Consider the following 72,089-nt stretch of genomic DNA (forward strand, 5'->3'; position numbering starts at 1 on the left):
CACTTAATCCACTTTTCTATCCTTTCCTGTCCAGGACTGCATTTCTCTGAGCTAGTTTGTGAAGATGGGGGATTGGATACGCCCGAGTTTTTGGTAAGATGATAAAATTGTTTACATTGAGTGACTTGAAAATGACCCCTCTGTTGTGCAAAATTGTGGAGTCCGAGGTACTTCCTGTACCCCTGCTTCCTCCTCAGCATTGTCATTCTAACTGTTCTTTATGGGGTATCTACTATGTGTCAAGTACTTTACAGGTGCAATCTCATATAATTCACAGAAGGACTCTTTAAAGTATCTTATTTTACAGGTGCAGCGCGCGCGCGCACACACACACACACACACACATAAAGAGGTGACTTTACCTCTTTCCCAGGGTCACAGAGCTAGTTGGGCTCAGAGTCCTATTTTAATCCTATTCTTGTCTGCCTGATGTGAAAGCCCTTGATTTAATCACCTACCTCCATTATGCTCCAGGCCCACTCCAATGGTAGGCACCAGGACTCTAATGTTTAACTTTGTAGTGTCTATTTTTAAGGCAATTTATTTTCAGTTGAAAGTTTAAATACAAGATTTTATTAAGATTTACTCTCAAAATGTGCAATTAGCAATTAATGATGGAATCTTCACTTTAATTTCTTAAAGATATTATCAATATGTGTTCTTAGCATTGTATATTCTCAGAGTGACAGTGGCATTAAAGAGCATTTAACTGATGCCTGAATTTCCTCTATAGCGTCTTTGCTACCAAGTCTCACCTCTGTGTGAAAAAGTGTTCCCACTCTCTGCCCAGGTATTCCATTCTCTCTTTGGAAGGTTGAGGCTGTGAGATTGAATCTCTGGTTATTGAGCAAAAATGTTAGTATTAGACTGGGAGGCACTGGCCCAGAGAAGCCATAGTAATCACCATCCTGACATGTGATGTACTTTAGTCACTAGGATTGATACTGAGAAATTTCTTTTGTCTTGCCCTCCCTTGTTGAGATTATTACCTACTATAGAATAGGAACGTATTTTCCCAAGGGGGAAAGTCTACCTTGGACTAGTAGCATTCTGAAAGACTCACCTTTATAAGCACAACACATCGGTGAGTCTTTATTGATGATTAGTGATGACTGAGCTCATATTTCTTTACCCATTGTCAGGCTCAGTGTTAAGCATTTAAGGCATTCTTTTATTTAATCCCGTGAAAGGGAAATACCCCCTACGGATATGAGGAGGACTAACTGAGATAAGACAGAAAAAGCACTTAAAACCACGCCTGTCTGGACACCCTGTAAGCCTTGGTGAATGTAGCCATGATTGTGATCAGTTACTTCCTCTTTTAAAGGGGAGCCGGGAGCAGGCTGGTAATGGATAATTGCCCTCAATATTAACTCACATTTTTTTACCTTATACTATTTTCAACCTGCTGTGAAACTCTATCCAGATCCTAAGTTGACCCTGTCTGACTCTCGTGGCAATTTCAGGATGAAGTATTTTACCTTTCACTGCTGATTAAGTCTCTTTGGGGCCAGGGCTGATCTGAGGTCTGAGCCAGTGAAAGAGAATCCACTGCCAATAATAAAGAGTGAGCCTGGCTGGTCATGATCAGAGACGTGACCTTAACGTGTTGACACAACAGCTGGATGAGAATGAGCGAGTTGCAACAGCTCCTGCAAGCTTTGAGGACTAATGTACAGACAATGACGTGCATTTCAGTAATAAGGTCCAGACAATATGTTGTGGGGAAACCTGGGGGCCAGCCCACAACACTTAACATTCTTAACTTGTTTTCCCAGAAACAAGAGGAAGGAGAAATCATGAATAATAAAACACATTTCATTAACAAACTTAATCTTGGGTGCAACTTCCTTCATTGAATCCCAGAATTTCTACCCACCACAGGTTTTAATTTATAATAATGAATCATCCATCAATCTTTTCTCCAGCATGGGAAACTGGAAGAGGCAGGTCTCTGTTTTCTTTTAAAATGGTAAGAAGAAATATCTGGGGGTAATATGTAATCTTTTAAATTAATTAATTGTAGTGAGTAATATCGGGAATGCCATATAAAAAATAAAGAGGCTCATTACTTACTTATTTTCCAATCAATGGTGTATTTGTAAAAATGCTTTGAATTAGCAAAATTTTCAATGGTAAAAGAGATTAAAATTTACCTTACAGAAAACCTTTCATAAAGGTTTAGCAACTCCCAGATTATCTAGGTCAGTCTGCATGGCCTCAGATCGTAGTTAATTAGTGATTTCTTATGCAGAATTTGTCAGAAAACAGGAGAAAATCAGATGCAGAAGTAGAGATTTGTGAAAATTGGGAACGACAGGGAAAGGAAAACTTGATTTTTCACTATGCATATTAAGCATTTAATTTAAAAAATGAACCTTACTTTTTAAAAATCAAAGCAATCCATGTGCAAATTTTTAAAACTCAAATATGATAACAAAACTTAATAACCACTTCTCTTTCCCTCAATCTCAAGGTTATTTCCACTTTCCAAAAAAACCCATGGATGCCCAAGTCCCTTATATAAAATGGTGTAGAACAATACATACAGCATTCGTGGATTCTTAACTGTGGGTCAAAAATACTGTTTTCAATCTGCGGTTGGTTGAATCCACAGCTGTGAAACCAGGGGATATGAAGGCCCGACTCTATATTTATCGGGAAAAAAAATCCACATGTAAGTGGACCCATGCAGTTCAAATTCACGTTGTTCAATTATACTTGTAAGTTTTGAGAACCACAACTTTGATTTCACTACAGCTTTTTAAAAAGCATTTATGGATTAATAGGCACCATAACCAATTCCAAGTATTACATTTCTGCTCTATAGGTATCTTAATTTGGTTTACCAAATTATGACATTATTGCAAAAGCAAAGATTTTTATCTTGAATGTAGAATATTTTAACTATTTTTAAAATGGTATTCTTAATATCTGGCATTTCACTTTTAATAACATTTCAAAAGCTTTATTTTAATTCTATGAATTAAAATTTTAAAACTAAACCATTATTGTAATTAACTTATCTTTTAAAAGATCCAATGTCATTGATATTAAATTGGCATAACTTAACTCTGGGAAGTTCGTATTCTGCTAACAAAGTCAGCACATAACAAGCCATTGCTTCATATTTTTTAAGAAATGTGTACAAATGGACAAAATTAACTTAGGAGAACTCGTTTGAACTAAGTAAAAAGTCATGCATCATGGAATGGTAGTAAATGAATTTTCTTTAGTTGAACATGTTAAATTATCAGCCTCAAGCACAATTTAATTGGTAACTTTTGAAATAGATACTGATGCTTGTTCATCAGATTTGTGTCTTCTGTCATGTGATTAATGATATTAGTATGGCCCTCATGATGAAAAAGGTGAAAGTTTGGATTAGTATTCAGCAAATATTCATTTTCCTTTCTCCCATCCCCCCACTGATGTCAGATTAATACATTCCATGCTTTTCAGACAACGGAATGTTGGCAAACCTGACATGAATCAAATTCTTAGATTTTGTTATGTGGTCTTACTTGTTCTTATTTTCTGGTGATCCTTGAAATGAACATGACCTTGGTATCTGTGGTCCCATCAGCCTTGGCCACAGACAAACACACCTGGAGCACACCTGAATCAAACCTGCAGACTAGCATCAAAGCCAGCCAACCTGCATCTGAAGCAGTCATCCAGCTGAGTCTTGCCTAGATCAGCCAAACCACAATCAGTGCAGACTCTTGAGCATGAATGTAAACACTTGTTGTTGAATCCATTAAGTTTTGGAATGGTTTGTACACATTATGGTGACAATTGCTAATACAGATGGGAAATGTTGACAAACATTGTATGGAAGTTTTACATTCATCCCCACAACTTTTTTGAAAAATGGAAATTGAGTACATCATTTTACCTTAAATATAAGTGTTTACTTATTTTAATTGAATAGGGTTAAAAGAGCTTTGCTACAAAATTTAAAAAGCATTACCAAATAATAAGATAAAACACACTGTAGCAAGGCAACGCTTTATATGATCTTTATATGAGCGCTTTATATGCTCTTTGCATAAGCTCAGCCTCTTTTTCCTGGTCATATTTCGCCTACATTTAACCTGTATTTCCCACATTCCCTGTGCCCTATCAAATGTGAGCCTGATAGCTTCATGCATCTTGCAGAGACATGGCACAATCAGGTGGCACACCAAGTGTGGCAGAGTAATGGTGACAAATACTGCCTCTGACCACAAGAACTTAGTGTCAGAGTGTGTTTTTATTTGTTTTATTAGCAAGAAATGTTGTCCTTTAAAGGGAGAAATTACTTAACACTGCATCAAGAAAGGGTGAGGAACTTCTGGGCGTATAGCTGAAGGAAATGAAATTACTACCTCAAAGAAATATCTGCACCCCAATGTTTTTTGCAGCATTATTCATGATAGTCAACACATGGAAACAATCTACGTGCCAATTGACAGATGAATGGATAAAGAAATGTCACACACACACACACACACACACACACACACAATTATTCATCCATAAAAGAGTAAATCCTGCCATTGTGATAACATGGATATACCTCAAAGGTGTTATGCTGGGTGAAATAAGTTAGAGAAAAGACAAACGCTAGATGATCTTACTTATATGTGGAATCTAAAAAAAGCTGAATTCACAGAAACAGAAAGTAAAGTAGATGGTGTTTGCCAGGGTCTAGGGTAGGGGGGAAATGGAGAGATGTTGGTCAAAGTTTGCAAATTTCTAGTTATAAGATGCATAAGTTCTGGGGAGCTGATATATAGCATGGTGACTACAGTTAACAATACTGTATTATATGCTCAAAAGTTGGTAAACAGTACATCTTAAATGTTCTCACCACACACACAAAAATAGCTATGTAAAGTGATGGATATGTTAACTAACCTTATTGTGGTAATCATTTTGCAATATATACATGTATCAAATCATCACATTTCACACCTTACACTTTCACAGTGTTATATGTCAATTATATCTCAATAAACCTGGAGTTAAAAAAGAAAGAGTGCAGAAGAGAAAGATGGATAATTGCTGATTGTCTTTCAGGTTTAACAATGTGTTCAAGTGAGTATCCTGTTCATTATGCATTGATCTCATACAGTGTAAATGAAACTTTTAGCAGAAGTTGGAAATACAAAGTCGAGACTTATAAAACCATTATGGATTATTTTAATGCCTCAGGAAATACTTTGTTAAGAAATGCCAATTTCAGACAAATGGCAAAGCAAATGGGATGCAGCACAAGTGTAAACTGAGGCTATTCCAAGCAAACTGGATTGTATCCAATTTGCATGTGACCCGTTTTTTTCCTCTGGACACTTTTAGATCTTTGGCTTTGGTGGTCTGGATTGTCGTGATGATATATTTTAGTGTGTGTCATTTTGTTTTGTTTTGTTTTTCTATCTGGAAACTCACGACTTTAATTTTCTTATATTATGTCTTTGATAATTTCCTTCCCTCTGTTCTCTCTTTCTAGAATTCATATTAGTTATGAACCCAGCGACACATTTCTGGATTGATCCTCAGATTTTCTTTTCTTTTATCATCAATTATCTTCATATTTATATATTGTTTATTTACTTTCTGGAAGATTTTTCCAATACTGTCCTCTAAACTTTTAATTGGATGTCTTAGTTCAGTGAGCATATTTTAAATTTCCAATATTCATTTCTGTTCTGCTTGTTTCATTTTAATAAGAATTCTATCTCTCTGAGGATTTTAATTGTAAGTAACATTTTAATTTTTTTCCTACTTTTTGCACTATTTCTATATCCTATGATTTCCTTTTTCTTTGTTTGGTTATTTCCTCTTTTTTTTTTTCCTCTCAAACTTTGGAGGTATTTGTTACCTCTCTGAGTCTGTGAGGCACCATAGAACCAGCTACCTGGATAGACTCTGTGTGTGATAGAGGATTTTAACTTGTTAAGTTTACAGTAGCTGAATCTGTCTTTTCTTTATTTCTTCCTATATTTCTCCTTCTTTCCTTCTTCCTTCTCTCCATTCTTTGTTTCCTTATTTTATTTTTTTATTATACTAATAGTCAAATATATTCTCCCTGTAAGATACAAACAGCTGCCCATACTTCTTTGACCATGCAAATTTGAACCTAAAACTTATACTTCACATCCTATTTAGTTTCCATGAATTGATGAAACTTTAGAAAGTAAGGATTTCATACAGCTTAAAATATAAATCATTTGGCATAGACAGAGAATGAAGTGTTCTGCTTAATAAATACTATGGTTAATAGATAATCAAATATAAATCATACAAGGAGTATCAATTTCCAAATGTTTAGACAAAAATACAACACATTCAACAGTATTTTAGACAGAAAATAATTTAATATTTTCTTGATGATCCAAGAGCTACTTTAAAATCATGGAGGCCCTCTGTATTTTCATACTGGATATTAGTATATTATAGACATGTCAATATGACAGCAATAGTCAATAGTGTATTCTAATAAATTCTAATAAATAATAGTATTTCCCATAGTAAAATTGTTAGAATCTCATGCATTCTGGTGACTTCTATCATCTACATCAGGGTCAGCAAATGTGTTCTATAAAGGGCTAGATAGTAATTAATTTTGGCTTTGTGGGCATAACAGCTTGTTGAAACTATGCAACTCTGCATTTATACTGTAAAGCAGCTGTTGATAATATGTAAACAAATAAGAGTAGCTTGTGTTCCAATAAAACTTTATTTACAAAACAATTGGAAGGCCAGATTTGGCCTGAGGGCTATAGTTTACTGATTCTTGATCTACATGTAGATAGTTTCCATCCAAATTTCTACTGCATTTTTAAACATTTCTCTTTAATTGTAACATTTCTCTTTAATTCTAATTATATTTCTAACACTAGCACCTTAAACCAAAAAGATCTAAAATTAAATTCAGAATGTTTCTCTAAACAAGAGAACTGTACTACCAAATCTGTTTCTCTTATAAGTTCTCCTTCCATTCTGTGTTCTCCAAAATGCATTCCTCTTCCTCACTCTCCAATTTTTCCAATCAATTCTTAGTTCTCTTGTTTCTGCTTTCATGATGTATTTCACATATTTCCTTTTGTTACTACATTTCCTTTGTCACTGTATTTCATTAACCTGTCTGGACTCTCACTCTGATCTTACACGTATATGTGGCATCTCTGCTTCTGAGATGTACCCTTTCTAGTTCTGTGTGTCCACAGCTGCCGGTTTAATCTACCTATAGCACAAGGCTGATCATACCACTTCGTAGCTTAGGAGTCATCATCTGCTCCTTACTGACCCAAAACAATACCAAAAATCAAAAATTTTCATGATTTGGACCCAGGCAATTTTATCAAATATCATTTGTAAAACAAGCTCACTTCACTGCATTATGGTCTCAACTCTGGCTGAAATAGACAACTTGCTTTCTCTTTCATGCAAACCCTGAGCTTTCCATTTTTTCCCATCCTGTACATTTGCTTGTGTTATTTGTTTATTTGTCTAGAACTGCAGTGGCCAATGTGGTAGACATTAGCCATACAGTTACTGAATTCGCCACATTTCAAGTGCCCAATAGCCATATGTGGACAATATCTACCATGCTACCTGGGGGGAGGGCTAGAACATTTTCATTATTACTTAAAGTTCAATAGCACTGGCCTAAAATGCCCCGCTCACATTGCCTTACATTTAATCCTATATGATCTTTATTGCCTACCTCCAATAATACCTCTCCGATTGACCCCCTCCTTTTTGCAATAGCATTTTATTTGTGTTGGTGTTATGGCACCACTTTCCATCTTGGGACAGAGTGACTTAAAAATATGTTATGCTCTAGACTGTTTCTTTCCATTTTTTCATTCTTTTGTTTCCTTCTGAACAACTAATCCAATGCCATGTACATAGTAAATATTCAGAAAGGATTTGTTGACAATCTTATTAAAACATTCTCTAAAGCTTTGTAAATATGGAAATGTCCCATAACAAAGCATGATAACTCTGTTTCATAAAATTACCAGTTAGAATTAGCATAAAATTTGGGACGAAGAAACTGTATTTGTAGAAATTATATCATATTTTAGAAAACCTAATGATAAATCAACATGATTTCCATAAATTGTGATTGATTTTCATCAGCTTGGTGAGGCAACATAATGTAATGAAAAGAAGATGAATGTGAGTACCAGATTGCCCTATATTAGAATCCTGTTTCCATCAATTACTGACTCTGCTTAGCTAAGTTACTTAATTTCTCAGTTCATAGAGAGCTACCTGCATTAGTTAAAACTCTTTGAAAGCAAATGAAATAGAAATCAAACTAGCTTTTTAAGGAAAATATATTAATGGACTCATATAACTGAAAAAAGTCCAGTGTCTCCAACATGACTGGATCTGTGTTCTGAAATAATGCTATAGCTCCATTTTCAGGCAAATTCCTGCTGCATAGTAGTAAGACAGCTGGTAGCAGCTTAAAGGCACACAGCTCTCTACAATTCATAATCCAAGAGGAAGAAAAGCTCTTTCCCTTTAGCTCCAGAAATGTACAAGGGTCTTTCTTTGATTAGGACATCATCGAATCTATTGTGGCTAGGAGATGGAGAGTCAGATAGGCCAAACCTGGGTCAAATGACCACACAATGCCTGTTGCAATGGCTAGAGTCAGGCTCATTTATCCATTTGAATGGTGCAGGATCACTATAGAGTGGAGGCTGGTTCTCCAGAGAAAGGAACACTAGATAAACAAAAACTAGTTATGTCTTCTAATTTAGGGAGGCACATTGCAAAACTCTATGTAATGAGTAAGCACTCTCTGCCTCTTATTCTATGTAAATGGTTCCTGCTGGAGTAGGGCAACATATGGGCCGTTATAGGAAGGTTTGTAGTGATGGTTAAATGGTATAATACAGATAAAATGACCAGCAACTTGTTGATACTCAAAAACATTTTCTTCTCTTTTTATTCTTTTGAACCTTTCTTTTTCCCTGCTTAAACTGAGAGGGGCATATTATCCCCTCAGTTTAAGTAGTGATTCAATAGTGATTAAACTCTGTATTAGACCATTCCATATTTACTAGCACTTGCTCTGAAGTAACAGAGAAGAAATTATGATCTGTTCCAATATTTCTATCTCAAAGAGCATTCTGCAGTCAATGCAGAGGGTCATGATTCTAATAAGATTAAATAATTTACAGATGGTCCTTTATTTTATTATGAGTGTCTCCAGAAATGCCCCATTAACTCAACTCAAAGTTGGTTATAAATATTTTATAATTCAAATGTTATGAATGAACAAACCAAAAACAAACTCATAGATACAGAGAACAAACTGATGGATTCCAGGTGGGAGGAGGGATGGGGAGCTGGCTGAAAAAGGTGAAGGAATTAAGAAGGACAAACTAGTAGTTATAAAATAGTCATGAGATGTAAAATATAGCATAGAGAATATAGTCATTAATATTGTAATTACTATGTATGGTGTCGGTGGGTACTTATGGGAGGATAACTTCATAAGTTATATAAATGTCTAACCACTATGCTGTACATCTGAAACTAACATAATATTGAATGTCAACTATAATTGAAAAATTAAAAAAAAGAATTTTAATGCATTGTAGGTAGAACTCTGGTCTCCATTTACCTTTACTTCAACCAGAGAAGTGTCTGATTTGTCAGTTTAAGATTCAACAGATTAACACTTATCAATTTAATAGTTTAACATTAAAATTGCCCGGTTTTTGCTAATGAAAAAGCTTCCCATTGTAACATAAAGAAGTCACATAAGTCACATAGAGAAATGTTTCTCTCACATAAACAAACCCAGAGGTAGGTAGTTCAGAGGTTGGTGTAGTAGTTCCATGATGCCCAAGTTCCTAATGGCTTTCTGTTCCCACATCTTTAGAGTGTGACCCCCAACTTCATGTTTTCGAGGAGGCGTCCAGAACTCCAGCCATCATGTCCACAATTCAGGCTGGAGGGAAAAGAAAAAAACAAAAAGGTATGTGACAGATGATTTATTCCTTTTTGAAGAGGTTTCTTGGACACCTCATACTCATATTTTATTGTCTTTTGGCTAGATCTGTGTCGTGTAAAAATCTTTAGGTAAAAGGAAAATAGGAAAATTTAGTTTTTATTGTTTTAAGTTGGGAATATTACTACCCCACTTGAAAATTAGGGTTTTGTTTATAAGAAAGAAGGGGAGAGTGGATATTGGGTTGGTAAAGAGCATGCTCTGTCACATACAAATAAACATTATCTCTAAGATTTTGTTTGAATGAAAGGTTTCTACTAGATTTATTGGGGTGATAGACGGGAGGTGTTTAAGGGACAGGGTGAAAAATGTGGAGGGATTAAGAAGTACAAATTGGTAGTCACAAAATAGTAATGGGTATGTAATGTAAAGCATAGGGAATATAGTCAATAATAATGTTAATAGCTGTGTAAAGTGCCAGGTGGGTACTAGGCTAATCAGGGGGATCACTTCTTAAGTTATACAAATGTCTAACCACTATGCTGTACACCTGAAATTAATACAATGTTGTATGTTAGCTATATTTTTTAATAAAAATCTTAAAGTTTCAATCCTTAAAACAAAAATCTGAAAACCATTGATATAATCAGACTCTAAGAAAAGAACAGCCCCTTGTGTTTAATTTAATGGGATGATGCCCAAAGAAAACAGAGTGGTTGTGACATTCACACCTTAGGCTCAAAAGTGTTAAACCCAACTCTATTCATTATACACATTTTGAATATTAAATAATACTAAGGGACACTTTTCACTGCTTCCTTAAGAGGCCTTTGAAAATTGAGTTTGTAGCCTTCTACATGTGTTCCCATTCGGCATTTCCTTCTTATGGTGTCCCTGTACCCATTTGGACCCAGAGGGTGGTTGAATATGTAGCCAAATAGTAAATGGGTGTGTAATTCCCCATCTTGGAACGGCCATTCCAAGCCACTGCCCTCTGGGGACTCCTTGACTGGGTACATGCTCTGTCCTTTCTACAACCATGGCATAGTGTTTATGTCAGCAAGGCAAATGGCTCATGAATGTGGTGGGGAACCAGAGTGAACATTTGGAAAACATCCACATATTTAAATGGACGAAAATGGGTTTTCTGCTCAAGCTGCCAAGCTAGTTTGCCTGTAACATTGGATGTTTAGAAGAGGGGAGGGAGTCATTTTTACAAGTATTTATTCAGATTTAAAAAAACTACATTTTGTTTGGATTTTAGCGGTCTCTCAAGTGAAGGGTTTATTGCATCGTCTCCTTTCTTCACTGCCTGTTTGAAATCTACCTTGTCTTCTAGAGCTAACGTGATTCTCATCTTCAAAGAGTTTAGCAGATTATTGAAGTCTTCAGAAGTCTCTCCTTCTTCTAAATTGTGGCTCCATTCATTGACCACACAGATCATCTATTTGGCATTCATCACACGTTGCTTTGTTGTGTTAGTTATCTTTTTTCTGTTTGTGTCTCCTAATTTGCCTAACTGAATTTAAGGCCTCTAAGGTCTAGGGGACCATATAATTTCTTATCCAATTTGGGACACTTTTGAGAGTGAAAAGAAATGCTTTTAATATGTAATTACATCACGACACCTGGTACAAACCTGAACTGTCAAAGCAAATTATGACGTGTGGCTACTCTATTAAGGTCAAAGGTCATTAATACTGCTTCTCTAGGGGCCTAGTGTAATTCACATGCAAATGAACATTAAACTCTTAAAAGTCAATACCTTAGCAAGGCAGCAAACAATTTCTCCTACAATGGCTGTGAAGCAAATGAAAGATGCGGACAGGTCCCTAGCTGTGGGAGATTTAATAGTTCAATATAGGAAGTAACAACAAAGTGGAAGACTTTAAATACCTTATTTTGCCATGTATAATGTGCAGCCACGTTTTTGGCCCAAACTTTCAGGGGAAAAAAAATCTTTCATTTCAATTATTTAATTCAAATTTTTATTTGTTTACATTTAAGTACTTGTTTTTTTTTGTATTATGAAGGAATTTGAGCATTTATTTCTTAACATGTTATGGTACAAGAAATTTTATGTAACAAATAATTACAAACCACAAGCACACATACAATGTACAAGAAATTTTATGTACTGGTAACAAATTTACGATATTTACACATCATAGAAGGCCAAAAACTCTTCCATGTTGCAAGTTCATCATAAGTTCAACAAAATCGATCATTGTATTCCAAGGTATTATTTTGCATACGGATATCGTTATTGATTTCTAGAGTTACACTTTGAACTCATAAGCATAAATAAAAGAATTAAAAACATGTATATAGATACATGCATAATATATTATGTACATCCTTATTTTTCCCTCACAAATTTGGGCAAAACAAACTTGTGAGCACTATACACAGCAAAATATGTTAATCAGATAAAGAATATTCACAGCAGAAACCAGCCCAGAATTTATATTCTTGCTACCAAAAGCCATGGTACTTTTCAAATAGGCACTTTTCCTATCAGAACAGAAGGGACTAACTACAGAATAAAGAGGGAAAGTATGTTTAGTGGGCATTTTTGTAGACTGTGTTCTTGTTTCAGAAGTATCACACTCCCTAGTCATCACCGACCATTAGGTCTGAGTCAGTCTGCACAGGAGGCACCAGGAACAGGATTAATTAGAAATATAGACCCACAGCCAAGACATCAGGAATTGTCTGCAGTTAGTTTCCAATTGTCCAGTGTGGCTCAGCTGAGAACAAGAACAAAATAGATCTTCCTCAATGGATAATGACACCGGAACCATGGATTCTCTCCACTGGTGTAGATGTTACATCTATCACAACACTTGATAACTCATCATGGCTGTTGAAAACAACATAAAGTGATGTTTTCCTCCTTAATTAACCCCAACTAAAAACATATTTCTAAACTCCCAAAACATTTGCTTCATATCATTTTAAAACAACACTTGGAACATCGTGCTTCATTTTAGATATGTATAGGCATACTTCCCTTATATCCCTCTTTCTGGCCTCCATTAGATTATAACCTCCTGGAGGACAGAGTCGGAGTTTTTCTTGATTTTGTATCTACTCTAACTAGGTTGACCATGTAACCTTTGAGAGTGAAGTGGTCAGTGGCTCTAAGCAGTCAGGATTAGGACAACTGACTTAAATCAAGACTGTTCTTGGCAAAACGGGATGTCTGCTCCCCTTCTCTCTCACTTAAAATCTACACAGTCTCCTGACATTTTAGAGATTATGTAAATATTGGTTGATGTGAATTTAGGTTGCTTTCTACTGAGAGTATTTTGAGTGACCTTAAAGCCCCAGTGTCATTGCTTTGTCTACAACAGCTGGTTGTCCTTAGTGACCTATTGTAAGATAAATTCCAGGTCAAATCCAGAGCTAAACTTCTAGCCTTAACAAAAAAGAAACCCAAGTCTACCAATAAATGCCATACTGTTTCCCCAATTCCTAAAATTCAAATAGTCCTCTATTGATATCTGACACACATGAGGTTCTTTTTAGACAACCCCAGACTTAGAATTCTGACTTATATACATGTAACATTAAGAGGGGGAGGCAGGATGGGCGTGGTAGATGAGGGTAAAGGGGATCAAATATATGGTGATGGAAAGAGAACTGACTCTGGGTGGTGAACACGCAATGTGATATATAAATGATGTATTACAGAATTGTACACCTGAAATCTAGTAACTTTACTAACAATTGTCACCCCAATAAACTTTAATTAAAAAAAAGAAAAGAAACATGTAATAATAATTTTAGAAATAAACTATTCACTGATTTAAAAAAGAGAGAGAGAGAGAGAAAACTAAGCAACATTGGCATTATGGTATCAACAATCAGACTGAAAACATGGTTCAGACAAAGATTTATCCCAGCATATGCTTGATTTTAGAAATGCAATATGGGAAGAGACCAGGATTTGGAGACAGAACAGCTATGCTTAATCCTACCTTTGTTACTTCTCTTCAAATAACATCTCATCTGAAAATCAGGGACAATAACAGTACCTGTATTTGCACAACCTATCGGATAATTAAATGAGATAATGTATGTGGAAGTGTTATAAACTCTGAAACTGTAGGAACACACATTCTCCTTTTCACTGCTTGTCTGAATTAATGCTTTCAGTTCTCTCTCCCTCAAGTAGCCTAAGGCTGGGTCACCAGAACACAAACGTCCAGTTACAAGGTTTAAAAAAAAAAAAAAAAATCAGACAAACAACTGGTTGTTACATGATCCCTGACAACAGTTGGATGGACTTTTTCCCAAAATTAAATGAAGTGTTTTGGCAGCCTGTAAATGTAGCCTAAAGTATAGCAAGAGAATTATTTTTCTTAGGGAGGGCACAATTTTAACAGAAGTTCAACTTACACATTTTCAGATCTATACTTTGAATGTCTCTGTTAAGTGCAAAATGAATATAATTAGTTATGAGATATCTTGCCCTTGGCTATAGTATGTGTTAAGCTGCAGCATAAGATCATTCTCAACCTATTCACACTCTGTGGTATATTTTAGGACTTCCTATGCTGTAGTTTCTTAGAGCAAATACTGTATATAGTTTCAGAACCTAACAGTTGTTCGTTCAGAAGGGTTAGGAGTAGTGCCACACATCTGCGGCCTTCAAACAGTCTAGCCAGACATATAAATTCCTTTATGGACAGGATCTACATCTTTTCATGTAACATGTAAACGAAACCTAGCACAATAAAGTAAATGTGTGTAGAATAAATAACAAAAGAGACAAATCTCTGATGAAATACTCCTTGATGTAGTTCACAGAAAAATGACCTTTTTCAGGCATTTTAGAGCCCCAACCTATCTCAAACTGCCCTCTTCCCCGCATTTATCCTCCAGAAATGATCACTGTGGTATAATTATGATTATGAATGGCTATGGTGCAGTTGTAAATGAACATGCTCTCCTAATTGTGTGATCATTGTCCCAATGTATATGGAGTTCTGAAGGGTCACTAGAGAAAGGCTGAGCATATGGCCCAGAGCCTGTGTCAACAGGGAGCTGTTTCTCAATAATCACGTTATCAAGTACGTTCATACATTGGGAACTCAAAAATGCAGGGCTTCCTCTTATGTGGTTTTCCTGCGTTCCTCTGTAGCCTAGAAGAGCTAACTTGAAAAAAAGTGAGGAGTACAGTACATACAATTTCTTCTGTTTGTGAAGCCTGGCGCAGGAAATGATGCTATGTCTTTTTCCACAATATGGTTAGACTTTCACAGCCCAGAGACGAGATCTATAATGTGATAATTATTTAGAGAAAAGACTAACTCCGTTAGTCTGGGAGGTGCCTGAAGGTAGAGATGGGCTTACCTGTTTTTCATCTAACACTTCTTTACATTCTTTCGAAACACATCTTGGACACGACGAGTGCTCTGTGAATGTTGAACAGTTAACTAGTTTTCAAAAGATTAAGAAAAAAATTACATCTTTTACACTTGCAGCTTCTTAACCAGTAAACTGGTAGTTTAAAAAAAGAGTGTTTCAGTTAATTATACTTCTTTATTGAGTAAAAATCATATGAGAAGTAATGCACCCAGGGAGGGAGTGTAAAAAGTATGAGCAAGGTACAGCTCCCACCACAGCTACATGGCTAACTGGAAACTCAAACAAAGGAACATGTCAGTTGACAACATTTATACAAATATATTGCATTTATCACTGCTGGATATTATACAACCATGTTTTGCCATAATTGTGAAGAACCCATTCAATATTACAGCTCTAAAATTAACCTGTTTGATATTGTATACATGTGACAACAATTGACTTCCAATAATTGACTTCTCATGTTATCCACACCTAAATAGACCCAGAAAAACTATCCAGTTTCAGTTGTTTCCATTCATCAGATTGGTAGGTGACTGAGTTGTTTGTTTTTCAGTTTTATGGTGATGGTTTGTGGATGTAGCCTATAAAAGCCCAACTATATCTTCTCCAATAGTCCAAAATGCTTATATAGATGTGTATACACAAACATGCATGAATATGTTCATATATAATTTGTACGCATACGTGCACACATACATCTGAAATTACACCATTTTGGTTCTCTCATTGTTAAACTGAGCACAGATCTATTGGTGCAGCTTTTCACCCAGACTACAATAGGCAGCTGTCTTTAGAAGAGTGTTACTGAGTCTTTGCCATACAGACAAGAAAAGGAATTATTTGAAAGTGTAATGACCCTGCAAGTGCTCAGATATTCATTGCACATCATGATGATTACATCTGAGAATCTGTCCCTGCTTTATTCTATTTTTTCTTAAGAAACAGTCTTATCTTTAGGAATGCATGAAGCAAAGTGACTAGTTTATAACAGACGGTATTAAAAACTGTTGTGAGTACAATGCCGAAACGCAACTGTAAAATTGATAACTGAGAAAGGGAATCAAACAAGGGCAGAAAAGCATACGATTCGAGAAGAAATTATGCACAGGGAAAACTGGGTATCATTTTGAGAAGGAGAGGAGAGGTGAGTTTAAATGATCAAATACTGAAAAGTAACTGTTTGGTAGAAGCTGTCTAGTAATGTTCAACAGAATGGACTCTGCTTCCAGAACTGAGTTTGAATCCCGAATCTCCCTTACAGGGTGTAAGACTTTGAATTGGAACTTAAACTCTCTAAATCTCTTTCCATCTTCCACTTTGCAAGTAGGGAGAGGTGTACATACTTAGTGAAAATGGGGATTTGTAATATATGCAACATTTACTGAATACTTACTATGTGTCAGGCACTGTAGCAAGCATATTACGTACATTCATTAACGCTCATGTTACTCCAATGAGGCAAGTACTATTATCATTATTCCTGTTTAACATATGAGAAAACAGAGGCTAAACTAGTTTAGGTGTCTTGTCTAAAGGTATAAAGCTGAGATTTGAACCTGGCAGAATGATTCTAAAGCCTGTGGTTTAAGAATTATGCTATAATATTGCCATATAAAGTGCTTATTATAGTTTGGCACAGAGTAAGGCTTCGATATATAATAAAGAATCAACCAAAAGGGACCCATTAAAAATTAACCGAGGAGGAAAACTAAATTACCTGCCGGGAGGAAACTGGCTTGGCCCTTTCTTCCAATAGACCATGTGATACGATGGATGGAGATGTGAGAGATGATACCGAAATGGCTGATGGAGCCCAATGTGGATCAAACGATGAGCTTACTTCCATTCTAAACGATCCTAAGTTGTCTACTACAATCTCAGGCTCAATCAGTTGATGTATCTTGTCCAAAGTATATGCATTCCTACTTTTTTCCATTTCATATGTTTCCTTTTTTTATATGTCCTATTTCAAAGTTAGAGATTCGAACCTAATAAAGTTAGTACAGCTTGGTGTGAACTTTTACCTTCACAGCTGATTCATCGTTGTTCTGATCTGGTCAGCAGACTGGGAATGTGAATATCTAGTTAGACTGACCTTGAATCCAGTACGAAGAGTAGGTTCTGTTAGAGCATCAGACACCCTGAAAATGTCCGAGGGGAGGAAGAAGAGAGGAAGGGTAGACAAGGAAGCTGGATGCTTTGCTCAAACACCATGGCCCCCTCTGCCAAGATGAAAGATGGCTATGGCTTAAGATTTTGCGCTGTCTCTCAGAAATACTCATATGAATCAAAGAATGGACTACGTCTGCCTCCCTGTCATCCTTCTCCCCTTCTCTGCCACGAGCACGGGTGTGCACACTCCATACAATAGCCCTTGTTGACCTCAGGGCTCACAGGAAACCTGTCACCCCCAGTAACTGTCACGTTCTTACGTGCTCAGTCACAGGAGGAATTTCAGTTTCTCGCTTCTCTACCATTGGAGATGAGGTTGAGGTCACGGGTCTGAAAGGATCCTGTCTTGTCTACCAACAAAAGGATCTGTGCAGCTGCTGTGCCCGTGGTAGACAGAAGGCACGCGGCAGCTGAGGCTCTTCAGAAGGCTCTTTCCACCCACTTCCTGTGTTTGTCTTTGATTTCTTGGAGGGCAGATGTCGCTATTCCAGAGTCCCTCCCTGATTCACTGGCGAGGAAAAGAAGTCTAAAGCAACCCTTTCCTTTTCTGAGTTATCTGCTACCACTTCCAGCTCTCCTTCTGTTCAGAGCAGCATGTGGCTGAGTTTTGCTGAGTGCTAAATAATCACTGATCGTAATCATAGACAGCCTCAGCTGAGAGGAATGGTTTAACCTGGACAGCCATGCCCGGGAAGCAAGATGGGTATGTAATAAAATGGAACCCCAAGTGACTTCCCAATAAAGAACAGAAAAAAATATCACCAAGATTCAATTCATCCTCCAAGTTGTCGCCCTCTGTGCACTGACCCCATCTACTGTTCCAGTTTATTCTTCCTTTACTTTTCCCTTGAAACTTTATGCTTTAGCAACAATGCTGATTTGACCTCTAATACATAGAGCTGTTTCATGCTTCCAAGCTTTTGTGGCATATTCCCTCTGCATGGAATGCCTTCTCACTGTGTCTTCCTGGAAATATCTTATTTGACTTTTTAAACCTGGCACAGACTTCCCTTCATCTACCGGCAATGATTTTATTTAATTGGTCTGGGTTGTGGCCTGAACATTGGGAATTTGAAGTGCCATTCAGGTGATGCCAATATGCACCAGAGTTTGAATCACTGCTCTAGGCCAGTGGTTTTCAAACGTGAGCGAGCATCACAATTAGCTGCAGCGTTTGTCAAAGCACCGATCGCAAGGCTTGCCCCCGAAGTTTAGAATTTAGTAGTTCTGGAGTCTGAGAATTTGCATTTCTAATAAGTTCCCAGATAATGCTGATTCTTCTGGTTCTGGGACCATGTTTTGAGAATCGACGCTCTATTCAAACTCTCTAACCTGCACATTGCACTTACATTACATAAATTGCACTTACATTGCCGTTATCACACTGTATTGTTATCAATGTACTTACATGTCTATTTTTGTCATTAGAAAGTAAGGGCAATAGCTTTTTTTTTTTTTTTAATCTCACTGCCTAGCACTGCACCTGGTGTATAGTAGATAATAAATGGCTATTGAGTGAGTAAATATTCAACGTCTAGTATCACAGAGAAAGACAGTCGTGTGCCAGATTTATGTCAATCTCTTTGGCGTATTGGCTCTAACAAGTATCTCATGCATCTGCATTTAAATCCAGAAGGCAGTTTTCTTAGCTTCTATGAATTACATCTTGGATTTTGGTGATAGGATTGGGTTGGCAAAATACCCCTCAATACACTGGGATAAAAAGCCTTATGCAAAAGCAGATTATATTACATTACATCAACAACACCTCTTTTAAAACTGACATTTAATGAGTATCTCTATCAATAAAGGCCTTTTAAGAGCTCTCCATAAAATGTTGCGAAAAATGAGAACATTTAAAATACAAGCAAACAATGGGCACCATTCATACAGCTTCATCACATTATTTCTCTAGTATCATGGATCTCAAACAGGCTCACTCACCCTCCTCCAGTGAAGTTGGCACATGTTAGCCATATTGATTGTCTGATTACAAATATAGACTGTGGCAGTGAGGAACCCATTTGTCCCTGTGGGTTATACGTAGATCTCAGACTTAATACACACTCAACTACAAAGCAATGGAACCAGATAGTAAAATGTTATTTCCAAGGAGATTAGACTCTGATACAGAACAATGATTTCATTGTTTCATATAACCTTATAAAGTAAGTCCAAAGACATGTTTGAAAAAGGGTTTCCTAATCCTTGCTAATGCCTTAAATACGTGCTCTCAGAAAGAATAAATTTGCTCTCTATTTATTGATCTGTAGAACATAAAAAACACTAAGTGTGTTGGCGTAGCCCTTTCTGAACTCAAAACCCAGAGCTGGTGATATAGTGTTTTTTGTTTGTGTGTATGTGTACATCCAAGCGTGTGAGTGTGTGTGTGTGTGTGTGTGTGTGTGTGTGTGTTTCTTGCTTGTCACACATATCAGCTGCCTTCTACCTTGATGATCATCTAATTGTTCTGGAAAGGCAGTGCTGTCATTGGTGGTGTAGGAGGTAATGCCTTTTGACACATGAATAGCCTTCAGGTAACATTTTTCAATGAGTCAGTGAGAGACTCGAGATGAGAAATTTGTCCTTCTGAGTTTCTAGTCAATCTCTATTATTGGAGCTCTGTGTCCCTGGTCACCTCTAATCACTATCTAGGATTCTAAGAATGTCAAAATACCTGTATATGGTTTTTCTGAATTAAGTATATTATCAGTAAATTCTATTTCATTCTGCTAAATTCTACATTAGCAGGGGGCCAATGGATTGAATACAATCAAATCAGAAATAAAAAGGATTCTGTAGGATGTGCCTGCGTTACTTTAAAAAATAAATAAATGAAAATGGACAAATTTCCCTAAAAATGTATGGGCGATGCATTTGAAAGTTCAGAGTGACTATATTTAAGATATAAAAGTCCATGGTGTGAGCAGGCAGGAACAGATTCAGTGGCTGCTTTCTGTTGGTATCTGTTCTATGTCTTTGGTGGGTGGGTGGGTGGGTGGTTGGTTGGTTGGTTGGTAGGTTTTCAAATTGGCATAACTGCCTTCATTTTTCCTGTCTCTGTCTCACCAGTCTTGGATCAGCAGTTTTCTCTTTTTTATTTTATTGCTCAGTAGGATCCTGTTTTATGAATATACCACACTTAGTTTATCCATACTCCTTTGGATGGACATTTGGGTTTTTCCCAACTTTTAGCTGTTATGAGTAAGGTCGCTATCCTTATACAAGACTTTTTGTGGTGCTCTCACTTCACTTAGGCAAATACCCAAGAATAGAAATGCTTGTTAATAATATAGATGTACACTTTATAAGAAACTGACAAATAGTTCTCTAAAGAGTTTGTTTCATTTTATAGCCCCATCAGCAATATATGAGAGTTCCAGTTACTTCATGTCCTTTCCGGAATTTGGTATTGTCAGTCTTCTCTCTCTCTCTCTCTCTTTTTTTTTTTTATTGGAGAGGAGGTACAGGACTTTATTGCGGAACAGTATGTACTTCCAGGACTTTTTTCCAAGTCAAGTTGGAAAAAGTTTGTTGTCCTTTCAATCTTAGTTGTGGAGGGTGCCGTTCAGCTTCAAGTTGTTGTCCTTTCAGTCTTAGTTGTGGAGGGCGCAGCTCAGCTCCAGGTCCAGTTGCCATTGCTAGTTGTAGGGGGCGCAGCCCACCATTCCTGTGGGAGTCAAACCTGCAACATTGTGGTTAAGAGGATGTGTTCCAACCAACTGAGCCATCCGGGAGCTCAGCGACAGCTCAGCTCAAGGTGACGGGTTTAATCTTAGTTGCAGGGGGCGCTGCCCACCATCCCTTGCGGGACTTGAGGAATTGAACTGGCAGCCTTGTGGTTGAGAGCCCACTGGCCCATGTGGGAATCAAACCGGCAGCTTTCAGAATTAGGAACATGGAGCTCTAACCGCCTAAGCCACCGGGCTGGCCCAAGTCTCCTTGACTTTAGACATTTACTGGGAGTGCAATACTATATCATTGTGGATTTAATTTGCATTTTCCTGATGAGTAATGATGTTGATCACCAATACTGGCCTTTCATATAACGTCTGTGAAGTTTCTGTTCAAGGTCATCATTGTTGCCACTTTGACCCCCCACTGATTTAGGTGCTTCCTTAAAATCACTGCTTGTCAAAGCAGATCTGTATTTGCCCTTTGAGTCTGATGTCAGGTTTTCTCCTTAGAGCCACCTCTTCTACCCAGTCTTACCCTCCCTTCCTCACTATCTCCTGTCTCTACCCTGTTTTTTATTTGAAGCTCAACAAATCTTGCCCTGAAAACCGCTGCCCCAGTAATAACCTACTAATATGTACTCTAGTCCCAACACTGGGTGCTAAATGTAGGGAATAATAAAGATAAGAACTGGGGTATGCTTGTATATATTTAACAACCAGCCCTCAGGAAAAAAATTAATTTCTAATGCTTTGAGTTGTTTGCTAGTTTTCTGTCACATAAATACCCACCATGGCCAATCACAGGCCCCCAGTGGCACCTTGTTAAAGGTGGAACTGGAAAGAGATGTGCAGTAGCCACCATTATAAATCCTGTTTCCACCATGACATTGACTCTGATAAGCCCATGTCAGCCTGTTCCAGCACCACAGTCAATCATCTCTAATGACTGACAAATTAGAGAACAGCACAAGATAACATATAGTTAAGTCCTCTTGTGTATTGAAAAACCATACAGTTTAGAAGTGAAGAAAATACTGAAAGCTGAAAGCAGTGGTTCTCATTCTTGACTGCACATTGGAATAAACTGGGGAGGCCTAAACATTGTTTTTTGTTTTGTTGGTTGGTTTGTTTTGTTTTTTTACCTCATCAGCAGATAGGAACTAGATGATTCTAAAACATCGCCAAGCTTAAGAACCACTGGCTAAAAGAAAGATAAAGAAGGTTTTGACAAATTTGGATAATTGGGGCAATGTGAGAAGTTGTTCAAGCAAAAGGAATGGCATAAACAGATGAATGGTGGACTCTTTGGGGAGAGTGGGGAGACTGGCTAATAGTCACAGAAATAAAAGATCTTTCATGAGAACATGGCCGCAGTGTCAAGGATTCTAGGTCTCCAAAGAGAGGGTCTTAGGGTCCCAGTAGAGTTCCCCCATGAGGCACTACCCAATCAGCTGCCTTGAGAGCTGGGGACTTGGAATGCAGGGCCACCCTGCCTCAGACCCTGGCAAACCAGGTAGGAGTTCAGAATCCTGGCCTATCAGATGCAAGCAGATGTATTTTGAAGAAAAGTCAATCAGGTGTGTCTTGGCTTCTATCAGGTCACTGCTCCTCAACCTTTCACATCCATGTGAATCACCAGGAGATCTCAGTACAATTCCGATTCTGATTTAGGGGCCCGAGGACCTGCATTTCTAACTAGCTTCCAGGTATTATTGATGCTGCTGGTCCTTGGACCACACTTTGAGTAGCAAAGCTGGAGTTTACAAGGTGGTATTCATCCTAGAATTGTTGTACAAACAAAACGCCTTGCTGGACTTGACTTGGGTGCCCCCATTGGGCCGGAGATTTAGCCCTGTTTTATGGAAGAGGTCCACCACTTGGTGTGAGCCCGCTCAACCTTAAACACAAGCTCTCTTCTCCTGTTTTATAACTCCAGCTTGTTGATGACCCTGGCTAAATTGTCTTGAGATTGACCTTCTAAATCGATTTCAGCCCTGATAGAAACTCTTACCTGGATAACTAGACTTATGTCCAGAAAACCAATAGTCACCATTTATTGAACTCTCACTTATGTGCCACACATGTTATATAAATCATATCTTATCCTAGATTAACTAAAAATACAGATGATTTATTTCCACTTCTCAGCTAAAGACAGGGAGGCTACATGAGAGAGACAGAGATGGCCAAAACCACAAGTATCAGGGCCAGGATACAATCCAGGTTTGTTCATCTCCCAGACTCCCATTCTTTTCACTCTAGTTCACCTGGTTGCTGCCCACCCAGGCCCAGCTGCTGACCCAGCCCCTAAACCTCAGCCCAAGACTGGATTTCTATTCTAGGGACCTCTAATTTAAAATGTGCACTTCCCAGTCAGAAAGAGCAAATGAGGGTACTGTCAAAGGCACGATGCATTTATTTACTGGGTTGAAATGATTCTGGACAGTCTTTTCCAAACCACCCTCTCAACTGAATTTCATAAATATTTACTGAGCACAAAGCATGGATTAGGCAGTGCCAGATATCTGGTGATAGGAAGAAGAAAAGGATGAGAAGACTAAATACACATACAAGTCCAGTTGTGCAGAATGTACTATAAACATATATACTAGGAGAGTAAGAGTATGAGTCAAATTGGAAAAGGGGTTAATTTTATGAGGAGGGCAGAGGGATGCTGTTCCAGACTTTTGTTGTCTGTGGGGGTAAAACATAAGAAGTTATATAATCTCTGCCTTTTCATCAATACGGAATAATAGCTACTAATTATACCAAATGTATATTGAACATTTACTATGTGCCAGGAACTGTCAATCACTTTGCCTATGTTACCTTTGCCTTATTCCATCCTCACCGTGACACTAGGAGGGAGGTGCTATAATTATCCCCACCTCACAGGTGAGAAATCAGAGAACTGGGGATGTTAAGGTAACTTTCTTAAATCCCACAGCTAGCAATTGGCAGGGCTAGAATTAAAACTCAAGCTTTAGTTTCACAGGGTTTTGCTGCAGACTGAGTGAGGTAACACAGATAAAATGCCCAAAGTGTAGTATGCACTGGCTGTACCAGAGCTCTCCCTATCACTCATAAAACTCACCCAAGATGCTATACCTGTGGTTGTTAAAAGACTAGCTCCATTTTGTAGATGAAAACGCTGAGACTCAGAGAGATATAATAGCTTGCCCAAGAAGATAATTTTCCAGCTCTAAATCCTGTGCTCCATATAGTATTTTTCTATGCAAACTTTGAGTTCGTAGTTCTATTCCTATGCAGGCCAGATACCCAAACGAGGAGAAATATTAAGAGGTCTTTTCTTTGAAATCAGCCTTTAATCTTAACAAAGATTGCCATACTATTTTCAAAGGGAATACCTTCGTGAAATGCTTTTTCTTCAGAAGGCTGTGTTCAAACCTCGTGTTCCTATGAAACAATGGCTTTATGCCTCACTACTGTTGATTTGTGTTTGAGTTCAGACATTCCGTAAGTAGGTGATGCTTTTGAAGTTATTATCAGTCACTGTGTCTTCCATAGCTGGATAAAAGGGCCATATCACAATCATGTGATTTTCTAAAATGCCCCTGTCTTATGTTTATCTGACAGCAGCAGAGCACGGCACACCACATAGGAGGCCAGAACACTTGTGAATTCCTTCACCTGCACTGAAAACAGATGAAGACGTAGTTGAAAAAATCTGGCCCAAGTGTCTAAGAATCATTACTGTCCAAAATCTGCAGTCTCGGGCACCCTGCTTTTTTGTGTAAGATGATGGATGATATTGCTGCCCCAGGGACAGGGTTTTTGTGTATATGTAGATAAGCTTAAAATCCAAGATTTATTGGCATCGTTTTTTTAAGACATCAGCCAACAAAGTCATTCATCTGTCCATCCATCTGTTCCTCCATTTGATCATCTATTAATTTATTTACTCTTCAAATATTTGTTGGCCACCTCTTATGTTTCAGGCATGGTGCTAGATATTGGGGCTGCAGTTAAGAGTTAGACCCTGTTCTCATAGAGGTTATAACAGGAAACATGGGCAAAAACAACATCATTTCACAAATAATTATGAAGAAAAGTGCATCATGGAGACGAATGCTAAGAGTGAGCATATAGAATTTCCTAAGAGGGACAATTTAGCCATGCGGTTGACAGAACGATGGGCTCTGGAATCCAATAAAGAGGCGTGAGTCTTATTCTTCTTGGTTCCAGCCCCGCAACAGAGGGCCAGTGGTTTAATTAGTCTATGCATCAGTCGGTCCAGCTATAACATGGTGTTTTAGCAGTACCTTTCTCCAAGGGTTGTTGTGGGGATTAATGAGATGGCACACACAAAGCATTTAAAACAGCATCTGGAACTAGCAAGTACTCAGTTTGGGTTGCGGGGGCACACTTGGCCAGTGCTGTCTGGGGGTACTGCTCTAAGAAAGGGTAAGCTGACACATGAATAAGAAAGGGTGAAAAGAGGTTACGAGATAGGGCAGGGAAGGAATGGAGGGAGGGGACGGGCAAAGGAAATGCAGTGAAAATGAAGGTTCTGAAACAGAAGGAGCACGAATGGGTGTGGCACTCTTGAAAACAATTTGAAAATCAAGTAAGAAGACCAGTGGTGGCGAAGCATGAAAAGCCAGTTGGGAGTGGTTGAGATGAGGCTGGGGAAGTCAGAGAACCAGATCTTGTAGCTTTGTAGGCTAGTTAGTTAAGGATTTGGGAATCTATCTTAGAGCATCAAGTGATTTGACCCATCATCCCGTTCAACTGGAAATCCCTAAACTGAAACCCAAACATTCCATTTATTATCTTTAGATGAACCTATGTTAATTGAGAAGGAGTCAGCAGGAAAACCAGCAGTAAAATATCTTGGGCTTCTCTGTACCTGACATCTTTTCACACATGTCTCTATCTGTATTTTTAGTCTCTGTCCCTGGACATCATTGTTGTTGTCTTTGAATATCAAACTACCCCCTCTAGAATTGCATTTCATTGTCAAATGATTGCATGCAGATAATTGCATTATGCCTTTTAGGGACACATGCTCAATATTTATAATGTATCGAGTCTTGAAGAAACTAACATTTACTCCTTGTTTAATTTGTTTTCCTTTATCTTTTACTTAGGGCTATAAAATTATTCTTATCTACCTGATTTATCTTATATTTTTCAAGTTTTTTCTTTTTCATTAGCTTTAAAGTTAACGTTTAATAACTCACAAAGACATTACTGTTTTTCAACACTGCTTTTTGTTTGTTTGTTTGTTTGTTTTTTAAAATATCAGAAATAAACTGATAAAATAGACTGATCGCAGATCTTGGAGTCTTTCAGTCCTGGGTTTGAATTCTGGCTCTACTGTGTGACCCTGGCCCATTGTTTAATGTCTCAGACTCAATTTCCCAAATTATAAAAATAATTACAATAATACTTACAATTCAATGTTGTGAGCACTATATGAGATAATGTTTATAAATACATCTAAGCCTAATGACTAAGAAGAAGGAAGGAGAGAGGAAAAAGAAAGGAAAGAAAAAAGGAAGGAAAGGAAAAAAGGAAGGAAGGAAAGAAAGATAGAAGGTAGGAAGGGAGAAGAAAGAAAGAAAGAAAGGAAGGAAGGAAGGAAGGGAGGAAAGGAGGGAAGGATGGAGGGAGGGAGGTAGGGAGGGAGGGAGGAAGGGAGAGAGAGAGAGAGCGAGAGAGAGAGAGAGAGAGAGAGAGACAGAGAGACAGAGAGAGAGACAGAGAGAGAGACAGAGAGAGAGACAGAGAAAGAGAGAAAGAAGAAAAGAAAGGGCCAATAGAGATAAATTATTTACATGGGTAAGAAAAGATGCAGAAGTAATGTTCAGGAATCATTCAGAGGTTTATCATAATGACATCTTCTGAAAATATGGAGAAAGATGTATTTAAAAAATTATTTGGTGTTACAACTTTCTTCAAATGTACTTTGACATGCTTATGGGACAGACACTATCAACCCTTACTTTTATGAAGGGTTGGAAAACTTCAACACTTCTATTAATTGAAGAATATTAACTTTAAAAATTCACCTTTTAGGAGTCACCTAAAATTTTTCTGATGCATTTTTGACACGAGCAGCCAAGTTTTTTCTTTCATTTGTTGTCTTCTAGAAGTAAAATCAGATTGTGATGTGGGGTACTTAGCACATGATGTCAAAGGAAGTGGTTATTCACAGTACTGAGTGAAAGGGGAAAAACAGAACCAGTTTCAATGTCATTCATTATTTCATTCATTCATTCATCTACCCACCGAAGATTTATTGGGCATCAAACTCAGCAACACCAGAAAATTTATTTGAAAAGAGCCACTTTGTTCCTGACCAGAGACTGTAAAGCTGATTAGATGAGAATTTATGTTAGTAGCCCTGGTAATCCAATAAATTATTCTGAAGTGAAGGTTTCAATGCTGTATTTACAGGGAATGGATATTCAAAGGTAATGTGTTGACTAAGGTTGCTCCTTTGAAATGATGGCATTCACTTCTGAGTTTCTGGGATGGCTGTTTAACATTTATGAATAGTATTGGTTGCACTCAAGAAAGTTCATTTAAGATAAATAAAGCCACTGGTTCCTCTGCAGTTATAGATGTAGGAATGCTAAGATAAGGTGTTACTTGACAATAACAATAACAAGAGACAGGCAGGCACTTCCACTGTGCCTCAAGTTGTCATCAGGGTCTCTGACCTGATGGAATTTCAACAGTGGTTCTCTCCCAAGCCAGAGGCAGATGGTCTCAAACTCAGAATGGAGGGGCCTCAGGACCCCCTACCTTTCTTCATTTTGCTTCACTGCTGGGACAACGTGGGGTGAATAAAATCACGGTATTTTATGAGAGGTTCCATAAACCTTCTACATTCCTTTTGATGATCTGGAACAGTGAAGAGTGGATGTGCTTCTCTCTTTGCTTTGTGAATCCCTACTTTACAGAACCCCAAGGGAGCGGGATTTAACAGGGTTTAATAGAGTGAAAAATCTTTCCCGATCTTTCCACTTGGGTGGGACATCAAAATAGCACCTACATCAAGCATTTGGGGATAAAATACAAATAAAGCTCAGTTTCCTCTGTTAAGCAGACTAATGGGGAAAACACACAACACAGTATATAATTAAAAACAATGGACTATTGTGTGTAGGCAGATATAGGAGTAAATACAGGTACCAGGTGATTCAAAGGAAGGAGCCATTGATTACACCTGAGGAAGGAGTAGGGGATCAGAGAAGACTTCAAAGGGAAATGAAATGTATGCTATGGGCTGCCATCAAATAAATGGGCTATATAAAATCTTCAGTTCTATCACTTCAGGTTGGGAGAGAGAGGGAGTTGCAAAGAGAAGTAAGAATGCCCAGTGCATTTTTAGAAATCTTGCCCCAAGTAAAGGTAAATGGCCTTTTATGTGTCTTACAGAGGAAACTGTTCCCACACTGTGCTTATCTCTGAACTCAGTACGCCTCTGGAGACGATCCTAGTTGCAGAGCTGACCATAGCATAAAGAGAACAGGAAGCCAGCCACCTGCTTAGAGAGACCCTCCCTAACACCTTTTAGCCTGGAAGTCAGTGTTTATTGATGCCACTTGCCAATGCTTTAAAAAGATTTTTCCTTTCTCTTCACAAGCCATTACTATTTCCTTTCAGCGCTGCAATAGCTGGGTCATCCCACAATAAACATAATTTGTTTCCCAAAGTCATTGATATTTCCGATAACATTTGACCGAAAGGATGGTGAAGGAACTATAGTTAGAGGAAGAGAATAAGCAGAACCCATGAGCATCGCTGTTCTAATTGAGTAGAATAGAGATGTGGGTGATGAGGCCCTTTCCCAGAGCAAAGCCTATCCGTCAATCACACACAGGAGAATAAGTCCTGCAGCCAGAGTGGAAAGAACAAGACTAAAGTCGTGAACACCATTTTTAGACTCCAAATGGTATTAGCATAAAGGCAAGTGCATTTTATTTTTAAGTTCACTTAGAGGGAATTTAGAAGGCACCATTCAAAACTACATGAGAAGCCAGCAGGATTTAAAAAATGGTCTATAAATTGAAACTTGAAAGAAAGACTGGGGACAAATCTAGATGCCTGAAACCCCTTTCCAAGAATGTCAGGATTTCTACAAGACCCTGAATTAAACCACGGATGCCATTTAAAGTACGGGTGTCTGTAGTCACTTATATTAGTATTCAAAATGTATGACCCTCATCTATTTTTATCTAACCTCACCAGTCTGAAGTATAGGAATATTCGTGCTTCCTATTTTCAAATCTTTACAACGATTGTGTTGTCCATCTCAGGGGTTTTTTTTTAGTGGTCTTGTTGAAAAGAAACGTGTCTGTGCGTGTATGCACACAGAGTGCTAACAAAATGCTAAACCAGAGTGCTAACAAAATGCCCTCTGTAATAACCGAATCAATGTACCGAGACAGAATGTCTTGGTTCTATCATTTGCAGACTATATGCTTCATAGTCTTTCCTTTATTCTTAAGCTTTCGCTTCAAAGTCAGCCAAGGAAATGATGAAGAATTATTTCCTACATCACAAGATAATTTTAAAAATGTCTTTTCTATACACATCCCCATTCCTTATTCACCGTGCAATATTCAATTCTGCCTCTGCTGGACTGGGACATGTTTAGACATTTATTGGAAAGCTGCCTGGAGGGAGAGACATAAAGCAAGACTTTAACCTTGATCCACTAACAGAAAAGTCATTACCAGCTTCACTGAAGGGAAATCTTTGTCTCTGTTTTCCCCCTTTACTCATCCTTGAGATTCTTCTTTTATTTATTTATTCTCTATACTCCTCTGTTCTTTTCCTAATCATCAGTTTGGGAGCCATAGCTTTTATGGGCGGAAAACAATATCAATTCTAAATACGTTTATTGAGCATTTACTCTATGCTAGGCATTGTGCTAACGGCTGCGGATACAGAAATGGACAAGTCCTAATTCTTTCCTCTTTCCTTCCCTACTTCCACCATTTAATCCCTTAGTGAGTCCTGTTCAGTGTAATTCCAAAATATTTCAATTGTATCTGCTTTTCTCCATTGTCTTCTGCTACCATGTAAATATTGGCCAACATCACCTTTTGCCTGAAGCACAGACAGAATTCCATAACTATTTTTGTGTTTTTACTCTTGTCCCCTTGCAACTCGTCTTCCTCACAGAACTCTGAATGATCCTCTTGACATACAAATCATGTTGCACTTGTGCTTAACTTCCTTCAGTGTATTGCTATCAACTTTGGAATAAAATGTCGACATGTGGCCCTTGCAGAATCCTGCTGCATCTGACTCCTGACCCCTCTCCAACTTCACCATGAATATCTTTCCCCCACTCACCTCATTTCTCATCTCATCTCATCTCATCTCATCTCATCTCATCTCATCTCATCTCATCTCATCTCATCTCATCTCATCTCATCACTGCACAGCTCTCCTTTCAGCTGCTATTTCACACCACAGGCAAATCTCTCTAGAACATTCTTCTTCATAGGCCTTATTCACATAGGTCTCCTTCTTATCCTTTGGTCTCAGGCTAAATGTCCCTCTTTAGAGAAGCCTTCTCAGACTGACCATCCGAAGTTGCTTATCCCTTGCTTGTTTGTCTTTGTTCCTCTTCTTTATAACATGAAACCCATTTGGAAAGATTATATTAGTTTGTTTTCTTATTTATTGTTGGTCTTCACTACTAGAATACAGGTTCGACAAGGGCAGGGATTCCTTCTTGCTTATCTCTGTGCTACACCCAGGACTTAGAAGAGTACTTGTTATATAATAGGTGCTCAAAAATGTTTCTTGAAGGAATAAATACAGACATCCTTAGTGCCCTCAAAATCCTGAGCTTCCCTTAGGGCTGAAAGGCTAGAGATAAGCCTAGAAGATTGAAGAGCATGCCATAGGAGAACATGGCTATGCTTTGTTGCTCAAAAAGTTCTTATTAAATGAAGAAAACATTTAATTTTTAATATATTCTATAGAATTTTTAAATGGATATTTAAATATGATATCTTGTTTGGTCTATATAATAATCAAAATGTTTTGTTGTTTTTGGTGTGCTGCATCATATTGTTGAATGATGATTCACCTTAAGGACGATGGCAGAGGCAGGTGCATTTCAATTGCCAGAGAAGTCTCAGGCTGTGGGCCAAACTCTAGCAACACCAGAAGCTTCCAGAACTAAAAATCATAAGTTTCCCAATTGTCTAAATAGTTAGAGACAAAGGTGGGCAGAGAGCTCTAGAGATATGAGACTGAATCCAGACTACAGATATAGAGTGTGTTGTGAGCCAGCCCATATATGGTAAAAAGTGAGGTGGGCTGGTACCATTACAAATATAGTTCAGGCCACATTAAAAAAAAAATCAGAGAAAGAGGAACTTCCTCCAGAAAGGAGGATAGTTTCATAAAAGATGAAAGTGATGAAGTTGCTCGAAGTGAAGTTCTTTCTTCATCATCTGTACATTCTCAGACAATTTTTGCTCAGCTGACCTACTATATGACTTACAAATGTGTTAGAAAGACTTCTCTGCAAACTTGGGAGTAATTTCTTTTTTTTTTTTAATTTATTGGGGTGACATTTGTTAGTAAAATTACATAGATTTCAGGTGTACAATTCTGTATTACATCATCTATAAATCCCATTGTGTGTTCACCACCCAGAGTCAGTTCTCCTTCCATCACCATCTATTTGATCTCCCTTACCCTCATCTTCCACCCCCCACCCCCCTTACCCTCTGGTAGGGAGTAATTTCTTTACGTATAAAACACTGAAGCCCAGAGACTTAAAAAAAAAAAAATGTTCTCAAGGTTCCTAGTAACTGGCAGATCTTGAACTCAAAAACTTCAACATCTCCGCTTTGCCTTTCAATCCGGTGCTATTGTCAAGGCTAAATAGAAAACAGGACTTGAATTTCTTCAGATGCACATATTGATTTTGACAATCCCCTCAAGCACTTGGTTATGTAATATTCACCCAACCTGAGCAGATTAGAAGTGTGTTTAGAGTACCTCAATAGGATATTTTAATTTCTGTAGATGAAAGGTGTTTTCTGAATACATTGTATACTTACTACATTAAGCCATGCAGTGGAATAAAGAAGATATGAATGCACTGGGCTGGAAATGGGAAAAGATTCATTTTAGGCATTTTCCTCATTCTGTTGAAACAGGCTGAAGAGTCTTTTTGGCAAGAGGCTTATGTTTAACCAATGTTACTGAATATAGAATAATCACGGGTGGGGAGTATGTTTTCCTTAATTGAGTATGTTTTCTTGAGATAAATGTAGATCTCACTCTTCTCACTGGTCAAAGCAAAAGTTTGCAAGTTGTCTGAGGTTGTGAAAGTTTAGGAGGCAAGATTCGGTGCCCATACAAAGACAAGATGCACCAAGCCTAAGTCCCTACAAGGAGGTTAAAATAGCACTGATGGTCCGTTCACTAGTGGCATCTTCCCTCGCCTCCTGAACATCTCTTATCACCCTCCATTAGATCAAGTCCAGGGGCATAATCCCCAGGAGGCTACATTCAGTGCTTCTTCTACCACCGGATCCCCTTTGCTACCTGCCTCACCATAGACCTAACCACATGGAGGAGTTTGTGTTTGGGCAATTTGACCAAACGCGAAAGCTGTTTCAAATCCTCTTTTAGGAAGATATAATTGTCTTTACTCTGATGAGATTAGTCCACGAACCAAAAAGGAAGAGGTTGCCCTTTCTCCTTCCCCCCATCGCTACTGATCTATAACAAGACAGTAGAGGGGGCCAGAATGCCCAAGCCGGCAGTAACCCCATATCAGCATCTAACATCTCCATCGCCAGCCCAGCTTCCAGAGATCAAAAGGGCAGAGGGCCTTTGAACATTGAGCTCCAGTTTCTCAGTTTGCAATTGGGCTGTCCTTGGCCATTCATAGACGGTGTATTAGTTTCCTAGGGCCAATATAGCAAATAACAACCAATAGGATGGCTTAAACAACAGAAATGTATTCTCTCACAGTCAGGAGGCAAGAGTCCAAAATCAAGGTGTCTGCAAAGTTGGTTCCTTCTTGGGACCTCAGGAGAAGGACTGTTCATTGCCTCTTCCCTGGCTTCTGATGGTTGCTGGTAATTCGTGGCATTCTTTGGCTTGTGGCACCATAATTCCAATCTCTGCCTCCATTGCCACATGACATTCTCCCTGTGTGTCTTATTATCATGTACTCCTCTCTGTGTGTCCCTCTTTGTCTCTGTGTGTCACTTCTCATGAAGACACCAATGATTGGATTAGGGAGCACTCTAATTCAGTAGAACCTCATTTTAACCAATGACATCTGCAAAGACCCTACTTCCAAATAAGCTTCTGAGTGGACATACATTTGGGGAGGCACTATTCAACCCACTATTTCAATAGTGATAGGAAAAAAAAAGTTGCCTGAATTCACCATTCATTTTGCCCAATCAGCCATTGGATGGCTTAACATAGTAAACGCCTCTCGGGTAATTTCAGGGCTACCAACAAAGTATCTTTCCTCCTATATATATATATCGACCTAAAATTTCTAGCCTCACATTTTATCCTTGGACCAAGCTTCTTTAGATATAAAATTGCTCCCTGACTGGGTTACACATTAAGGTGTCGTTCCTCACACACAAATACACAAACAAAAACTTAGTTTGAATTAGTGTAATTAATTTAACATTTTTCATACGACGTCATGCCGCCATGTGAGGAATCTAACGCAACTGGCTTTCATACGAATGAAGATCTAATTGCTTGTAAGGTTCCAGACTGTTAGTATCCTACTGAAGAACTCAATCATTCAAGTGGCCCAGGGAAAAGAAAAATGCCTAGCTACTCAAAATGTGGCCCATAGACCCACAGCCTCAGAGCCTGCTAGAAATGCAGGATCTCCCAGAGATATGCTCAAGTCTACCGAATCAGGATCTGCATGTTACCTTGATGCCCAGAGACTCTCATGTGCACATTAGAGCTGAGAAATGGTGCTCTAGCAAAGCGCTTATAAAGTTGGACTGAGAACAGGTACGAAGGGATGTTGGGATACGCTTAGAGCCTAGGCTATTGGATATTATCCTAAGACCAGATGAGGTTGCAAAGAGGGAAGAAGGCACCTGGGAAGTCTTGAGATAGAACAGAGAAAGAGAGGGTTAATGGGCAATAATAACTACCCATAATGGGCAGGACACGAGTCTAGGTGCTTTGGCATAGATTGTCTATTTTAATGTTTCCAACAACCCAAGGGTTCTGTCATTATCATGATCACTATTTTATAGATGAGGACACTAAGACAGAGAGGCCTAGAGATTTACTATCTGACTCCAGAACCACCTTAACATCTCTGCTCTCCTGCCTATCAGAGAGCAGGTATAGAAGACCAAATCCATTGGCAAACTGATTAAAACTTGATTCATAGTTAAAATTGTTTTTCAGCCCATCTTATTTTGAAGACATGAATCATTCTAGCATTGACACATTTCCTTTATTTTCATCAAGCCAGTCAGTTGTGCATGGAACTCGCCTCGGGTTCCAGATCCCGGCTGGTACATAGGGATCTCAGAGCTGGAACATCTCCCATAACCTGCTAACACATGCAAAGCAGGAACCAGTTCTAAGCTGGGTGACTTCCTCTCACAGGTCTGCCTCCATGGCACACGCCTGGGGAGAGGTGACTAATGCTGTGTTTTTCCAATTTTGTCCTGTCCTAGATCAATGGAATGATTTATCCTTACTCGGTGAAGCAGTATTTGTGTGTTACATACAAGCAGTAAGATTTTTAGACAGATGTGGAATCCGACTGGCTGATGTGATCCTCAAATGGCCCCAATAATTTACACAATTGTTTTCAATTTGGTAAGATCTAAGTTGCATTTGGGATAAAAACCTTTTTTTTTTTTTTTCCCCAGCTTTTTTTTTTGTGTGTGTGTTTTGGGTGGGAAAAAAAAATCACCATTGATGTTTTTGATTTGTTTACACTTAGCTCCTAAAAATACTGCCCTCAGGATGGCTATTTGTTTGCCATGTCAAGAATATTTTATTTGGTTTTCTTTTAGAAAAAAATCCACATATAGCCAATTTTCAGCTGACTGGAGAGCCCCAAAGATGTTTGTAAATTTCAAAACTGTTTCTCCTAAATACTTTCAAAACATAAGTGGAGCTCTGAAGGGGAGATGGAATGGGGAATCTCATGAGAAGGTACAGAAATCAGAAAAATAAAATGAACTTGAGAAACTCATGATTTCTATGAAAATATTCATACTATCTGGAGATTGACTTTTAGGTTGATATAAATTATGTTTAATTTCAGTAATAGTTTTTACTCCCAGCATATTAAGTATGGATATGCTTACCAACTTACAGACATTAATAATTATGCTTTGATACGATATCTTGTACTTTATTTAATCATGATTTTGGAGCTGAAATAAGCCAGCTATTATGACCTTATTTCACAGGTAGGGTAACTGAGCTCCAGAAAGAATATACGGGTTCCCCTTGATGATACAGCAACTTGTACAGCAAATTATACAGCAATTATACAGAAAATTGTACAGCAAATTCAGAAGTAGAAGCTTCCTCTCATGTCCTTGTTTTTGTCACCCTGGTTGGCTTTAGGTTTTCCTAGAGACTTCATAACTACAGTCAGAGGCTTCCAGTTCTTTTTGCTGTAATCACTTATTACAGAGGAATATTATTGATGTGTTCGTAAGGTGTGGGGCTGAGGGAAGCATCCTGAAGTCCTATGATTCGTTCTCAGACCTTTACTGAGCCTGACATGGGTATTTCCCTTCTCTAGGTTGGCTAGGGCTGTGGTAAAATCCCAGTGGGTCAAACTCTGGTAAAATAGTTTCCCTTGAGGGCAGGACTTGTTAAGGAGAATGGAGAGCTCTGGGAGGACTTCAAAATCCTACTTCCCCATCCCCTCTGCCTTGCAGAAAGCAGGAGAGGATTGCCTCACCTCCATCCTCACAGTGGGAACCTGATATGAGGCTCCAGGAAGAAAAACTCACAAAAGTGTGGGGAGCCCCCTAAGACTGGGCCTCCTAGGAGTTTTCAATTCTCAAACTTGTTCACACAGAATCCCCAGCAATTTGTCAACTACAGTTTAGGTTTTCCCACTCTGGTACCAGTTTCTGCAGAGGCTTCTGTTCTTGGTAAGCTGTAATTCTCTGTAATCATCTGTCTATCTCTTCAGTTTTGGGGACATTGGTTTGCCCTGGGATGTGCATTCTCTGAATGATCCAAGTAAAGTTGTTGGTTTTCATTTTGTTCAGTTTGTTCTTGTTGTGTGGGAATGATGCCTTCCAAGCTCTTTATGTCTGACCAGAAATCAGATGTGCCCTCAATTGTGTATTCCTGTGTCCTCAGCTTCCCCTATACCTGGAATCTTCCCAAGGAGTAGTTGTGGTCCTAATTCTGAGGATCAATAAAATCAGTGGGGATGAAGAGTCTGAATAGAACAAATTGGGTGAACCAAAAGGCAGGGCCCAAGCATTGAAACAGTCTCTTTCTTCTTGAGGTGTTCTGTTTCCAAACTGTCCCACTGAGGGTAGCAAGGCCCTTTCAAACCCCACTGCTTAAAATGGGCAATGCTGACACAGAACATCCTATTATGTGCAGGTCAACTGCTTTTACAAATAGGCCAGTTGTTTAGGGCTGCCTCCTGGGAAGGTAATTGAGTTGTTCCATTTTGTAGATATTTGTGTACAAAATGCATTTGCTCTACATTCTCAAGTGTGACATTCACAGATCAATGAATGCCAGTGAAAAGGAAGAAGACAGTGACGCACAGAAATTACAGAAAGAGGATGTTGGGTTTTAGGCAAAGCAGTAAAAAGGAAGCAACAGTCGAGTCCCTCAGTTCACCAACCGTCAACTGGGTCTGCACAGAAAAAGAAAGAAAAAAGGGAGATAGAAGGGCCGAAAAAAATAATTTTTTATCCTCTTCAGTTTTATTTTGGAATCTAAAAGAATGAAAATGAAAGCAGTGCATCTTTCTCTAAAGCAGTCCTTCTTAAACTTTACTATGCTTCTGAATCATGTGGGAATCTTATTAAAATGCAGATTCTGGTTTAATGGATCTGGCACAAGGCCCAGGATTCTGCATTTCTAACATGCTTCCAGATGATGATGATGGCACTGGTGCTTGGACCAAAGTTGGAGGGGCAGGAGTACAGTGTGCCTTCCAATGGGACATTTCTCAGCTCCCCCTCTATGCTCACTTCTGGAAACAACAGTAACCACGACCACCACCACCACCACCCACCTTGTTCCCTGAATCCAGCATTTTTAGCTCAGGATGATCTCTTCTCTTGGACAGCTGCTGGCCTCTTCTTCATGTTTCTAAGCCTTCCATTTCCTTCAAAGCCTCATTCAAATCTCTGTCCTCCATGAGGACCTTGTGATCAATGGCTCCTTGAGTTCCTGTAGCTTGCTTTGTACTTATTCTTTTTGCAAGCATATGTTGTTATTGACCTTTTAAATCTACTCATCTCCTAAGCCTCTTGAGTGCAGAGTACATACGGGTTGAACAATTTAAGTGCTATATGCCTCATTGCTTAATATCACTATGGTCACCTTCGAAGTACTCCCCTTGGGAAGCTATGCACTGACGCTAGTGTCTAGTCCACCCTTCAAAGCAATTTTGGAACTCTTTTTCTGGAATGACCATCAGAGCTGTCGTCGTATTACCCTTGATGTCCTGAATGTCATCAAAATGTCTTCTTTTCAATATTTCCTTTATCTTTGGGTAAAGAAAGAAGTCACTGGGGGCCAGATCAGGTGAATAGGGTGGGTGTTCCAATACTGTTATTTGTTTACTGGCTAAAAACTCCCCCACAGACAGTGCTGTGTGAGCTGGTGCATTGTCGTGATGCAAGAGCCATGAATTGTTGGCAAAAAGTTCAAGTCGTTTAAGTGTTTCACACAGCCTTTTCAGTACTTCCAAGTAGTAAACTTGGTTAACTGTTTGTCTAGTTGGTGCAAATTTATAATGAATAATCCCTCTGATATTAAAAAAAAAAAGGTTAGCATCATCGTTGCAACAAGTTCACAAACTTAATTGTCTGATCTTTTATTTTGTCACTTTTAAATCTCCCAGACCCAAAATAGAGTCCTGCTCATTAGGAGATTGTGCAATATAATGAAAACAGCCCAGGGAGGCATGAGTTAAAATCCCAGCTCCACCACTCAACAGCTGTTGGAGCCTAGAAAGAGTGTTGCTCGTTGATTCCTGGTGGTGATGGTGATGGTGGAGGTGGTGTGTGTAGAATGTTCATACCTCGCAGGATTGTTGAGAGAATGAAGAAAGTAAAGTTAACTACATGTCAGGTTAAGTACCTGGCAGAGTTAACATTCCATACATTTAAATCTCTTCACCTCCAAACACTTTCCTACCTCTTTAATATAGGTTGTGATGGTACATCTTCTCTGTGACACCCTAAGCTTGAAAAATATTAATTCCATGCTGCATTGAAGAATCTTAGGAGATTTTCTTCCATCTTAGTTATAGGGCCCGTGGATACCCAGGAAGATAGACCCTTACTTCACAAAAAAGGCTGCTTGAACTCACAGCTTATGATAGCAATATGGTTGATTTTCTGATCTGATCAGAAACAAAGTGATTTTAGCCAATGTTATCAGATCAAATGAAAGCTGTTTTGTTGTTGTTGGTGGTGGTGTTGCTTGTTTTTTTTTTTTTTAATTAATTTTCCACTTTCCTCCCAGTATTTGTGTTTTCAATTGGAGTTCTTTGATCTGTGTGGTTGCTGTCAGTGTATGCAGTGTGCTGTGAGGCTGGAGTTCACTCTGAGGGATGGTGTGTCTTACGTTGGGTGAATTCCTAGCCACGTTAGGAAGAGTGACCTGCAAAAGCAAAATGAACTTGCTGGGGCATAGTCTCATCAGTGAGGTATGGAGATGTGGATTGGTACAGGAAACTCCATTTGGAGTGAGCTATGCCAGAAAGCCAGGCCCACCGGGGTGGAAAAGAGATACCAGGTCAATCTCCTGGCAGAACAGAGGGGAAGTACATATGAGATGAAGGGACAAACTTAGCCATGGCAATCCAAGTATAGAGATTTAAATGCAAGCTCCTCACTTGTTAGCTGGGTGACTGGTGGCAAGTTTCTCAACTGTTTGAGCTTAGTCTATACAAATGGGAATAACATTGCATTGCCTGCCTTATAAATTAGACAATTAAATGAAGCCATGCATCTAAGGCATGTGCCGTGCCCAATAGCCCAGTAAATATTAGTTCCCTTGTAAAAGCTTCGCAGAGTCATGGCATTTGGGAATATTGTAGGGGCAGGCAGTTTGGAGGATCTTATTGTCCTATGTTCCTCTGACTTGGTGAATATCAAAGTGCGACAACACCTGAGAATGGGGACCTGGGGGCAAGGCAGACAGAATAGATCCACTTTTTGATTCCTGAACATGTGGTGTTATAATCATCGCCTTCTCCTTCCTCCTCTCCTCTGTTCTCTCCCCTCCTCCTCGTCTTTTTCTTCCTTTTCTTCAAATTTGCTTTAAAGGCAGCATAGATCACTTGTAATTGAAATAAATGACTTATCCATAGTAAATACTTAAAACTTGCTTACAAATTGAATTGAATTCTGTCAAACCTTAGCTTCCTCTGCAATATAGTAGTTCTACTTGGTCTTTATGAACAAACTCTCATATGCTAGGCTTTCTTCAGAGTTTGAAGATCTCTTTTGGGATTGTTTAAATTCGACTCTGAACTCCTGGCTCCTACAAAGTAAAAAAAAAAAGAAAAATCCTGTATCCTTGGTTGTTTTTACCACAAAGCAAAAACATACAGGAATTGTAGAGAATAAATATGGCTATTCAACTTTTTTCAATGACAAGGTACAAAAAGGGTGCATGTAACAACTCAAGAGGGGCTTGGCAGAAATTAAGGGAAGAATGAGGATTTTTTCGTGTTGTTTCCTTATATTAAATTTACGGCAGGAAAATATCATTTAGGTGGTCTAGAAATATGCAATTAAAAATCATTATTAATGTTGCATTATACTACAATATGCCTTTGTCGCAACAAATTTCAACAATATACCCTATTAGTATTTCCTCATTGATTTCTTCTGCTGATGTAAATTGTTCTTGGGCAAGCCCAGAGAGTTTTCTTTAGATAAGAGTTCATTCAAAATTACATTGTACCCCCATGTAATTAGTAGGTACAAATTACATTGTACCTACTAGCAAGCAAAGTCTTCTCAGGCTTCACGTCCCATAGCTGTCACGGATGGACTCAATGTCACCACAGTGAACACTATGCACTTATTCAGAAGGAATCCACTTCATGGCAGCAGAGTTTCTAACTGAGTGCTAGGGATGAAGAAATGAGGAGTTGCGATCAGATAATATCCAAGCTTGAGGCAGATTACAGGTCCTCTAGCAGAGTTAAAAAGGTTTTCTTGTGTGTATTTCTCTCAAGGTCTTGGGGATTAGCCTCCAATGCATTTCTATAAAAGGGAACTGTTAAGAAACAAAATAAAGTGGAGAAGGGTTGGGATTAAAGGGGATTTTATTCAATGTTAAGCCCTAAGAAAACATCGTATGTGCAAGTGAATTTGCAAGAGTCCAGTAGATTCTTGGATGAAAGGAAATATGCATAGATAAAGGTGGCTGGTAAATGGAAGCATTAACAGTGCTGAGATAGATGATGACTGATTAAAAGGAAGCAGCCACACATCCACTCATTTCTCTGAAAATCAGCAGCTGTCGGCGTACAGACACCTTCCCTACATATGCTCTTACTCACATGATAAGAAGTGAAAAGAGCTCTGGGCAGGACTCTTTTTGGTTCCAAGCTACCTGTGTTGCTATGAGACCTGATACTAGTGGTTAGCTTGGTGCAGGATGTCGTCCAGCAGCTGATCATGAAACCTATAAAAGTACAGTTCATTTCTCAGAAATCAGCTCTGCATGTGGGCTGCTGGAGAAGGTGATTGCATTGTTCTGTGTCTTGGGGTTTCCCCACCCCCAGCCCAAGTGAACTAAAGGGATTCGCGGCCTTGGTCCTGTAAGGTTTTTTCGTTTTTCTTAAGTCATCATGTTAACATGCACACAATCTCTCTTTGTGTTTCCTTGAAGTACCACTCATTCAAGTGTGGCCCAGCACTTCGTGGTGCTCATTTTGATATTACACCAACAATTCCATTTTTGTTTCCTACCAACCGGTAGGTCAATAGACATTCTTTCAAAGCATGATAGAGCAAAGTCAGGAGAATCAGTGAAGAGCGTCCACAAAAGTGTATGTGTTATATGTGGCTTGAGACTTTACGGTGGCAGAGAAACTCCTGTCCACAAAGAAGAAATGGCCAAAGAAATTAGGGTTGGGAAAGTGCTATGAGTCTTATGTCAAGAAAGAATGTGTTGGTGTTTTATCGTGTTTTTTGTTTTTGTTTTAACTTTTCAAAAATAAACAATCATTTTTAAAAAGCACAAGTACCAGCTTATCAAATATCCCTGGTAGTAGCAGTTGTGTCTTGTGTACTCTAGGCCAAAAAGAAATTTACACTGACAGGTGAGTCACTTTCCTTGTGTATCAAGTAAACTGGATTAACCTTATTAGGTCACGGAAGAGCCCCAAGGGTGCAGTAACTCTTCCTTTGAGATTAAAAATGCAAGATCAAATAGAATATACTAACACTTTGTAGATATAAATATAAGAATCTTCTCTTGAAACCAAAAAACCCTAGAGCCATGGAAAAGATGACATTTATATAACATTTTATTAATTTTAGTAGAAAATATGATCAATATGTATCAGCTGGGTGAGGTGGTGGTAGAAAAGGCTAATGTGAGCATAGGCTACATAAATAGATGTATAGCAGATAAAAATAAAGGAGTTATAGTGTTGCTGCTCTCTGTCCTGGTCAGAGAATACTAGAATCTTATATTCTGGTAAGAGTGCCGCACTTTTCAAAGGGCTGTAGAAACACTGGATCACAGTCCGAGTGGCCGGGATAGAAAAGGAATGCTAAATGAGGCCACCTTAAAATATCGAAGGATGAGGATGTATCTCTGTGAGGACAAGGGGAAGAACGAGGACCAATATACCACATATTAACAACTAACATCTGTTGAGAATTTATTACATGTTAAGCACAAGTCAAGCAATACATCTTATGGGGAAACAGACTCTGAGAAATGAAGTTGATGGAGTTAGGATACAAATGTTAGGTAGAAGTTAGAAAATGTAGAAGGAGGAGGGGTGGGAGGGGGTCCATAGTGCCTGCAGAAAAAGCTCATAAATATTAATAGCTTTGATTAACTGCCTCCAGCCATGTATCTGTTTTTGCAAAAACAGATGACAAGAGGTGGTCTGGAGCAAGATAAGGATCTAAGTCAACAGACCTCCATCCATCTTAGGAGGTCACGCCCTCCCATGGAAGAGTGTGCACCACCTTTTCCCTGCTAAATAAATATGTAACTCCCTCACCCGCTCTTTCTCCTTCTCCCTCTCCCTCTCCCTCTCACCTTGGCTAGGCCCAATCTCTTCCCTGAGAATGTATCACTAATAAACCATGCTTTCATACTCTTCGCTTACTGACTTTTGATTCTTCACTGCATGGGCAAGAAGAATCGAGACTCCTGTAACACAAACCCAAGCAGTCTGGCTCCAGAGCCCATGTTCCTAAGTACTGTGCTATGTTGCCAGTGCAGTAACATACACTTCAAGTATATGAAAGAAGAACTCTAACTGTCTGGGATGTTTAAAGATGATATGTTATCTTACCCAAAAAGTAGTGAGATCCCTGTCCTTAGAAGAATTGCGGGGAGGACCTATAAACACTTGGAGGTTAAGGCAAAGGGCACATATAGCCATATGTTTCAACTGCGTGTGCCAGTGGCTGAGTTCTGGCTGATGAAATGTGAATGAAAGTGGAAGACGTCATATCCAGGCTGCACTTTATCTCTGTATGTGATTGCCACCTTCTCGCCCCATCTGCTGACTGAAAGGGTTATCTTGAGACCTTGGTAATTTTATCTGGAGGAAAACAGAACCACAAGATGGAAGAAACCTGGGTTGCTGAATGACACAGCCTCCTCCTGCTAATCTGCATCAGAATAAAACATGAGTGAGAAATAAACTTCCTTGTGATAAAGCCAATGAAACGTTCAGGTCGTTTGTTACAGCAGTTATTCTGCTTTAATACAGAGAGTATACTGCGGGGAGAATTTAAGTACTTGATGAGTGGTTGACATACTTATCTCATAAAGTCTACTCAAACTTGACAATCTTTTATTTTATAATAAAAAAAGCAAAGTGGACTTTGAGAATATCCCAGTAAAGAAACACATAATCCAAGGATTTATACACTCCTGGACCAAAAAAAAAAAAAATCAAAAAGAAATCAAAACTCTGAAATAAACAAATTCTTGACTTACAGGTATCTGAGCAGCTAGGCTGAGAACCAGAAAATTAAAAAGTATAAAAATATGAACAAGAATAAATGATAGGTTTGATCTTCCTAAGTCACTCCAGGCAGTGAGTTTGGAAAGTCATTTCATCATTGAATCATAGCCAAGCATACCTTAATACCATCACGCCAGGCAATTTGAGAGAAACAAAGTTATGTAAACCCCATGCTCTGCATTGGAAGAGTTCATAATACAGGGCAGTGGTCTTCAAAACTTTGAGGGCATAAAAATGATCTGAGAAGTTGTTTAAAATGAGGATTTCTGGCCCTACTTCCAGAGACGCTAATTCGAAAGGTGTGGGGAAAGTACCACAAATCAACATCTAATATAACGCCTATCACATAGTATATATTCTGTAAATAGCTTTGATAAATCAATCACTGACTTTAAGCAACATGCCCAGATGTTCTAATGCAGAAAGTCCATGAGCCACCTCCTCAGGAAAAGTTGCCCATCTGGTGAAAATCTGAATCCGGGATCAATTAAATAAGATGCTTTGGGTCTGTAGTGCAAAATGTTCTGGGGAGGAAAAAAAAAAATCAACACCACTTCTTTATGAAGTTGACACTTGTTTCCTTTTAAAGAAGCTGAATTTAGCCTAAAAGTAAGTAAGAAAAATTCTGGAACTAGAGGAGAAATAGAGACATATCCAGGAATGTTAAGCAGAATGAGGTCATAGGAAGCTGTTGTTTTCCTGCCCTTTTTTTTTTTTTTTAAGCAGGAAAATTCCACCCAAGAAACAGACCAGTTGATCTTGCACCTGTGCTCCCATGTCTGGCACTTATGTGGATCAAGTCAGAGAGAGCAGCCCCCAGGCGCTGGAAATAGACAACCCACCCTGTCACTGGGACATGCAGAGCACACAGACATTCTTATTATGAGACATTCTCATCCAGCATTCTTCTGGGGGCAGATTCCATGCCACTTAGGAGCATACCACACTGACAAAATTACACAGGGCAGTCTGACCAAACTGCCCTTCCTTTCATACATCGATCTCCCCATCCCAGATCCAAGAGGCACCCCCTTTGGTGTTCGTGTAAGTTTATCTGAATGTGTTTTGCTTTCAGAAGGATTTAAGGGAGCAGCCTGTGGATTCAGATGGCCTGGGCTTGACACTGGTAGTTTTCTTAGGTGTGTGCCTTAGGGCCAGTTACGCAACCTCTCTGGGCTTCAATTTATTCTTCTATAAGTTGAAGATGCTAGTAATGCCTACTACAAGGTTCTTGGGAAGAATAAATGAGATAATTCCTGTAAAGTAGAGTGCCCGCACACAGTAAATGCTAGGGAAAGGGTTAACCTTGGCTAGATGTCATCTGTGAGTAATTCTAGTTTCTTCTTTGGCTAGTCCATCACTAGGGGACAATTCTGACTTCCAGGCAGCAGGTGCCTGGCTGTGGCTGGTTTGGGGCTGATTCTGGACCACTGCTGCACAATGTGGGGACTGCACGTTCCATCAAGCATTCACACAGGTAAGCACACATGGGCTCTTAGCGGCCCTCAGCCACCTCATGGTTGGCCTGCATTACAGAACTAGGTACTCACAGTGGCCGGTTTCCATAGAGGAAACTGCTGTTTGTTGCCTTGGTGACAGACACATAGAGAAGCATCATTTTTCAGATTAATTCATAAACTCATTCTTAACCTTTAAGTCATGATTCTTGATCTGAGTCTCAGATTATAAATTTTAATTATCTGTGTTCGATAATATCCATATCAGTCCCATCATGTGTGATAGGGAAAACTGAGGTACAAATGATACCATTCAAAGAAGACCTGCAATTGATTTTTTTGCCAAATATTTACATATGTTTCTTATTACTTTCAAACACCGAGTGAAATATTGTTACATATGTTTTGCAGATGAGGAAATTAATATTCAAATGCATTAAGTGTCTTGTCCTAAGTCTCACAGCTAGAAAGTTGAGAAATGGGGTTTGAAGTAAAGCTTTCCTACGCCACAGCTCATGCTTTCTTCATTACACTGGGGATGAAAACAGGCACAAACCTGCTTTTATATATTTCAAATGTTTATCAAATACCTGTTTCTACTAAGACTTTATACTCACTAAGTAAGATCACCTAAAGCATGCTGGTTACTTGTCCTTTGGCCTTGATCACTATCTGTGAGATTTTACTCTCCTTTGGTAAAGTTTCATTGTTATTAGCAAGAATGACTTGATTATAATTGGAAGAATCCTACAGATCATATTTAGCAATAGGACCAATGCCAGAAAGCAACATCTAACAACTACGTAAAAAGTCTTCATGGCCAACATAAGCAATGATCCAATTAAGTAGAAAAGGCATTTTTATAAATTGATGTTATTTCTACATAGACATGTTTTCAATGGATACTTGTAGAGTTGAAATTTATATTGACTGTCAGGTAGTTTCTCTAGGTAGTATGTGGGAATCTATCTACTGACGGATTGTTATTACCGTTCAACTGGTCAACATAAGTTGAAATATAACCGTCTTCACTTTTCTTGTATGAACTCAGTAAATTTTCAGATGAAGTTCAGTTTATTAGTTATTTTTTAATTCTTTGGTAGAGTTAATAATATTCTTCAACACTTTGCCTTCCATAAATGAATAACCGGACTATGATGGCTAACTCTTTTTTTCTCCCTTCCCCTATTAAAGGAGTCACAGATGACAATTAGCTTGGCTGGGCAAGAACAATGAATGAGATACATTTGACTAGGAAAATGGAAAAAAATTCAATGGGATTCAAAACGCCACATATTTTTGAACACGGTATTGTATCCTGTTGGAAATAAGAAAGCAATGTATGTTCTCTTTCTGGGTCTCAAATATTTAGGATCTAGTTGAAGGAACTGGACTTATATGAGGTCTGGCAATTAAATTTGCAAACTTGTTGTAACGATATCAGAGGGATTTTTTGATATCAGAGGGATTATTCATTATGAATTTGTACCAAATGGACAAACAGTTAGCCAAGTTTACTATTTGGAAGTGCTGAAAAGGCTGTGTGAAAAAATTAGATGACCTGAACTTTCGCCAACAATTCATGGCTCTTGCATCACGACAATGCACCAGCTCACAAGGCACTGTCTGTGAGGGAGTTTTTAGCCAGTAAACAAATAACTGTATTGGAACACCTGCCCTAGTCACCTGACCTGACCCCCAATGACTTCTTTCTTTACTTAAAGATAAAGGAAATATTGAAAGGAAGACATTTTGATGACATTCAGGACATCAAGTGTAATACGACGACAGCGCTGATGGCCATTCCAGAAAAAGAGTTCCAAAATTGCTTTGAAGGGTGGACTAGGAGCTGGCATTGGTGCATAGCTTCCCAAGGGGAGTACTTCGAAAGTGACCATAGTGATATTCAGCAATTAGGTGTGTAGCACTTTTTCCAGGATGAGTTTGTGAACTTAATTGTCAGACCTCATATGTAAAACACAATTGGACAACAATGTGAGTTAGAATATCTATGAACCAAAGTCTTAGGCACAAACATTTGGTAATATGAGAAATCAGGAAAAGGAGAAATTACTGTGGGCTGGGAACACGACATGCGGAATGGACATGAGACTGGAGAAAGAGTAAGATTCAGAGAGATGAATGAAGAGAGAGAGAGAGAGAGAGAGAGAGAGAGAGAGAGAGAGAGAGAGAGAGAGAGAGAGAGACGGGTTCCCAGGAGGAAGGAGAAAGGAGAGGGGCAGGTAAGAAGTGGATAGGGAAAGCGATAAAAGGAGAGATGGCAATACCTAACAGGCTATGTTGACCAAAACGCACTTTTGCCCTCACTGGTACATCCAGAAACTCAGGTTTGGCAGCTCAGGCTTACATGACAGTAAATATATGTTTGGGATGGGGTGGAGGGGGGAGGCAAGTAAACACTTACTTCAGTCTTTTTGAAGAGAAATCTAGTCCACACTGTGAAATCTTTGTCAAAACCCTGGTTTCAAAATACTTGCTCTACTTGTCCACACGACATGAAGGAGCACTTCTTTCTGCCCCAACTCTCTGACCTTACATCAACCAGTTCTCTATTGCATCTACTCTTAAGCTCTCTTTAGTACCATGTATTTCTTGTCTTTAAATAAACCTCCTGGGTGATATTCTTACAAAGATATTCATGCAATTCAGTGTCTACTTCTTTGTGAATTCAACAGGAAGGGCATTTCTAGGAGACCGTGAATCAAAATGGACTTTCTCTCTCTTTCCAGCTCCAGCTGGCTCCTGACTGCAGCTACTCTTCACTATTACAAAATATGTGAAGAACACAGACAAAAGGCTTTATTGCTTTAATGGTCGCTAATTTTTTCAAGGTATTTGCATTAGTAGTCTAGGGAGGTTTAACTTGCTTCCTAGATACATTCATATGTTTTATATGAGTTCAATTAAGATAAATTCCCTCTTGTGCTCAGAAAGTCTTGTACACCACAGACTAATTTGGGAAATTATTGTGCCTGCTCTGGCTAAAAATGATGGCAGGGTACTGGCTATTTCAAGAAAGTCACTAAAAGAGTAATAATACTATTGATGGTAATAGCAGACTGTTAATTATTAGATATGTATTTTATTTTGCGGGTATAAAAATTATCTGGGAACTTGTTAAAAATGAGGATCCTGGATCCACCTTCAGAGACACTGATTCAGAAGGTGTGGGCCACGTGGTACATTCCTTCGTAGGTACCTCCTAGACTTCAAGATGTAAATGTGAGGGAATTATCGCTGCACCTACCGCATATAATTGTTGGGTGACTTAAATGAGATTTAAATGTAAAGAAACCAGTAAACTTTACCTACTTCACACAAAACACAGTAAACTTTAGTTATTAAGACTCTTGCTGTTCAAAATTTTAATGAAAGAGCACTTAGCTAAGAATACCAAAAATAGTAGACTATTTTGCCGGATTAAAACCTTCTGGCTTGCCCCTCCTCCTGCCCCCACTAACAGTTTATGTAAAGTTTAATGTTCCTAAACTAATGTCCTCGTATTAATTTTCCACTTTGGGATGACCTCAATTCAATAGTAATTGTATTCTAAACATTGGTTGCACTTTTAGTTGAGTGAGTTTTGTACCACTTTTGGTCAATTTTTATTTTAACTGTGATTCAGCTTAAAGGTAAAGAAAGCAACACACTTTCTCTCCACGGTTAATCAAGTCAGTGGAAAGTTGACTTTATGAATAAAATCCTAATTTATAAATGTTCTCATTGTTTTCCTTATTAAGGACATAGGAATATGACTATTCTGTAGCAAAGAATTAGCATGGGATGAAACATTATTACAAATATCTTCAGGTAATAGAATGCCACAGATTTCACCTAGATGACTTTTTTTAGTGAATTATTTAATCTCAATTTTAAAACTTTTGGAAAACATTCTCCAGTTATGAAGTTTATAAATGATTTTATGGTATTGCCATAGATTCTCACCGACATACAGGATTATGACTATAGCTTAATGTTTTTCCATAAAATATTGTTAAACGAAGACCTGTCCAGACAAAGCAAGCGCACATTTTATAAGCATTGTACATCTTGGGATATTTGAGGCCTCCAATGAAAAAAAATCATTAACTACTTATGTCTCAGGACCAAGGACCTGGTGTTCCTGAAATCACCACCACACTTCACACTTATCTCCATGTAGAAACAGGTGGCCACTGTTGAATTTTAGTGAGAATGACACCTCTGAAATCTCTCAGCTTCACAACTCCTATTAGAGCCCTTAGAGAATCTTCTCACATAGCGCCAAACAATAATTTTAGAAGGTGATATTCCTAAAGTGAATTGATTTCTACAATTGAAAAGGAAAACAATTATAGGGAATGAGTAAAGGTGAGGCTAGTGCTAAGGAAAAACAAGGGACGGTATAACCTTCTATAAAGATGGTCCAGAAATTCCGAAAGAAATAAGGAAGAAATAAATGATTTGCATTTGAATAACAATATTTGCCCTAGCCCATATAATGATGACTTTCATGCAGATTTCCTTGCAGAATTATTTATGAATCAGATGGTGGTGTTTTCAGTATTTGGCATATGAGCTAGGAAGACCAACAATCCCGGTGTACCTGGGACTGAGGAAATTCCAGGGATGTGGGACCTTCAGTGTTAAAACCAAGGAAGTCCCAAACAAACCCAGAAGAGCTGCGCTCCCAGACAAACCCACATGAGCCTGTCCAACTAGGAGGGTACTAAACACTTTGCGAGGCTCCCAAACAAATTGCTCTGCTGCTCACAGGAACTCCCCTACTCAGGTTGGGCAAAAGCTAAATTACGACAAGAGTGAATGCTTCGTGATGTTTCTTCAGTTCCCTTCTTTGGCATCTGTTCCTTCTTTTCAGTAGCACTATTTGTTGAGAGACCCAACGTTCTTTTTCTTCCCTAGAGCTGTTCAAGATGATTTTTCTTTTAGCTCTTTTCCAAACCACTTGTATTACTTCAAAGTAAAACAGTCCTGTGTCACAATTGTGTGCAATCTTTTCTGCTGTGTGAAGATAGCATCAGCTCCATTTTCTAATGTGTGGCTAGATAAGAAGCATCCTGCCCCAGGTAACAAAATATTACATGGAAAAAAGGGTACCTTTAAGGTAGTCCTCAAGAATAAAACGTTTTAGTAGTATGATAGAGGTGATGGGAAGGAGAGAATGTTTGGTAAGACAGGACTTTCACCATCCCCAGAACAACTATCTACCTGTTACCTGAATACCTTACATAGTATTGCATCATCAGTGGTACACAGTGGATGGATATACAGATAAACTGCAAGCATCACAATGGTCAGATTCATAAAAAAGGTATGCATCAAACTTTTGTGAGAGTCTCCAGCTTTTTTCCATTCCAAATATGTGTCAATTTTAAATGGATCTCAAAATCATAATTGCCAAGAAAGTCTATGTCTGGGAATATTTCAATGTCTCTTATGAAATGTGTTCTCATCATTACCCACGTTATTCTATGTATAGTATTCTGCACAAATTAGGCATTCAATAATTATTGATTTGTCAATGAAGGGTCATTACCTAATGCACCATCATCATTTATGCAAAGGGCCCATGGGCCTATGGGAATCAATATGATTCTATAGGCATCTTTTCTTTCTTTCTCTCTTTCTTTCTCTCTTTCTTTCTCTCTTTCTTTCTTTCTTTCTTTCTTTCTTTCTTTCTTTCTTTCTTTCTTTCTTTCTTTCTCTCTCTCTCTCTCTCTCTCTCTCTCTCTCTCTCTCTCTCTCTCTCTCTCTTTCTTTCTTTTCTTTCCTTCCTTCCTTCCTTCCTTCCTTCCTTCCTTCCTTCCTTCCTTCCTTCCTTCCTTCCTTCCTTCCTTTCTTTCTTGAGAAAGACATAGTGGCTTATCTTGGGTTCCTTGTAGAAAGGATGGGATAATGAAAAGAAATATGATAGTAGCATAAATATAGAGGCATAGGACAGGAAAGAATGAGAGAGTAAAGACAACATAAAATCAGAGTCAAGTAAATCAAACCTATTAAAACCTGAGAATTGTTTTTGTACTAAAATGCACATTCATTTAAAGAAAAAGATTCTCAACAGCAAGGCTTCTCTATTCTTGGAAGCAAAATATTCACCGCCATGGCCAAACTGCCTTAGAAGATGAATAGTAGACTCAAACCTAAAGCACCTGAAATTTAAAACAAAAGCCATTTACATTTCATTTAAGAGAAGAAAACAGATGGGCCAGATAATCATTTCAAAATATAGTTTACAAAGAGAGAAACAAATCTGAAACCCAAAGTCAAATGAGTTTGAAATAATAAGCAAAGCAATAAAAAGAAATAAACAAGTACAGAAGCTACACCACCTCCCTCAGTCTACATAATTCTAGAACTTTTCTTTTTCCCCAGCTTCTTCTCACATCCAGGGAAGGGGTATGCTGAACACTTCAAGGATTATGACTTCCCCAGATGGCACCAAATTCATAAATCACAAACTCCGGGAGAATGTTGAAATCTTAGTTAACAGCCAAAGTTCTCCTTGGTCTCCAACATGGACTTTAAAACAAAACTGAAAGTTTGCTTGAAAACATCTGCATATCTATTAGTCTGAACCATATTACATTACAGTTTTCATTGGTAAAATAAAAATAAAAATTAGTGCATATTGGCAATTTCAAATGGTTGAACCTAATACATTATAATTTTGATTATAGAAATATTAAGATCTTAAACATATGCAGCCAAATATTAAATTAAGTATATCCCTATCTCTGTACTTAAATCAAAGATAGTTTCCTTTGGTCACTGATTATTCTGACACAAGGTATGGAGTCAAGTTCAGGAGCCCAAAAGGACCAGGTCTGGGTTGTTTCTCCACCTCTCACTTGGTCTGCTGCCTTGGTCAGTTACCTGGTTCTGAGTTGTCATGTGAAATATCTGTTGTGGTTCCACTTTCACTGGTTTGGATGGTTTCCATCTTTGGAGCTTCACCAGCTTTATTCATATGCTTTATATACTGTTTCTAGTTTCCAATTTAGTATGTTTGCTGTTATTACTACTGTTGCTTTCCCACATTTCACGTCTTTCTTCTACTCTCTCTCAGCTCTACATTTCTTACATTTTTCTCCTGTGCTGCCATCATCTTGTAAATGCTGCCTGAGCACGTCTTGTCTTTTTCTCCTTGGCATATTTCCTTTGCAGCTCTCATGTACACAGCAGTGGCTCTTTATTTTCCTCCTGAAATACCATAGCTTGGGAGGCAAACTTTTTAGCAAGGCCACTGAGAAGAAAATTTCTCCAATAAGGGAAACAATGTCACTAGTTCTATTTCATAGTTTATAAGGACAAGATCCAAAGAACTCACTGCCTCAGCACTTTTAGCTGAAGTTCAAATTAAGGCTGATCTGAGGTAATCAAACTGAACTTCTGAGTGCTGATTAAAACCTTTCGGTAGCTATAAATCAAGCAGACAGACCATCTACAAGTCTTTACTGTCTATTATATAGAGAAGTAAAGGGTCACTAATCAGTTGGTCTATATGTTACATTTCAGATCAACTCTAGTTCAAAATTCAGTGGTTTGATTAAACATATGTGGAGACAGGTATGTAAACGGGGCTATTGTTTTGCTCCTTGGGAGAGGAGTATCAACTGGGACAAACCCAGGTCATCGGCCTGTGGCGTCAAGGGTTCAACAAGAATATTTTATGGCAAATCTCTCTCAAAATCTGTCAAAAATTGTGAAATTTCTTTTCCAATATCCATTTCTTTATGACAGATGACATCTGATGGACAAAATTGGGGTGAGCAGGATTACATAAATATTTTTGAACACTGACCTTCGGCGGGGCCCCACGTTCAGGGCCATGGGAAGCTCTGGTCTAGACAACATGGGACCACACTGCCTGCAGAGAATCTGAAAACAATAGTTATCCAGTCTGTTATCATTATCACCATTCATCACATTTCTAAATAATATCAGTAGTAAAATATTCCTTCCTGAAAAATATATTTTCTTCATAGTCTACATTCTAAGTAATTGTTGTAGTAACCACTGAGTTGTATAATACATGTATAAGTTTCAAATTAGCACAGTTTTATTACCTATCCTTTAATAAACATGAAATCTGACATGAAAATTATTTTGGAAAATGTCCAGGTACGTAGTCAGCTTGCAACTCACACAGACCCAGGTGAGTGCGTGTAAGTTCATGCTCCTAGCCTGTGTGGTGCTGTGGTACCATGTATTCCTGCTTTAAAATCACACATTCAACAGCAATGAGAATAACACAGTCATTGTGAAGGCAAAGGAACTGAATTGCTTCAATTCTATCACTCTTTAGGACAGAATCTTGGGATCTTTATTTGTGTGAACTGCAAGTTGTAATATTTTTGTTTTTTATGCACAAATTTTTAATACATGAAGTATTTTTTCAAGCTTAAACAGGATCATTGAAAATATAACTTTTCTTCTTTTTAAAATTGGTGTTTATTTGAAAACTAAAGAACAAGTTAAGAAAAAAATAATTATTACTGATTATTACAGGATTATTACCGAAAATAAATTTGTGGAATGGGAGAGGAGGAGGGTGGTGAAATGTTCCAGTCTGGGTGTCAAAACTCACCAGTTCACCACCACGTCCAGGGACTGTTTAAGATGGAGCTGCGAGATCACTTTCATTTTCACCCTTCTAGGAGCTCTGTGACAGGTGGCAGGGCTCAGACCACAGGAGACCTGGGAGAGTTTCTCCATTCTGAGCACAGACACCGAGGCTCTACTGACACATAAAGGAGAACTCCCTTTGGTTTTTATTAGCACAGCTTTCAGAAGCCACAGTGGAAAGACTACGAGGTAAATCTCTGATTTTTAAAAAATATTATCTGTATCATTGGACATTATGAGCCCCCAGACTTTAAATGATGCAGAGGAAAGTGAGGTTGGCCATTCCCACCTAGATATCTGAAAGACAAAGAGTCAGCAGCGTGCTATGAGAAGAGCAAAGGTTTGGGCCTCTGAGGGCCAGGTTCTCTATTGTCGGCCCACTGCTGCCCTGCTGGCAGCAAGTACGAGCATCCAACTCTCCACGGCTGTTTCTCATCTCTAAGTTATTCTTACCTCATAGGGTTGCTGGGAAGATGCAATGAAACAAGGTGAATAAAAAGCAGTGCCTGGCAGCATGACGCAGTCAGCTGTATACAGGCAAGAAAGACAAGCTGTTTAGAATGCTCTCTTTTTTCTAAAGATGACGCAAGGCAGAAGGTAGGTGTAAAGAACCCAGGAGGACTGACTCAGGAAGGGCGCGCCCACAGGTCCTGATCTGCCTGGAACAGTCCTAATTGAGGCGGGCTATACTCCCTCTTTATTCTCAGAAGTGTCCCAGTTTGAATAACATCAGAGTTGCTGGAAGGATTAAGTAGTAGAACTTTCTTCCATTTCATCAAGGAGGAAAATAAGCTCAGAAAGCATGAATGCTTTATTGATGGTCGCATGTAGTAATTAGCAGAAACTCCAGTCTTGTCCTGAAATCTTTTTACTGATCCTATAGCTGCTCAGGGTGGAAAGACTCTCCTCATCATCCTAGTTGTTCATATTTTGTTCCAGGCAGTATTAAATTTTGTGTAGCTCTGTAGGTTCTCTCTTCAGCTGCAGCTGAGTCCTCCGTAGCCATAACCTTAGAGCCACCGTGCAAAAATTGAGAGGCGAGAGAGCAAGCAGCCCCTCCCTAGGATCAGGATTCAGTTGGTGGTTTGTTTCCTGGGATGATTGTCTCCAAGTATGCAGCCGTGTGCATCCCAAGCTATTGGTTACTTAGCTCTTTTTGTTCCATTCTGTTCTGACTGATTTCTTACCTACCAGTCCTGACATCTTCCCTTAATGTCTAATCAGCTGTAAGTGACATAAACTCAGATCAATGTGCAAACGAGCTGAGACGTCTGTCCATGAGTACCCATGATTTCAGAACTATCTGGATTCAAGAACCAGGCAATGTTACAGAACTTGGTTCCCCATTCCTTACCTCTTTAACGTGCTTTTCATTCGACTAGATTTCTTTTCAGACAGGTTCTTCCCCATTGATGTGGCAAATCCGCTTCTGGCAGCCCCAGACTTAAATAATGCCATTTTAGTATTCCCAGAAAGAACAACTTCTTTCTCCCCATGGGCCAGCCAAAGGCCTGGCATTACATTTCATTGGGCTGATTTGGATCAGGTCCCATACTGAGGCAGGACACTCAAATGCTCGGAACTCACCAGTTCTGGTTATTTGGTTATGCCGGGAGTATGTTAGTCCCACTCAATCTGAGAAATCACAGAGGAAAAGGGATGTTCCCCAGGGAAAATCAAGGCATCACCAACAGAAAGGGAATGGATACTAAACAGACAAAAGTAGTAACAGGTTTCTTTGCACAGACCTACTCAGATACGCAGTGTTTCTGATCTCTGTCATGATGTCATAGGGTCCATTGGGCTGGAATTCCTTAGCCCTCAAGCTTACCCTTAAACTTCTGATCCCAGCTCCACCCACACTGATCCATCATGACCAGCAGCCACTGTGTGAAACAGGAAAATCCTTTAAAAAGCAGAGCTAGAAAGGCTCAGAGTTTCCCCAACCATTTTACTTAAAAAAGAAAGCTACAAAAACACTATGGAATCTGACACAGCACATTGCTGCTTTTTAAGTTCTCCCAATGTAATTACTGGGAAGAGTTCTGAATTCGAAGAATGAAAAATCCTGAGGAAAGAAGAGCAGTTGATTCCATGAGGGCTGAAGAAAGGAGGCCTGAGTGGAAGAAAAGTTGGGGACTCTTTACCCATTCTTACAAATGACTAATTTTTAGGTGGGTGTTTATAAATACAGACCAGAGAATATTTTCATCATTAATTCTGAAGTCAAACTAAGTTTATCTGTACTGAACAGCAAGACAATTGTCAAAGCATCCTATTTCTGAAAACCTTGAAAGAAAAAGCCTGTCTCCTTTCAGATAATCGATTGTTATCAAATTCTTGGAAAAGTAAAAAGATCAAATGTTGCATCAATCACATTGGAATTTTAACAATATTTATAAAATGAAAAAGAATTCACAAACATTTGGCTAAATAGTATTTCATTGTCCAGATGTGGAAAATAAAACAACAGCACATTTAAAAAAGCCAACCCTTTACGCAGCAAATATTAACTTACTTCTACCCTGAATGGAGTTTTAAAAGAACAATATCTGTGGGGAGGGGCTGGTAATGGCCGAAGGTTAAAAAGGAGATGCCCACATTTAAATCTTAAAATGTGTAGAAAGGCCTGTCCCATGCCTCACGTTGTTAAGTATCCCATCACCCTTTTATACTGATTCTGTGACCTCCTCAAAGAAGGCCCTCAAATGTCACTATAGCTGGGAAGCTGATTACCCAGTCTCTATCCCTTTACTCAGTTTTATTTTTTCTTCATTGAATTTATGACTTCCTGATGCTACATTACATATTTATTTTTTAATTTGTTCAATCGTCTGTTTCCCTCAGTGGAACAGACTCTCTAAGAGTCAGTTGTCTACTCTGTTTCCTACTGTATTTTGGGGACCTCAACAGAGCTTGGCACAGAGCACGTGTCAACGGCCATCTGTTGAAAGAACTAATTGTAGAATGGACATCTGGAAACAGTATTGATAACCAAATGTAACAATTAAAAAGGATAACACTTCTAATCACTATTTTATTACTTTAATTTTAAATTTAAATAGAGTCTGGTAGAAATTTCTGGTAGAAACTCTGACTTTATGCTGCTGAATATGACTATGAGCGCAGGTGTTTTAGGTGAAGAAACAGTTATTGGTATATGTTTTCCCCATTGGTTACCTCATTGTTAGACCATTCTTTAGACACTGTAAAAGAAAAGCAAAAAATGAAAAACTTCCAACTTTTAGGCACCATGAAAAAAACTAATTTTCTTGTGAATAGATGGTAGATTATATTTTGGGAGAAACCTTTACAACAGTTCAACCACTAGGTCAGTCATTATCTGTTGCTTTATAATCCCATATAAAATAGTAACTAAATAGAATTTTAATTATTTTTTTCCATTCACTTTACTATTTTTTAGCACATACCATATAATATAATGCAATGTAATGGAAAGATTAAGAAATCACACTTTTTGGTTAGAAATCTGGATGCACTGTTTGATAGCCATGTATGTTTGGGCAAGTTACCTATCTAAAAATCCTGTTTCTTCACCAGATAATTAGAGAAAATAACAAAAATTACAGCGTCAAACTCATGGGGGCAAATTAAATGATTTAAAACTAACAAACAACAACAAAAAGTCGCTTTGAGACTTTTTTAAAAGAGGGCCTGGTATTGAGTAAGTACTTGCTAGATATTTTTTATTGGTAGTCTTCTGTTATTTATTCTAAGGTGTTTTATTCCCCAAGAGTTTAAAATTTCAACTTTTTTTGTGTTTGTCACTTGAATGAAATTTACCATAGTCCTCCTACTTAAAAATCCAAGCCCCTGTATTCAAAACATCAACCTTGCAGCAATTAGGTTACAGGCAAAACAAATTTACATGAGATATTAAAGACTAAAGTAAAATAAAACAACATTCACCGCAAGAAGATGAAATGCGTTTAAAACTCTCTCTCTCTCTCTCTCTCTCTCTCTCTCTCTCTCTCTCTCTCTCTCTCTCTCTTTGTCTCTCTCTCTCTCTCTCTGATATCCTTTTGTTGTCTATATAAACTGGCTGTCATGATTAATAAGACTAGTTTTCAAAAGAAAATGAGATAATAACAAAAGACCTCTTTATGCTTAACTTTTGTCAGGGGCAAAGAAACAGACAAAACAGCATGAAATGATGAGACCAAGTGATGAAAATTCATTCACAATGATTACTTTCAAGAGTAATTTCTCTCAGGTAATTCATCAGCCTGTTACTATGGCTCTCCAGAGTGATAGTTAATGTAAATGAAGCTACTAAAAAAGGATTATCATGGTAAGAATATACTCAAGCAATAATGCATTCAAAATCTATCCAAAGCAATTGACGGGAAATTCCAGAAAAGAAATGTCCTTTCTTTAAAATTTATTTTTTATTTAAGTTAATGGCTACAACACACCTCTTTCCTGACTAATAACCAGCAGGCATTTAAACATATCCAGGCAGAAAAAAAGAAAGACAAACTCATTTGGATGAAGTAGGAACCCACCTGGGTTGTCAGTATCTGTGTTTGGTCCCAAGACTCAAATTCTGAGCCAGATTCTTTGTGAGATTATGGCAAATGTCTCAAATTATTTTTGCCAACTTTTCTTTACCTTAGGAAAAAAATAGTGTTTCATGGATGGGTGTCAAGGATTCTAAAATTCATTAGTTTCAAAAACCTTCCTTGCAGATGCGTGTGGCTCTCTTAAGGTTTCATTGGGAAAAAAATAATAAGTACCACGTACTGTGAAAAATTTTAAAGGACACCATTTTTCACAAACTCATGCAAATAATGTTTAGAATGCCTACCTTGAGTAGCTGTTGTTTTTGCTCTCTGGCTACCTACACTTTGGCAATTGTAACTAGATTGGTTTTTAGAAGAGCTATGATAACCGCTCTGCATGGAAATACTCATTGAGACAACAGGTTTGCTAGGTTAAGTGATGGCTCTATGGGAAGGACTGAAGTGGGGAGCAGTAGATATGGGAGCAACTGCAAGTTGTGTTTAGAAGAGCACCCAGGGAGTAACATGCAAAAGAAGACTAACTTTACAGTAGCAGAGGTGGGTAATTCGATGTAGGGCAGAGCCTCTTGTTTGGAATGACAGATGCAGAAAAGGGGGTGCAAGAAGAATTATACTTTCCATAGACCAAATTTGCACTTAAGAAGACTGATTAAGAGAAAAGAAGTCATCCTGGCTGAGTACTTCTTACTCCATGACAGAATGGCATACGTGATTTTTTTCAGACGCGATGGAAGAAACCTGCTTCAGCAGAGCTGTGTTATTTACATGTTGAATGGGGAGATGGTCAGTTGCTTGGGCTATTGTGGAAAGCAACCTCAAGATATCTCCACATGAGTGAGCTTTTCTGTGTTCCCAGTTTCTTCCTCATGCTCCCTCCCCCGTTTTCCATTGTTGGTCATGACCATGTCTCTCCTTCAGCCCTGTGAGGTCCTTTCCCATTTATTAAAATGTGCTTTCAGGGAAAATTTTGAAAATGTGTCCCATAAAGCCTGATTGGCTTACTCTCCTAGAGAAAAGGCTAGAAGAACAAAGCCAGCCTGGTGTCTTCCAAGCACCAGTGAGCCAGAAACTTATAATATCAAGAGTTATCACTTATTGATTGCCTAGTATGTGCAAGCACTGCCCTGTCGTGTGGACAGGGAGAGTGGTGGCCCAGGGGCGTGGGGAGGAGTACCTCTTACGGAGGTGCCGCCTTAACCTATATAATCACATAATTCAAGAGAATCAGGCATTGTCTTTGTTTGGTTGTATCCAGCGATTGCAATATACAGTAGAAGATCTCAAAGGTCAAATAGAAATATGCTAAACATTTTAGAGTAAGGGATATCAACATCAGAAAAAATAGAACCAAGTCGTAAATATAAGATAGCAAGACACTGGCAGCATAGCCTAGTAGTTAAGATCCCAGACTCCAAACCAGACTGCTGGGTTGAAATCTTGGCCCTGTTGCTCACAAGCTCTGTGGTCTTGGGACATTCCTTAAACTTTTTGTGCCTCAATTTGCTCATCGGTAAAAGAGGGATGATGACGATATTAGTATCCACCTTATAGACTTATTAAGAGCATCAAATGAGTTAATTTTTGTAATGTGCTTAAAACACTGCTCCCTAAGAGTTTGTTAATGAAGAAAGATCTTAAGAACCTATTTACTCCCATCTAAACTGACAGCTCTCAGGCACTGGAAATGTTCAAGCTCAAGTCCTGAAACATAAGCAGACGCCGTGAAAGCAAGCATGTTTGTCTCTTTTCTTCAGCCCATTACCTAGATTAATATCTGGTATAGATCATGCTGGAAAAAAATGTTGTTGAACGAAAAAATTTGTGGTAGTCACACCAAAAAGTTTTGTGTGACTCTAAATTTGGACAAAGTGACCTCTGAGGAATTTTCCACCTTTAGATTTAGTGATTTCTTTAATGAACTAACACATTGGAATGGTATAATATTAATAATATGTCCAGATGATTTGAGACAAAATCTTGTCCATTTTTCTTTTTCTTTTTTTCTTCCCTCTCTCTCTCCCTCCCTCCTTTCTCTTCCTTCCTTCCTTCCTTCCTTCTTTCCTTCCTTCTTTCCTTCCTTCTTTCCTTCCTTCCTTCCTTCCTTCCTTCCTTCCTTCCTTCCTTCCTTCCTTCCTTCCTTCCTTCCTTCCTTCCTTTCATACTGTGTCTATTATGAGTGGGTGTTTTTCTAGTTAAAAGGTTACACAGGAACATAAAGTATGCTATCAAGGGTCTCCAGTCAACACCACATGTGTCTAATCATTATCTTCTTTTATAGTTTCACATCTCTAGGCTTTTCAATCAGGTCAGGTTGGCATTTCACTGCCCTTTATGTGTGTGACAAGTGAAAATAGGAAAAGAAAAGAAACTGAAGTAAAGAAAATCAGAATCAGCAGAGTGGTTTGAAGGTGCTGTTCAGCCGGTTTCCACTCGGCCTGCCTCATCAAGCCCCCAGTGTTCATCTCTTCACTCATCTCACACCCCATAGGTGGTAACAGGCCTCCAGTTCCTTTCTCAGAGCAGAGTCTCTCTCACACTCTGGTTGTCACCCTCCTCCCCTCCCCCGCCCCCTACTTGGACAGCGAGGCAATCAATACCCACAAAGCTGACAGGTGTCACCTGGGAGCTAAGATGAACTCTCCTTCCACAGCTCTCACACTGAGGACGAAAGTCTCTCAGAAACAATACGAAAAGAAAGTAGAGTCCTCCCGAAAGCTCTTTCCTAGAATCCGGTTCTCATAATTCCCTTCAAGAAATCAGAATGTGACTGCTCACCTCTCCAAGGAACTGAAACAGTCAGTTCAGCTACTTGGAGCAATTTTAAAAATCCCGACCCCTACAATATTTCATCATTTTGGCTGGAATGATGAAATAACGAAGGAACGATGAAATAACTAACTTGCTGACAGTTGCTTGGAATATCAGTAGACATGGGAAAAAATACTTTTAATCAGGTCAAGTCACTCTGCTTTGGGGATTCTAAATTTACTCATATTCTCAAAGAAAAGTGTTCAATTACAGTGGGGAAAATATGATTATTCTTTTAGATCAATAAGCAACCAAGAGTTCTTTCTTCAAATTTTGACGTTTAATCAATCACAAATTGGTTTTGGAAAACTGTTTCCTATGAAGCCATCTCTGCCTGTAGGGTTTTTCTTTCAAAATCTGGACTATCGGAGGAAATTCACACCCTGGACTTTCACTGACCGTCGATCTCCCCCTGTGTCTTCCACCGAACAGAAGCTGTTGCCTTCTGTTTTTCCTTCATGTGTCCTAACAGCTGTAAATGTTTGTTAAAATAAAACAGAAAGCATCTTTTATTTTCTTTGCCTCTAATTATATGATCCCCTAAATTTGGCTTTAATCATAAAAGATTGGTAAAACTTATTGTCTTTTTTTTTCTTGCTTTGGTTGTCAAATGATCTTTAATTGAAGTATTTTCCTATGTGGTTATTAACTACCTGGCATTCCACTGCATCACTGTTGATGTCATGAGGGTGGTGGCCATCAACTTTGCAGCCCACAGACTGGGAAGTCCCCAGGATCTGTTTCACGGTCCAGAGAGTTCTCTAGCTAAAGCTCAGTGCACAGCTGTTGGGCAATGTTGGCAACCTCATCAAAAGTGATATTTCCACTGTGCTTAATTTTTTTTCTCTTCTTTCTGTCTCTTGGCAGTTCTCTGAGGGCAGGGCAGAGGCAGCAGAAGGTACCACCTCAATCTGGGCCTGTCTGTTCTGAATGGTCAGTTTCACTGTCATCCTCAGACCCTTCCAATCACTAGTTGCTTTGGTAATGCCATCACCACTCTCTTTTGGAGACAGATCCAAGGGGCCAATCTTGGGGGTCAGGGCAGACGTGGCACTGACTTCCTCCTCACCAGTGTACCTCAGGTATGTGATCTGGATCTCGTTGGGAGGTGAACTTAAGTGGCACAGTGGAGGCAGCTGGTGTCAGAAGAACTCAGATTCTGGATGACCAGATGAGGTTGCACCACGGCCTCCTCCAAGCTGAAAGCAAGATTGGTAAAATTTTTTTTTTTTTTTTTTTTTTGAGAGCCCACTGGCCCATGTGGGAATCGAACCGTCGAACCGGCAGCCTTCGGAGTTAGGAGCACGGAGCTCCAACCGCCTGCGCCACCGGGCCAGCCCTGGTAAAACTTTTAACACATTAACAATGTTTATGTGTCAGTATCTTAGCATCAATCAATTCAGACTGAGGTCTTACTGTTTTCTCTAAGAGTCAAAGAAGTTAAGAGATTCTCCCAAGACCAAGCATAGGGAACAGAGGTGGGTTACCTAGTCCAGATCTGTCTTCTATAATTCCCATGTACTCTATTTATGACATATTCTGAATTCAGTAAGAGAGGGATCTTCATGATCTAACTCAGGAGAGAGCAAATTTTTTTCTGTAAAGGACTAAATAACAATATTTTAGGTTTTGTGGGCCATGTGGTCTCTGTCACAACTACTCAGCTCTGCTGGGTAGTTAAAAACAACTGTGATGAAACATAAATGAACAAGTGTGGCTATGTTTATAAACAAAACAAAATTTTATTGGCAAAAGCAGGGGGCAGGGCCAGATTTGACCCAGGGGCCATAGCTGGCTGATCTCAGTAAATCTGGTCTTTAAGGACAAAATGTAGACTGTGGTCTGCCTAGTACTAGGAGCAAGATGTTCCCTCAACTGAAAAGGCTAGAGTTATGAAGGTGAAGAGGCTCTCTGATGTAAGTGGACCAATTAAAGTAGACAATGCTATCATAAGAAGCAGAGAAGCACAATGGTTATGGCCTGTGGACTGTCTGGGTCATTAGTTTGGGCCCTCTGGCTGTATGCCATCAGATAACCACTACAGACATTCTTGCTGAAACTAGAGGAGGATGAAAGCACACAACAGTCACTGGTTCATAGTAATTTTGAAATCCAGCCGGCCAAACATTGCCAGTTCCTTGTTTTAGGTCTCAGTCCTACTGCCTAGGAAAAATTTCCTCACTGCTGTTGGGTCTCCCTTCCCGTTTCTTGGTTGCTCCTTTTAAATTATCTTTCCTGTTATGTAAAAATGTGCCCTGTATGTGAAGCTAAACAGTTTTATGATTCTGCTTCTTGCCCATGGACATTCTGGAGTCCAAAGACCATTTGATTTTATACTGTTTCTGTCCCTTTTAGCCCACTCTGACAAAATATTAATTAATACAATCTTGTCATTGCATTTTCTGTTAAAAAAACAAATGTGACCGTGGGGTGATGGGTGCTAACAAGACTTGTGGTGATCATTTCAAAATATACACGAATATCTAATCATTATGTAGTATACCAGAAGCTGATATTACATTACATGTCAATGATAGCTCAGTAAGAAACAAAACAAACCAAAAAACTCTGTAGACTTCCTATCATTCTTACTGGAGTATATTCCATTTGACAAAAACCCCACCTGCAAATCTCTTTCATATAACCCCTTCTCTACCTTAAGATTCCTATAAAGCTGCTATCTGGGACCATAACTTTAAGATTATTAGAAGCTTCACTGTTTAACTGAGAGAGTCTGTCTGAGTCCTTAAGATCGTTAGAGGAACTTTGTTTCAAAGGGTCTATGAGACGTTATAGTATTACCCTACAGGTATTAACAAAGGCTCTTTGGCTTTTCGATTTGATCTTCAGTCCGATACCCCTTCTTAATTTAAGAATCCTCTGCTATATAAAGAGACTGAGACTAAGAAATCATTTTGTATTTAAATGTAGAAAGTATTGGATTTTTAAATATTTTCTTAAATTTTTCTTGAAAATTAAACAATTTCTTTTTTAAACTCATCTCTCTACATACTTGTATGTGATTAAAAGAAGCCACTTGGCATTTTCAACATTCTGGTTAGAATTCTTGGCCAAATCCACCAGTTCATTAAGTATCTTTAGTATTTTCTGTCATTGTAGGTGACAGTCTTGCTAAAATTTCTGCCATTTCATCATACGGATCAATAGTTTTCCATAACAATCTCCTCAGTTTCTTTTAGCCCTACTAATAGGCTCCTCAAGGGCCATCGGGCTTCTCCTAACAGTCTCTTCAAACCCCTCCCAACTTTTGCCCACCACCAAATCACAGATTCAGTAGCTCCCACGTTTTAGGTTTGTTATGGCAGCACCCAACTTCCAGCTCTCAGAACCTGTTTCCATTATCGATTACAATGTGCAAAAACAGTGGCTTAAAACAATGATAACTCTTATTTTGTTCACAGCTCTGGGGTTGACTGGGCATGGGTAGGCAGTTCTCACTCAGGATCCCATGAGGTTGTAGTCAGGCAGTGGTAGGGACTGAAATTATCATGAAGGTTTCATCACCTGCGTCAGATACCATACTCGGAAGACAAACAGCTGGGGCTCAGACTAGCTGGGGATTCCCAGGCACGACTTTCTCAATTTGATATCTCCATGTCGTCTTTCCATGTGATAGACACAGCGTAAGTGAATCTTACATGGGGGCAAAAGCCCCTGGAGAAACTGTCCTAGGAGACACTGGCAAAGGCTACATGGACTTTTCCAACCTAATGTTAGTTGTCACCCAGGATGTCCTTTCCAGCATTCTGCTTGCCAAGGCAGCCACAAAGACCTCCTAGGTTTAAGGAGAGAATGTGACATGGACTCCACCTCTTGATTTGTCCTCCTGACCAAGAATTCACAGACATGTTAACTCCACTTCAGAAATGCTTTAAAGACAATTAAGCTCAGGAGGAAAGGCAATCCAAACTTCTAATGATGTAATGGGTTTGTGCCAATGATGTAAGGAACATCCCACGTGTGAGTCAGTTGATCTGTGTGGATGGTCAGGAGAAAGAGATGCTAGCCTTTTCCTTAAAGGTGATGATGTCAACCACTTGAAGATGGAGATTAAGAGAGCAAATTGGAGGGGATGTAGAGGAAGTGAAGATATCAAGTTCTTAACACATACATACATACATATTTTTACGGAAGTTAGACTATGTTATTGAGAAGAAAAAAGGTTGAAATCAGATTTAGGGAAACTCCAAGGTTTATCACTATGTTCTAAGAATAGCAGTCTTGGGGAATGAGCTCTATTGGAGGCAGGCAGGAAATTCCAAGCTGCACAGTGATCAATATCTTCATGCCCCACCCTGCTAATGCAAGTAGGGAGCTTGCTCTCTATTCCTGTGGCCTTTCAGAAAGCTACAGGGCATATTTCTTTGTACTTTTTGTCTGTGCCCTTGATAGCAGCCAACCAGTGACTCAGTTATTATCATAATTTAACATTTATTTATATTTTCTCTGAGAATCTCATACCTTTTGCTCAGGAATAGCCAAGTTCAGCATCATAACAAAGATTAGTGAGGCAACACAGTCAAGACAGCTGAATTTTGCTCACCTATTCCTGGTCCACCTTGTCTCTGAGCCTTGTTTCATTCTTAAGCGTATAAGGACTGGTAAATGTTGACTTCTACTAAAATTGACTCTTATAAACAATGCTGTATGGATCTTGGATTAAAAAGTGAATAGAAAACATAAATTATCTTTGAACTAATGTCTCTTCCAAGCCCTCTCATCGTATTTCCATTGTAGGATTAGGTGGGTGAATTTCTTCTTCTTTCCTTCCTTCCTTCCTTCCTTCCTTCCTTCCTTCCTTCCTTCCTTCCTTCCTTCCTTCTTCCTTCCTTTCTTTCCTCCTTCCCTCCTTCCTTCCTTCCCTCTTTCCCTCTTTCCCTCCCTCCTTTCTCTTCTTCCTTCCTTCCTTCCTTCCTTCCTTCCTTCCTTCCTTCCTTCCTTCCTTTCTTTCTTTCTTTCTTTCTTTCTTTCTTTCAAAAGGTCTAAATTTTTTATGTCTAAGTCATCGTGAGATCTAGATTAATATCAGAAAAGCAATGCTGTCTGACAGCACCCACCACTTTTAAAGACATTTTCCTCTCTCTGATTATAAGTATCTGGTCTGTAGCTCTTTGATAGAGAGTAGCAACCTTCTGCTGTCAGTGGTTGCTTCATGTTTACAGTTTGGCCTGTGCTTCTTTTTGCACTTAGCATGAACCATTTTGCATTGCTGTTTGTTTTTCAGTACCTATGTCCTGCTCCTCTAGCTATACCATGTCTTCCACATGTTTGGCATATTTGTAGGTACTCACTAAAATTTGAAAAACGAATGAATTTGTTCTCCCATCACCTTCCAAATGCCTATACACATCCAGCCTGAGTTGGAAGTTGGAGATGATGATGTTTCTAAACTGGGTACAAACACAGAAGCTCTTGTTTCTGCCATTTTGAAGGAGTCATGTGTGGTCTGTCTGTCAATCAGATGGAAAAACAGGCTGGCAGATGCTTCAAGTGCAGTCCATTCCACCAGACTCCAGGGAATGTGTTGGCTGCCTTTCATCCCACACAGCTGCAACATGCATGGCCAACTCTGATTCAGTTCCCATCTCTGACCCTTTCTCTCTAATCCACTTATATCAGGTCACTACAAATTTTAAACTCACTCAGTTTCTAGGAAAAGCTCTGCTGTCATAATCAGTTCTCAGCTAAGAAGTGAAAGCCGTGATATGAAAGTCTAACATCCCATGGCAAACACACTTGGATTACGCTAGGATTGCCTAATGTTGGCATTGTGAAGTCCAAGGGCAGTTTTTACATACTTTTCTGTAATGTTGCTATATTTGGCTTCTTTATGTTACCATCAACTGAAAATATTCCATTGCTGGGAATCTTTTATCTTCTAATCAATCTAGCTTCACAGATCTTGTTATTCCTTATTATTTTTGAAACTATTAAGCTAAAGTATAAATGATCATTCAGGGAAATGCTGCAAGGGAGGCAGCTTCTGGAGCTCTGTAGTTCTATTTCTGATATCTAATCTGCTCTGTTCTCTCTAAATAATTACTGAAATTGTTCTGTTGTTCAGGTGACCTCATTTGGGACAGAGATTTTTCTTTTTGCCTTCTTCCACTTTAATTGCTATTTTCAATGAATGTGCATACAGTGAGAACTTACAGTACTGATCTTCCCTATACTTGTTATAGCCAGTTGTGAACATTCTGTTCACAAGAGTGATTCTCACAAGTTATTCAAGTTACCATTTGGAACCATTTGAAGTGCAGACCCAATGAACAACTCCCTGAGTCCTATTCTTTCCTGCAGTGTAGAGACATTATGGAGTAGTCAATAGAAGCACTTTGCTTTAGATTCAGATGTACCTGGATTCCAATGCTTCCAAGCCATGCCACTTGGATAAGTAACACCTTTTTATGAGCCTCTGTGCTCACTTCTATATGAGAGTTGTAACCATCTCATGGGACATTGTCTAGGTAAATGAGCAAATGCTTCTGAAGTATTTGGCACAAAGCCGGGAGCATAATGAGTTTAATCAATAGTACCCATTATTATTAAATTTCAAATAATGTCTGTCTTCTGTGATTCTACTGGGGAAAAGGATTCAAAAGCCTCTGGCATACACATAGGGATATCAACTATTTTAATATTTGTTTCCAGGTTCATGGGGTCCCTCCTCAAAGTTTTGCAAATATGGAATAATCCATTTTGGCAGGCTTGCCTTGTCATTTCAGGGTTTCTCCACATCTCAGAACATTTTTGTCTTTACCCACTATAAATACATTTAGGAATTCCTGGCAGGGACCATGCTGATGAAATGAAATGAGCACAGGCTTTGTAGCCAGAGACCTGAATGACCTTGGGAAATTCATTAACATCTCTGAGCACTCTATGTTATTAGCTGTAAAAGAAGTATAAGACTTTCTCTGAAGGGCGGTCCTGACTGTAAAACAAGAAATGAGATCACTATATAAAATATTTTAGTTTCATACTGACCAATGTAGAGAGACACAACAAGGAGAATCTATTATGTCTCATTTATTCCAACTAATAACTGTTCCTTCCCCTCTCCCTCATCCTTGTGGCACACGTTGCCAGTGTTTGGAGCACCTAAGCCATGGTTGGTAATTCTCCCTTAGGAGGAGACAATAGAGTGATTGGTCTTAGTCACAATAAACATTCTGCCCAGAGGGAAAAACAGAGGTGGCTGGCAGAAAACTGTCATGATGTCTTACTGGCCCTGATTCCCATGGGCAGAATAAATAATTACTACGGGAAAACAGCTGTATGCATTTATATAGTGAGAGGTGTTTTATGGGATTAGGTGGGTGATGAAAGCACAATCATTACAATAACTTTATAACCCAGGTGAGAGAGAGAGAGAGAGAGAGAGAGAGAAGGAGAGGAGAGAGAGGACGAGTTCTCTCATTAAATATTTGCCATTTAATATATTTTTGTTGTTGGACAAGTCAATGTATTTTCTTATAAATCAGCAAGTAGACTCAGATATTTGAGAGGAGGAATGGACCTTAGATGCCATGTGGCCACAACTGCCTTTCACAGAGAGGAACAAACCCAAACCAGAGACGGTGAGGGAGCATGCATAAGGTCAGGCACTGCCATTTGTTTTGAACACCTTTTGAGAGATCTCATGACACACCCTGCTTCTTCTGGAAAGTAAGGTAAAAATTCCCCAGCCGAATTCTGGAATAAGGTCAGTTATAAATGCCTGTGGCAGCCACCTTCTCTTTTATAATTTAGAAAATGCTCGTCTGAATTTGTTATCAGGAAACATAGACTGAGGGGGAAGGAATATATTTTTTCATATGTCAGGAAGCCAGGGATAATAGAACATCCACTTTCGAGAAAGGTGAGATAATAAATCACCATGAAATACAGACTGCTTTTGAGCTGTTTGTGAAATCCTGGCTTCTTGAAAACAAACCAAAGTCAGTGGAGAGTAAAAGCCATAATGTGTGCTTTTTGTGTGGGTTTATTGGATAGAGAGTATATTTTGTGATTGGATCACAAAAATGATCTACTAGAAAGAAAAGTGCCCTCTTTCTCAACAAGGGGAGACAAGGAAAGAAACCAACATTTTTTTTTTTTTGGTTTTCTTTGGCCCTGGAACTGTTTACAGATGGCACAGTCAGGATTTGAACCCAGAATCAATGAAGTCCAAACCCCAGGTTATTTCCCAATAAGCCAAAGAAATGTTCCAATTCCAACCTACTCCTGGCAAGTTGACAAGCAAACGTCTCTTGCAACAGGATGATTATAGTTTCCACTGACAAGAATTGCGTACAGGGCTGGGGAAAAGGCCAGTAACTCCAATGGGCTTTGTATGAAGGTTGAAATTACAGGAACTGTTCCAGACGAACTAGTTACCACCGTTGATTGATAAGGGAAGTTGGTTTTAGTGAACCAAAATCTGTAGACACCTTCATCAAACCATAATGTAGACAGAATAAACTGATTGGTTAGGCTAATAATTAAGATCAGACTTTATGTTGGAACATAAAAGCTTAAGAGAGGAGAAGCTTGCCCAAACACAGACCGTCAACAGTCAAGAGGGAGTGGGAATTCCCCTTAACATAGCAAACTAAATATTTCAAGACTAAAATTGTAATGACACATCATATGGAATATAACCAATTCCCGTATTACACAAGTAATGAATTAGTAACTCATCCTTAGAAAAACAAACAAACAAACAAAAAAAAACAGTTCAAACTTTATACCCAAACATTCCTCCATCTTTCAGAATCATGAATTCTAAGTGTTCTTATCCATCTTCCCTCCTCTGAGAAAGAGCAGGTGACTCCACAGAATATACTCACTAGGAGTCTAGAAGCGAGGTACATTGTGCCCTCACTGTTCCAGGCCACTTAGTGGCCTTGGGCCCAGACAAGTGGAACTTTTAAAAATCAAAACACTTGAGGCAACCATCAATAAAAGGTTCCTTCACCTGCGGTCTCCCAGCCCACGGCCAGGACTGGAGGATCAGCCCTCTTTTGGGATTGAGACCCTGGAATTCCAGCCCATCTCTCCATTTCCTCCAGTAGCTCTCTTCCATAGGGGTCATCAAGTCAGTAATGCTCACTGGCCATTTCGAAGATGACGTTTACAATTTATAGTACAGGTGACTTGGGAATCTTACTCAACTCCCTTAAACCTTATTGTCCTCATTTGCAAAACTAGCAATAAGAAATCCTGCTTTATAAGCCTAATCTTGCAGGTGAAGTGGGATGATGTATATAGAGCACTTGGCATATTTTATGACCCACAGAATACAAACTCATAAAACAGAGTAGAGCGGGGTCCAGTGATGCTCAAGCTTGACTCCTATTCTGCTAATTTCTCCTCTGGCTATTAAGAAGCCTTGACTTTTAGGTCCTGGACCCTGCGTCTTAAGGAAAGCTAAGTCTTCTCAACTGACTCCACGTACCTTGTATTTCTATTCTATGTAGGAAGAAGTTAGCCTCTTTCTAGTCTCTTACATTTTGAACTGGTTGTTCCCTTCTCCTGATCTCCAGCCCCAGAATCTCGTGCATTGACCCCTCCCAAAGTTCCCGCTTAAATTTCATGGTTCTATTTTTTCAGCACCTGCTCTTAATTAATTCAAAATTCCCAGGTTTTCTTTCAGGCCTTATTTTGTCTTCTCAGACACTTCCTTAGATTGCATCCTTTGTCCCCAAACACGTGGGATCCACGTGGGTTCTTCTCTTTTTCACAACTGCTTACCCTAAATCACTGCATGAACATAGGTGAGCTTCTAAACATAGGTGATGGGAGTTTAGCGTGTATGTATCGTTTCTTATTTATCTATGCATTATTCATAAACTACTTAGTGAGCACCTCTTAGTACTTGGCATTTTTTAAACCTCAGAGGACATTCATATCAATATAAAATAATTCCATTTGGGGAAAGATAAATACCAAACTTTTAATACAATGTCATTGAATGCACATTAGAATCACCTGGATACATTTAATAGAGATGCTTGATAACCCAGACTACTGGAATCAAAATCCCCAAATAGGGCTTGGGTATTGGTGTGTTTTGATAACTTTCCAGGAGATTCCATTGTGCAGCTAGGTTTGAGAATCCCCTGGATAAAGAAAATAATGAGATGTTTTGAGATGTCCAAGAATAGGCTCTTATTCTGACTAATAAGCTACCAAAGGCTACCTGGGGGAGGTGACACATGAGCTGAATCTGAACAGCTGAGTTGTCCAGGTGAAGATGTGGGAAAGCCATGCCAAGCACAAAGGAGCAAGGTGAATTCAGAGAACTGCAAGTAATTGTGGGTAGAGTTTAGAAAGTACTAAAGTGTGTGGACTTTTATCTAGCACGCAAAGGGGAGGCATTGAAGGACCATTAGCAGGGCAGCAGTGTGATTCGTCTTATGCACATCTGAAGCACCAGGGCATCAACTGGGGAAGGAATTTTACTTCCATTGTAACTTTACTCCAGCAAGAACTATCTCCCCTTTAATAAAACCTCCCAAACTGTTGGCACCTACCTTGGTTTCAGATGTTACGAACAGGAAAATCTATCCATGAGCTAACCTTCGCCTTATCCTTTCCTGAAACAAAGGACAGCTGTTCTCCCACTTGGATATGCCTGGAGTAAAGAAGGGCCCTTGGTATTCTCAGCTGACTGCAAAGAATGACCTGGCTTCATCCAGATGAGTCGCAGGTTCATGAGGATGCCTGCCGAATCAAATGTATTGAGAAGTTTTTTTTTTTAAAGTATTTTGTCTCTGATAGGGTACTGTCATCATTGGGAGGGGAACACTAGGGATCATATCTGCTACAGAGGAAATATAATTCATTCCCTGGAAGATGGCCTGAATTTTAAAGAAATTAAGCAGTAATGATACTTGAAGTGCTCTTTTCCTAATTTTCAGTACAGAATGTCATTCACACATGAAACAATCTTTTAGAATAGCTTCAGCTTTTGTTTGTGGGGCTGGATATTATGTTGTTTGTTTATATTTA

The sequence above is a fragment of the Rhinolophus hipposideros genome, assembly GCF_964194185.1.
Source record: "Rhinolophus hipposideros genome assembly, chromosome: 9".
Classification (NCBI taxonomy): domain Eukaryota; kingdom Metazoa; phylum Chordata; class Mammalia; order Chiroptera; family Rhinolophidae; genus Rhinolophus; species Rhinolophus hipposideros.